The sequence below is a fragment of the Magallana gigas genome, chromosome 1 (assembly GCF_963853765.1).
Source record: "Magallana gigas chromosome 1, xbMagGiga1.1, whole genome shotgun sequence".
Taxonomy (NCBI): Eukaryota; Metazoa; Mollusca; class Bivalvia; order Ostreida; family Ostreidae; genus Magallana; species Magallana gigas.
This window is the reverse complement of record NC_088853.1, coordinates 61,966,366-62,038,454: the sequence shown is the minus strand read 5'-3', so window position 1 is coordinate 62,038,454 and position 72,089 is coordinate 61,966,366. Positions and strand designations below refer to the sequence as shown.

General features: G+C 34.2%; 4 protein-coding genes, 3 long non-coding RNA genes and 1 pseudogene across 7 annotated transcripts; 4 read left to right on the top strand and 4 right to left on the bottom strand.

The window, feature by feature from the left end:
- The window catches only part of LOC136274047 (beta-1,3-galactosyltransferase 5-like), a 1,139-nt pseudogene extending 86 nt beyond the window's left edge, over window positions 1–1,053 (bottom strand).
- Window positions 1,054–1,647: 594 nt separating this feature from the next.
- On the top strand, window positions 1,648–3,761 carry LOC117685994 (uncharacterized). The gene is made up of 4 exons (XR_010712317.1): window positions 1,648–2,212; window positions 2,308–2,353; window positions 2,531–3,340; window positions 3,488–3,761. It is a non-coding gene; the product is annotated as an uncharacterized lncRNA (long non-coding RNA).
- A 577-nt stretch (window positions 3,762–4,338) lies between these two features.
- On the bottom strand, window positions 4,339–5,002 carry LOC136274046 (uncharacterized). The gene is made up of 3 exons (XR_010712316.1): window positions 4,971–5,002; window positions 4,795–4,857; window positions 4,339–4,369 (listed from the first exon to the last, which is right to left on the bottom strand). It is a non-coding gene; the product is annotated as an uncharacterized lncRNA (long non-coding RNA).
- Window positions 5,003–13,966: 8,964 nt separating this feature from the next.
- Window positions 13,967–14,947, top strand: LOC105317620 (uncharacterized). The gene is made up of 3 exons (XR_010712314.1): window positions 13,967–14,379; window positions 14,598–14,747; window positions 14,863–14,947. It is a non-coding gene; the product is annotated as an uncharacterized lncRNA (long non-coding RNA).
- Window positions 14,948–37,571: 22,624 nt separating this feature from the next.
- Window positions 37,572–38,921, top strand: LOC109621151 (uncharacterized). The gene is made up of 3 exons (XM_066080088.1): window positions 37,572–38,004; window positions 38,343–38,601; window positions 38,715–38,921. Exons 1-3 carry the CDS (start codon window positions 37,588–37,590, stop codon window positions 38,786–38,788), a joined length of 750 nt encoding a protein of 249 aa, XP_065936160.1. The 5' UTR covers window positions 37,572–37,587; the 3' UTR covers window positions 38,789–38,921.
- Window positions 38,922–48,589: 9,668 nt separating this feature from the next.
- LOC136276139 (platelet glycoprotein Ib alpha chain-like) lies at window positions 48,590–50,244 on the bottom strand. The gene is made up of 2 exons (XM_066087228.1): window positions 49,983–50,244; window positions 48,590–49,152 (listed from the first exon to the last, which is right to left on the bottom strand). The coding sequence occupies exons 1-2, from the start codon at window positions 50,242–50,244 to the stop codon at window positions 48,590–48,592; spliced, it is 825 nt and encodes a 274-aa protein (XP_065943300.1).
- Window positions 50,245–58,538: 8,294 nt separating this feature from the next.
- On the bottom strand, window positions 58,539–62,964 carry LOC136276138 (integumentary mucin A.1-like). The gene is made up of 3 exons (XM_066087214.1): window positions 62,949–62,964; window positions 59,064–59,363; window positions 58,539–58,687 (listed from the first exon to the last, which is right to left on the bottom strand). Exons 1-3 carry the CDS (start codon window positions 62,962–62,964, stop codon window positions 58,539–58,541), a joined length of 465 nt encoding a protein of 154 aa, XP_065943286.1.
- A 3,622-nt stretch (window positions 62,965–66,586) lies between these two features.
- On the top strand, window positions 66,587–68,789 carry LOC136276137 (uncharacterized). The gene is made up of 3 exons (XM_066087211.1): window positions 66,587–66,667; window positions 68,157–68,310; window positions 68,462–68,789. The coding sequence occupies exons 1-3, from the start codon at window positions 66,587–66,589 to the stop codon at window positions 68,689–68,691; spliced, it is 465 nt and encodes a 154-aa protein (XP_065943283.1). The 3' UTR covers window positions 68,692–68,789.
- Window positions 68,790–72,089: the final 3,300 nt, after the last annotated feature.

Here is a 72,089-nt window from a genome sequence, read left to right as displayed (position 1 = left end):
TCGTTCCCTCATATAATAGTTTCCGTATATGCTTTGGTGTCTATCTGCAATCACCGCCTTCCACATAACGTCCAATTCTTTGTCTCTTGCAGGCATTACAAGATATATACACTTTCTTTTCAATTCCTTGTAACATTTCAAGCCTTCTGGGTGCATAAATGTTAAGTTTCCTCGAAAATTTTCGTGTATCACATTTTTTACTCGGCTTGGAAGCAATCCAAATAAATAGAAGTAATCGACCCAGAAGAATGGGGCAGTCAACACTGCCTGGTAAAGGGCTGGAATTAGGTCAGTAGATATAAACACTACAAACCCGCTACAGTATGTGTGGGGGTACGTGTCACGCCCTTTATAAAACCATTCACTTACAAACCACTTACTGGAAGGCTGCCTTATGATTGGCATTGAATTTGGATTTATTTTGTTACAAAACATAAATCGCTTCCGCTGTTTTAAGAATGAAAAATCTTCAAAAAACTTGGAAGAAATTAACAAATGCATCATCGTCAATTTTGATGACTATTTCTGCATTCATACAATTTTCTGTGATCCATCGATATCCCATCACTCCTCTATTTGTTAGATTTCTATAAGAGTCCACAAAATCACCTTGTATGATGTCGTGGTACTTTTTATTCTCACTCTTTAACAGTTTTGTCGCTGTTTTATTACTCGTCGTACCAACCAAGAATATCACCTGCAGGTTTTCGGGACTATAATGGGAACTATTAAGCCAGGTTCTCCTCATTTCCTTTCGTCTCCAGAAATTTCCAACAGAAGTGTGTACCATAACAAGAGCAGATATTTTTTCGTATTTCCTGCACATATTTCGGTTATTTATGAGAAAAGGTGCATGCATCCCGGCAGGGTATCTCGTTTTTGTTTTTACCACTCTGTCACTTGTACTGGTTTGAGAGTCTGGGTAAAATGTCCTTAATCTCTCCATTGGGGCATCTTCGACAACCATATCCTCAATAAACATGGAAATGTGATTCTTTTCATTTTGCATTGATAAAAACATCAATGTAAATATCACTAAACACGTAAGGCAAATAATTTTAGGTACGAACTTCTTCTATGCATTTTCGATGTGACGAAAATTTTCAGGGGGTATTGTAATGGTGTCCTCTTTTCTATGGACTGGTTTGTAAAAGATTTGATGTCGAATCATTCACAGAATATATCACAACATCTAGTTGAGTTTGAATCTGAAAATAAAAATACCAGAATCTAACGTAGCGTTGTTATAATATATCTAAACAATCAATATTACAAAAAGCGTCATAGAACATACTAACACAATTCTCAGATATAAACGTTGTTATTACAACCTGTCTGTAACGAATGTATGTTATAACTAGGTCTTCCGTTGTTGCTGCAAGTTGAAAATGTATGTGATATGGTGTCAATAATTTATAATGACTATACTTTCAGTTCTGCTTTTGTTATAAAAACGTGTTGTGATTGAAAGCCTGTATATAAAACGTGTTTTGAAAAAGAAAGAAAGAAAATGTTTTAGGAAAACTATCTGTCGAACACAGTTTATCTAATCGTTTCAAACATTCTTTAAAAAATGAGATGTTTAATGGCGAGTTAAATTTTCAGAAATTACCCGAGCGTAGTAAAAGAAAATTGATATGGAGTGAAAGGTGTCCTTTTAAATATACAGAGAGGAAACTATGAATGGAGATCGGCTAGATTTGAATATCGGTGTTGTTTGAGTAATGATACGGAGATTGGGTAGATTTAAATCGCGTTGTGGCTTGAGTAAAGATACCTGAACGTAAATGTCTGAGTAAAGATGCCTGAACGTGAATATTTTTCTATCTATCTTTTTCTTTCATTCTCTATCATGTTTTAACCTAAGGGACACGGTTGCGTGAGAAAATTCCACCTTCTGTCAGTTTGAAGCAATCTCGACCAATTGTAATATTGTAGAAATTGCTGCTAGCTACTAGGAATGTTTTTTCTGTCTATCTTTTGTCTATCTTTTCTTTCATTCTTTAACAGGTGGTTAATCCTGAGGAACTCTACTGCGTGAGAAAACACCGCCCCCTGTCAGTTTGAAGCAATCTCGACCAATCGCAATATCGTAAAATACTGCTGACTACAAGGAATGTAACTTCGACAATTTCATTTTCTGACCAGCTCGATCGGACCAACATGGACACGAACTGTCGGTTAATTAACGGCCGTGCTGTGTGCCCGCCAGGTACATGTAAATAGCGGTTGCATTACATGTGTTCGAAATGATAATACGGTCATATATTTTTTGATGAAATATTTATGATTCTGTTTTATTTTCAGTGCATTTTATCACTCCCAAGAATGCGGGACCAGGAGTCCGATGAATGTAAGTCATTGTTTGTTGAGTTGGTTTTGTATAAACATTGTTATTTATTCGTGTTCTTGTTATTTATTCGTTTTGTTTGTTTTCTTGTTTTTTTTCTTGTTACATTAAAAACGCCGAAGGATAGTACTTTGGTATTTTTGCTCATGTATATTGTTTCTAGTTGTTCGTTTACTTCAGATACAATCCCTCATCGTTCAACCTCGACGAGCATAACGATTGACAGTGAACGGACACGCGTGTTAATCCAACCCCTGGTTACTACCCTGTTATGCACTTGAGTATTTACCCCCTAGCATAACCACAAACATCAATCTATTCCCAGTCTCGTGAACATTGTTCCATTGTCCTTTCTACTTAGGTCAGCACACACACTACCCCCCCCCCCCCACTACTCAGGCTAGTACACATACTACCTTCGCCCCCACCTGTAGTACTACTTGTGTTAGACACCCCCCCCCCCCTTTCACTTCTTCGGTAAGGTACCTACTTCCTCTCACCACCCCCTCTCCCACTACTCAGACTAACAGCCAGACCTTCAGGAACACCAATCATTCAGTAATCAAAATAATTATGTTTATCTTTTTTAAAACTTATATTTATCTGATTAATAATTGGTTTTGCATGGTTTTATTCTTTCAATTTATTCCATCATGTTTTAATTATATATGTTCAAGAAATTTTCCTTTTTCACATGATGTATTAATACCTGACACTGAAAGTTTTGTGTATGTAAGAAATAAGTCAATTAATGATTAAAAAAAGTGTATTGATATTCTTATTATATTAAAATACATTACTGTATTGATTTCAACAAGAAAATAGATCAATTTTCATTGGTTTTTTTTTATTACAGCTCTAGACATCAGTATAACGTCATTGATTCTGGCCCTCCTCCTCTTGCTCGGGTGGGTAGCGAAGAGGCTTATGAGACACTACACCCGAGTGAGGAGGAGGAGTAGAGGATTGTAAACTATTCCAAAAGAACGTGTATGTACTTATTTGTTTTATATTAATATTTTTGAAAATCTTAAATCATTCATTCTGAGTCATATTAAATTCAGTTTGCATGTAAAGTTTCCCAGTAAAAATTTTTGTAGCATAGATACATACTTATGTCTTTTGTTTTATACATAGTTTGAAATGGAAACCCGTCAAGGGATCACCCACCGCCCCAAAGACAAACTGCACCACCCCCTGCCACCCCAAGCTAGGTCTCTACCAGAGCCACCCCCGCGGGCGCCTCCAGCCAGGTCTCTGACACAGCCAGCACCGCGGGCGCCTGCGGGGGGGGGGGGGGAGATATAATCTCCGCTCAGCAAAGAGGTAATTCAATGTTTAAAGTTCTCTCTTTAATTTTCATTTTTTTTTTCAATATCTTTTTTCTCTTTAATTTCAGACCTAGGACAGAGTAGATGGGGCCAATCGGCAAGGTCTTCCAAGAAGAAGAAGATTGTGTTTTTTTTTAAATAATTAAATTTGTTTTTACATGATTTCAGTATTTTCTTCTTTTTTAAAACGAACAGGAAGGAATGTCATGCGCGGATCCAAGAAAAAAAATCGAAAGGAGGTGGGGGGGGGGGGTGGGTGTCTGACAGGTATTTGAATTTACCAGGGGATTCGAGGTGTATTTTTTGAAATTTTATAATATGATTTAAAAAAATGGAATTTTGAAGGGTATCTCTGACTCGTCCCCTCCTCCTCCTTTTCTAGATCCGTGCATGAATGTTGCGTAGTGATCCGTCCGCAAGTCGTAAAATTATAGAGGTTTAACCCTCCTAGTGAAGTTTACCAATCTTCTCGTAATGGAATCATTGATATATGATAAAGGGAAAAACACATTTTTAAAAGATCACATTGACAAATTCTTTTCTTCGTCCACGCAGTCCTGCGATCTGAAATATAAATTGTTGTAAAAAGTCGTTACGAATACTACAAAACAATTATGAAATGAGAGACAATATATACAATTTAAGTGAATGAACTTACACAGGGATCTCGTCGGACTCTGAGAGGTCTCTATCGTTGCAATGAAATAAAAAAACAAAGGAAAAGTTTTATATTAGAAACAAGAGCGAGTATTAAAAATAATATGGATTTTTTATTTTTTTTTTTAGATAATTTAGGTAGTGTATAAAAAAAAATTACAAGGGAATTGCTAGAACTTCCGAACTGAGAAAAAAAAATAAAATCTTATTGAAAAACAACCCCAATTTTTTCCCTTAGTTGAATTCTTTTAGAATATGAAAATTGATAGTCAATACGAAACAAAAGAAGATTAAAACCTACGACGAATTGATGATGATGGTGGAGTCTGCACTGTAAAACAGTATATTAATATTTATAAGTTTTATGAAATAATTGGAATTAGTTTTTTGTTTTATTTAATATTTAAATTAAAAAGACTTGTGAGCGATAAAAAATTAATAAAAATAAAATCTAACCCAATGGGCGACAGTTCCCACTGAAGGGAACCGTCCTCTCCCCGGTTAAGTCTTCTTGGTTTACTGAGAAAAGAGAGATAACTTATAAATAGTGAAAATATTGGATATATTTACTATGAGATCAGATTACCCCTTTCCCCTTCTGAAATTATTATATTAATTAATATTACACTTACCAATTCCTTTTTGGGGCCCTAGGTGTGGTATTATATTATATTTTTCTGCATAATAATTCATAAAAATAATTAATATATATTCTGCATTAAATTTCCAAAAGTAGAACTCATACATTTGGTAAGGTGTATGAAAATCAAGGTGTGAATGTTTTATCGAAATTTGGCCCCCACGTGCACCATCTTGTTACCAAAAAATCGATGATGAAATTCGAATGGTAAATCGAGTTGAAAATATGCAGGTATTTTTATAACAAAACACAAGGTATTCTCTTCTTTATATGTTAACTTTCTTCTGTTTATTCCTTTTCCCCCCACTTTTTGATGCGATGCATCAACTAAAAAAATGTGACCTCGTGTTCCGTAAATTAAATCGCGGGGTATGACACTTTGACAGATAATCATCGTCTGCAATTCGATCTTTTAATGGGAAAATAAATGGATCGTGAGTTAAGTACATCTTACACCTTTCACAATCTAACAAGTATTTTCTTTCCATCAAGCCCCCCCCCCCCATACTAAAATATAAAAATTTTATAAGTGTCGGAATGACAATCCACATGTCATCTACCTACCATCTTCTTTCGAATGATGCGCACTCAATAAAGTTCAATAGTTGAAGAATGATGGCGTAACATCCGAACTTTTTCCGAAATAGTCTCCTCATCCCTGAATTATTTTTTTACTTATAAACTTGCATACTTATTTTAAGGATTTCTTTTATTTTAGATTTTTATTCGTTTCTTTAAACAGTTACAAATTCATAAAATTGACTTTACACTCACAATTTAAATAATAGTATGTGAACACGCCGAACGGAACTCGAACCCATGACCCTTATATTACATAGGCGACGCTTAACTAAATGCGTCATGGTGACTGCATATCTATCCTATTATCATGCAATGTTTGTTCATGGAGGAATTTGTTTGTAACTTAAAAATATGGTCATTGTGGTTTTAATTTTAATAAAATATAGTGGATATGTAAAATATTACAAAGCAATGTTAATATGTCAATGCTATATGTACATAAATATGTGTATTGCATTCTTAGATTTCTTAGAAATCAGTGGGAATAAACAGCCCGCTACAGCGGTCATTGATGTTGCCAATTCATTCATCGCGTTTACTCAAGCAAAGAAACAAGATGTTCAGGTCTACAAGTGTCTACTCAGCACTTTTCCACGTAAGCACGCGTAGCATGAATGTCATTCACAAAGATCCATTCGAACACAACTAATAGCGCGATTGGTAACTACCAATCAGAAACTACTGTTTCATCCAACTGGCCAATAAAAATAAAACCTTTTATATTTTAAGGTTAAGAATTGCCAAATCAGCACTTTTTACATGTATATATATTGCACGATAAACCTGTTAAATTCATTCCGGCTCCCTGAAAAAACGAAAGTATGGAGGATCAGGCGACAAAAAAAGTAAGAATTGTTGTTAATACGTGCTGGTATCTTTTTTGTATATAACTATTTAAACGGGTCAGTGTGCAAACAAATGCGTTATTTATATAAGTTTGTATCTTTAATTCATTTAGAATTGACGCTTGTTTCTTTTAGTCTGGTATATGTTTGATCAGTGATTTACAACTTTGTGTTTTCCTCGTGTTATTGTTGCGTTGTCTTTTCGTGACTTTTTTGCCGGAGAAAACATAATTTACATTCAAACTGTATCAATAAATGAATATTTTTTTTCTATTTATTCATAGCATTTATTTTTATAAATTTCAGAATCTCAGAGTGTATATTCTTCATGAACATACCATAAGGACAATTAAAAGCCGTTACGAAAAGTTTTGAAGGAGTTTAAAATACTACGCTCCGGCTACTGTCCAGGGGGAGACAACAACCAAAACATTTTTACGTTTAAGAAAACGCTTATCGAGTCCCTGAAGCCGGGGAGGCATTATAGGCTCGTAAATACCACGTGACACCCTTAAGGCGGACTCAATCGTAAGTTGCCTTTTTTTGGTTTTGTTTTTAATTTACGTCCTTATAGTTTAAATTAAAAACATATCAAAAGAAACACAAATACACACACCCACTATGTATATCTATATGAATTATAGGAATATTGTGTAGTTTTTTTGAATATTGTTTTGTAGATCATGGACACCCTGTTTGACTTGACAGAAGATGAGAAGAAAATGAGGACAAATTTCTTCTCTCCTCCTACATTCACTATGGCTGATGCATCCTCGTTGGCTAACTGCACGAGACTCTGCCTTGGCCCGGTCCAAGTAAAAAGTGTAAGTGTATAAATAATGTACATCGATGTCTTTTTGAGTATGTAACAAGCGTACATAATATATTCATATTTGATTTCAAATTCAGATTGGTGAGACCGGTGTAGTTTCTACCGGGTCAAGGCGGAGAGAGGTGCAGTTGGCAATGGAGGGCAGATCTGCTCTCCTTACCCTCTGGGGTAAGGACACAGATCTTGAAGTCGTTACTGGGGACCTGTACATCGTACAGAATATAGTCCCCAGTAACGACTTTAACAAACAGCGTTGTTAATCTTCTACACCCCTAACAAAGTTTGAGGTAAAATGGATATACACTATATCATTGCAATATCTTATCAATTTGTTTGGTAAAATCAATGCATTTAGACAAACATTACTTGAAAATCAAATAAATTCTATATTTCTAAAAGCATGAAATTGAAATATTGTAAAAAAAAAAACATATCTTCATAAGACAAATGTTATTTGAATTTTGAGCACACTGTTATATCTATTGATATTGGTCTATAATTTCAGACTTACGAAAGCGCAGATTTGATGGAACATTTTGAAGGGGTGGTGCAATCGGTATCGTTTACCAGGTATTACTTACAGTTTTTTCTTTCGTTTTATTTTTTTTAAATTGCATTTCCCGTTCTTATAGACTATAAGAATACTGCTGGTGTTAAGTGCATTAATTAGTTTTATTCTTTTGCTTATATTATAACTATTATCATCAATATTATCATTTTTATTATTGTCTGATTTTTAAGGTTACATATATTGACGTAATTTTTTATAGTTCAAACTTTTACTGACAACATTGACGTTTAAAATTACCAAATTATTGTAGCAATCTCATCGAAATCCAGGATCACATGTTAACAATATCCAAGAACAACCTGGCGAAGATTTTCCCTGAGGGAAAATTCAAGTGCGTAGAGGTGGTGGGGATGAAAAACAGCAGTGAAATCGATTGCTTTGAGTACATACCAACATTGGAAGTATTAAACAATTCAAAATCAGCAACTATTAGTTACAATGCTTCTTTGCAATAAAATATTACACACATATTCTAACACATTTTTTGTTGTATACACCTTTGAAATGCATAGTAAATATGTCGTGAATGTCGTTATGCGCTATGACCAGATTTTTTACTTTCCAAATCTGGTCATGACCAGATTTTTACATGTTGAAGGTTGGCAAGTATGCTGGCATAAAAAATTCAAGTGACCTCGAATCTTTACAAAAGTGGGAAAATCAGGCAGTTTACACGTTGTTTTTTTATCTCATAGAAAACTACAGTTCCTGTCGCTGGCGGAAAACCCCTAAAAAGGAAGGGAAATTCGGGAATTATTTTGCCTCAGCCATGTTTTGACGTGAACCTTCGGAAAATTAGTGTTGTGAGACCATAAATGTATGTTGCTTAGGGCTAAGGATGTTAAAAATGTGTGAATTACCTTTACTTTTTCAGGATAGAAATGTTTCTATGGGGGAAGATAAGAGGGGTGCCCATTCAAATGAGATGGCCTGTAAAAGCTCTATCTGAGGATAATGAGGATGATGTTAGAATTCAAGTGTATTGCTTGTCCGATGATGCTATGTGAGTATTCATAATTAATAGTTCTAGTAGAATCTATTCTAAGTAATTAACAATGATTATTGATTTAATAATGGTAAATGGATATTTTAGTTTGTAATAAATCCATTTCTATATTGCATTAACATACATATAGCTCTATTCTCTAATATGATTCTGTGTGTCTTCATTTGTGAAATATGCAATATATTACATGTATTTTGACTTCATTTGGGCAAAACCAGCAGGCATTTCATGTTTGCTTTATTTACAATGATGTCCACCTCTCTGAATATTTTTATATTCCGGTTTCTTAAGAGGAGGTTCTCCTATATAATGATATATAAAAAAATATTTTTTTTTTATTTTGGCTAAATTAAGGTGATTATTGCAATTCATATGACTTGTCACTGTAGATTTTCTCTCAAGAGAGGTGATGTAGAACCATTTGAAAATATCCCGAAATGAGAAGAAAAGGCAAAAAGTAAATACTATATACAATTCAAGGGTTGAATATTTATTATCATTTAAAGAGGAAGGAAAGTCAAACATATACTTTATTTATATTAATAAAGTAGTTTAAATTATCACATGTAGTAAAGCTGTTTTGAAAATAAACTAAATAGTTAAGCTTTAATGCATGTTTGAAGTTAGAGAAATCGTAATTAATGGAAGCTGACATGATGCTCTTCTGGTGAAACTCACTTGCCCAGAAGTTAAAATTCCCAATTTCAGTATAGCGAATTCACAGGCGGCAACCCAAAAAAAAAGAACTCTTTTTCATTAAAGATAGATATGCATTTTATATAATCAAATCCAGATAGTATTTTTTACATAACGTATGAAGAAGTGAAAAGGTTAAACGATTTCTGACACTTTCAGATTTACAACTGATTTCCTATAAATAGTTTCCAAATAATTCGGCAGGTTGTGTATAAAGAGTTCCGTACAAATTTGTTCAGTTAAAGTTTTCAGGTCATCCACAGGATGAATGACCATCTTTACGTTCTCCTTAAAGGTGGCTTAAATATGCTTAAAGGTAACTTAAAGACGGTCTTTCAGCCATCTGTAAGATAACTTTAAGTTTCAATGTGGTTTAAAGTTGGCTGTTATGTCCTTAAAGGCGGCTTAAAGTTTTCGTTTCTAAAAAATATTTGTGCTCAGTTAAATGTTTCTAACATCATTTTAGGTTACAACTGTTACATTGAAATGACGTTTGGGGGAAGGTTAAAGTTCTTAAAGAAGGTTAAAGAAGGTTAAGGTTAAAGAAGGTTAAAGGTGCTTAAAGTTAGCTTAAAGACGACCTTTAAGTTATATGTGTTGCTTAAAGGTGGCTTTATCTAAGCGTATAGATGGCTTAAAGGCAGCTTAAAGACTATCTTTAAGCCACCTTTAAGGGCAACTTATAGGTCCTCAATGTTCAAACTTCTTTAAGCCACCTTAAAGATACCTTTAAGCCACCTTTAAGCCATTAAAGTTCTTTTATTTTATAAAAAAATTAATAATTAATAGATTAAAAATCTTTTATTTCAATATTGTGCTTTATTTACCAACAAAATGTATTAACTTTATGATAGAAAAGGTATTAAAAACGGTTTTTGTTCTAGAAAATAAAATGAAAAAAAAATTAAAAAGCCCAAAACGAGGATTGAACCCGGGATAATATAAAAAAAGCTGTATATCGTTGTGAAATGATAATGAGAATAATAATCTAAATATGAATCTAAATTCAAACTTTTTTAAAAACTAAAAACTATTAAAGGATAACACTTTGTACTAATACATCATTGCAGTTTATTTTTAATTGTTTTTACATTAAAGTTTTAAAGGGAAAATAGTTTGTCGCATATACTATATCAACACTAAACATCATCATTTACATGTAAGTCTTGGTTTTATAATAATAATGTGTCTTTAAATATCCGATACCTAAATATGGGTTACCGATCTAACCAAAAGAGATGACACGATCAAAAGTCCGTCAAAAGTCCGTCTTTTGATGCAGATCACATGATCAAAAGTCGCGCCATCCCTCCTAGTCTGAAAAATGGAGATCGGAAGGATAGCATCGGTTATCCTGCTGTTAACAATTTTAAATTGTTATGGTACCCAATGTGCGAAATGTCCCCCTTGCCCCTTTCGTCATTGGATCTATAAGTGTACCAAACCGAGATTTGCATCTTGCGCAACATTGAGAGGACAACCCGTCTTGCGGGAAGTGTCCTTATTCGACTGCAGCGTTAAACTGATTAAGTTTGACTGGAAAAACAACAATGGACTAATTATGCGTAACCGATTTCAAAAGATTTGTACTGGTAAGTGTACTTTATAAATATGCATTTATGTATATGCATTGTGTTATTTTATAAAATCTATAAAATGTTAGAAATTTTAATAGAAAAGATCAACCGTGTTATCAAATATAAAATATAAGTAAGAGATAATATTACTTAGATTAATAATCATTTCATTAATCACATATAAAATTAAAACCATCCATTTCTAATTTTGTGATTGCTATATAAAATTCCTGTGACCTCTTATGAAAAGGGGGCATGGTTTAACGTCAGAGACAAAAGGAAAAATTTAATATAAATCATCGATCAATTGGAAATAAACAATACTTTACAGGAAATACAATTTGATCTTAAAATTAGGCGGAGTTTAAAAAATATACTGGAGTAAAATGTAGGCGGGAAACAGCCGTTAGCGTTCGCAGGATTGGCCAATCGAGTCAATAGAATTTATCATGGGATGTTTAGTAAAGTAGGGCGATCTAGTCAATGAAAGTTTTATTCACTGTGGGAAAATCTTAATGCCATTAAGTCACGTGTCTTTTAACGTCAAAATGATTGGCTTATTGAGTCAGTAAAATTTACTTTGGAATGTGTAGTAAAATAAAACACGGTAAGAAATTTTAATAAAGAAGATCAACCGTGTTATCAAAAAGGTCCGTTAGAAAAAAAGAAATAATTACCATCGGGACTTTATATATTTATTTATTATTTGCTTCAAAAATAAGTGAATATTCCCAAATATAACAGGGTTTAGGTGATTATATTTTGGAGATAAGCTAATCCTATAAATAGTTGCTTTGCTGTAAGACTGTTCCAGTAATATATTCATACCTGAAAAAATTAAAACTTTGACTAATGCGAATGTAACAATTATTCAATTTTTGTTTAAATCATAAACTTTTTCAGATGGAGACAATAACATTACCCATGGACGATGGAATTCAGAAATATAAATCTGCCCTCAAGGAAAAGGAGAAAAAGCTTCATGATGTAAAGAAAAAACTTGAAGAAACGGAAAGAGAGTTGGAAACGTTTAACTTCATATACCTGTGCACCAAGCCAACTGGTAAGGGGTGTTTTAAATAATTATAAATCATATCTTTAGCAATGACTTATTATTTATCTTTGATTCCTGTCTAAATCTTCACAATTTATATAACACGAAATTTTAAAATATTGTGAACAGTTTGTTTTATTTACAATCAACAATCTAAAAAATGTTTTACAATTAATTATGCTTTTTATTAAACTTAGAACATATCATTGATTTCAAAACACCAGTAGAAGACATTGATATGTTACAAAGCATTTGTCAATGAAGATTTCTGAGTTCCCATAATATTGTATATTTGGGTTTTTTTTTTAAAGAAGAATGGAAAACGCAAAAGGATGGCCTTACCAGAGCTGGGATCATTCCAAAAGATTTGGCTGAAAAGTGTTTTGTTGGTTAATTTCACATTCTTGCTCTACTCATTTTCAATTAAAAAAAAATTAATGCTGAATTGAAAAATGGTGATAAATTCATTATCATAACCATGGCACCCACAATTCTATATATTCATTTATATCTTAAATTGTTTAACAACATCCTTTTTACAGCATTTGCTGTCATCAAAGGAAAAGAAACAGAAAGTGAAAACAAAGATCAGTGCTCTTTTTTCCCTTGAGATCAACGTGGACAATTTGATGAGAAAGTATTTAACATGATTTTTTTCCGCGCTTGTGCCGAGACCTTCCAAATTGCTAGCTAGAGGACATTTAGTGTATTTTATGTTTTTGTTTAATTTTTCTCTCATCAGATTTAGAAGTGTTTCTGCTATTGTTGATTATGAACAATATATTTATTAATGTGTTACTGTATTGGATGTAAAGTAAAAAGAAACATCAGTAAAATGTTATTCAATTAAAAAAATAGTACAATGGTGTATATTTGTTGACACCTCATTTAATTTACTTTTTTGCAATAAATTATAGGTTTAATGAAAATAACAGATAATGCAGATATTATGGTGATTATGTAATGTGATATGTATGTGTATATTTGCATACTCAATAGTAGCTTATGAAATCGAAATTAAGGATATTGGCTCAAATCAATCTCGATGTGTAGTTACTCTTTAATATCGTTTGCTATAAATTATAATTATAAAATGTATGCTTGTTCATTATATTTTGATATTGATTTAGATTAGTTGACTGAAAGTTATTACGACTGAATGTGGTATTTTACATTTACTCACACTCGTACTTTGGTTGCCCATTAAAAATTGCCTCACTGAAACATTGTAAACATTAAAATCGGAAAAATAATCTTTGACCAAAATCGTTACCATGTCACTTTAAAATAATTTTATTAAATCACCAGACAAATTGTTTGTATATTTTGTCTTTACTCTATCTAACAAATTTATTATTTTTGTTTACGTAGATGAATCATCCAAAAAGTGGGCACTTATACTCTTTGATTGGGATGGATGTATTGCCATTATTGAATCAAAAAGACTGGTTGGAAAAGATGACCAAAAAATTGGAAGAGATTCTTGGCCGAATATAAATTGCACTGTTATATGTTACAGTTGAAAATTTCCAAAAAGTGTACATTCACGTGTATTTTAATAGAATTGCTCGTGTGTACATGTAGTACTCGAACCAGAAAAAAACCTCTTTAAAACTTTTCGCTTATCATATTCCAATGAAATGGTTGTTTTTAAAACCATTTGTTTTCGGAGTGAAATTGACAATTCCTTTACAGATTAAAAGCTATTAAAGGGATAACTGTCCTTCTTGTACACCTCATTTTTAAAAGTTTTAACACTAATTAAATGCAATGCCACACAGATTTATTTATTTGTTGTTAAGTGAACCATATTTTGTTCCCTTTCAGTTTTTGAAAAAAAATGTTGAAACCAATCGATTAGATAATTTGTCAAAATGTTGTGTACATATCTAAAACAACATATGAAAACAAGGTTGTCATAGAATGAAGCGTAATAGTTGGGAAAAGACGCTTTTTCGTGCAGCCACGGAAGTTCCAAGAACGATAACCCCATCCTTGTAGTTGTATGACAACTTGTAGTTAACGCTGATAACAACAAAATATGTGCCAATCAATGACTACAAACAATTAAGAAGTCTTATAGAAGTGGAAACTTCAATAATTCAAGGCAACTAAGCAATTATACTATATTTATACATGGATTTATCACAATTGAAGTCAATTTCGAATTATTTTCTATTAGTGGACGAATATTCCCAACTGCTGTTTACAGATATAAAGAGTGAGACTGACTCACAGGTAGCTTAATAAAATGAAATATTTGTTCTATATTATAGATATCTTTGTAGTTAAATATTCAGTATATACTCCAGTATAATAATTCTGATTTTACAAGTACTACACATATTAGCATGTAGAAAATGGTTCATGATTTATTGTCATCAATAAAAAATATACCTGTGTAATTATTCCATGTGTTGCATGCATGTTTTAAGCAATTTGTTGGCTTTCTGCAGGGGTCACTTGATTTGGATGCCACTCAGGGTCCATCGAAATCCACACAAGATTTCACTTATAGTCAAGACACAAGCTTCCCTGAAAGTTCAATAACTGTGGAAAGCCCAAAGAAGCCAAGTGACCCTGCAGCAAAACCAAGGAAGAGACAAGTAAGATATGTTGAAACAATTTTATCGTAAAAACATAAAAAATGACAATTATGTTCGTTAAATGTAAGGTGAATTTCCTTGAAATACTTATGTCTTGCAAATATTTTTTTTGCAGATAAATCACTTCTTGGCTGTTCGAAATCCAACAAACCCCGACTCAGACATAGAACAATCCCAAAGCCTGTTGAAAAGGAGTAAGTAAATCTACAAAAAAAAGGCAACTCAAACAGTTTTTACAGGCTCCTTTGATACATATACAAGTTGCATTATTTTTTATGAAGACGCTTTAGTGGAAATTGTGAATGTAATGACAAAAAAACACAAACACATGTATTTGGAACTATTTTGGGTCTGCATTTCACTTCAATCACGAAAACCATGTAGTGCGCAAACAGCGCGCTAGCTGTAGGTTCTGTCTGTCATTGAAAGCATGAGTTTTGCCTGCCTAGATAGCTTAGGTGTTCTCACATATACATTTATTAAAAACAAGGTGTTGTCAGAAAATTCCTCCTCCTCCTCCTCCTCCTTCTCTTCACCTTTTTTACTCTTTGATTCACTTTACGAGTCTACTTTTTCTGCAATACAAATACAGTTTTTCTTTATTTTGACAAAATTCAATCTGTGCATAATTTAAAGCTGACAAAGGAAAACCTACGAAAAGGGAAGAATCTGAAAAATCTAAATACGTTGGTCAGGAAAATCAATCGCATCGAAGTCCATTCCTCGGTACTTTCTATGGTACCATTGTTTATACTGTGGAAAAGGTAAGAAACTTTCAGAACACTTTCAGGAAGTCTACAAACCTCTCTGCAAACTTAACTGTTTTGGCCCTGAAAAGTTGCCAAAATGTCTTATGATGTTTTACTCAGGTTTGAAGCCTGCGCTAAAGTAGCTAACTGCTTCCTTACCGTTTTTGAGTTGACAGAATTAGGATTTTTTCAAACCTGCTTCTATAGAATATCTCCGTACAGCAGCAGTACCTTTAAGAGCCTTTGTATGAGGTCTTGGCCTTGAAAAGAGATAAGGTTGTGTGACATCAGCCTTTTTCCTCATACTGATGAGAATATTAATTGATTCTTTCATAGTTTCTGTGAACAAAACAGCAATCCCCCCCTCTCTTCCCCTTTATTTCCACTCTGAGGTGTAAACGGCATAGGGTGTACTTAAAACATCATCTGGATCTCCACTGTCAATTTTCCTAGCTTCTGAAAATGCTGACAATGTCATATTCTTTGCTTCCCCACTTCTTCTGTTAAATAGTATTACTTGAGCAAGGGCTAACTCTGCATAGAGATCGTGATTGTCTTTAACTTCCAAGCACACCGTTTTTGCCTCCGTGTCCAAAAAGCTGTTCAGTTTTTTGACATCCTCGACAAGTAGTATGAGCATTATCTTGTTAAGGTCTTCCGTTTTCGTTCGGTTTCTTTTTAGGGAAGACTCTCTTGTTATTCTTCGGTTTCTTTTTATTAAGGTCTTCCGTTTCCAACGGAAGACCTTATTGTTATTGCTTTGTTTCTTCTTCCCTATTATTATTATTTTTTTTCTTACAAATTTTGTGCACGCCATTTCTCAGCAACGGCTCATTTAATTTTTATGAAACTTTCAGATCTGATAGGTATTGATCTGAACCTTGTTGCAAATTTTTTTCATTGATGACGTCACTTCCGTTTTTGAGATATCGTTGATTTTATGATTTTTATAGGGGTATTTTGTCGGCGGAACTCCTCTTTAACTATTGCAGATATAAAGTTGAAATTTTCAGGGTTGTTAGACAAAAGACTGAAGTTGTGCATGAAGGTCTTAAATCATTTTTATCTTGAAAAGCGCCGACGCTCGCCTGGACCCGAAAATTGAGATTAAAAAAACGTCGTGAATTTTCGTGCTTTTCTTTCTTTATCTCTTTTCTGGAAAATATTCTATTAAAACATGTAATGTAAAAAAGGTTTATATTTACAAGACCTTTCATTTGATACCAAGAAAAAGGGGCTGGTCCCTTATATTAGGGACCTAGAGAGCTCTAAAATCTTTCATCTATAGCACTTTACTGAGGTATATTTTGTAATGAATTATAGAAGCAAATATGTTTATCTTACAGTTATGAAGCCCAAGAGCATAACGATTTTTTCATGTGTTACGTAATTAGGGGTTTTAAGGGGTTAAAAGTCCAAAACTTTGATCACCTATATCTCAAAAAGTAAAAATATTTTGAAATGCAGTATAGAATAAAAGATGCTCAAAATGATGAAACTAACAACATGCAACCTTCAAAAGTTGGTTCAGCGGCCCCAATAAGGAGATAAGGGACCGGCCCCTAAAACGTTTTTCTCAGATATCTCAAAAACGGTAACGAATTTCTTAACAACTGTTGAGCAAAATGTCTTTAAAATTAAATGACCTTTCATTTGATACCAAGAAAAAGGGGCTGGCCCCTAATATTAGGGACCTAAAAGGGCTCTTAAGTCTTTTTCTATAACTCTTTACCGAGCTATATTTTGTAATGTATTATAGAAGCAAATATATTTATCTTACAACCTTTATCTTGCAACCTTCAAACTTTGGTACAGTGGCCCAAATAAGGAAAAATGGACCCGCCCCTAAAACGTTTTTTCTCAGATATATCAAGAATGGTGACGAATTTCTAAACACTCTAAACAGACGGAAGACCTCCTCGTTGCTCGCAACGAGATCGTGTCTAGTTATTATACTTTTTCTTTTTTTTCTGACTCCTTTTTGGCTTCATAACTCAAACAGTTTTTAACCGATTTTTATGAAACTTTCAGAGATAATGTGTAGTTATAATGCCTCGAGGATGTAAAAGTTTCTATAGCAATGTCACTTCCGTTTTTACGTTACGATCATTCGAAGGGACAATAAGGAGAAACAACAGATGGTGTTTAATGTTCCAAACAATAAATTATAGCTTTCCATGAAAAATAATATCGATAACTAGACACGATCTTGTTGCGAGCAACGAGGAGGTCTTCCGTTCGATTTTTAGAAGGTGAAATGACGTCATCGACTTTAATTTTCGACAACAAAACATGATATGGAAATAGGAGTGAAGTACTAATTAATGCTTTCCTGTAATGCTTTTTTATAAGTTCTCTTACGTTGCCTTTTTAAATACTTCCATTTCTTCCAATTGAAATAAAAAAGATTAAACTTTTTTACCTCTGGTCCCTAATATCCCTAGTTAGGTATTGCATGAGAAAATCATTATATTGTAAGGATATATAAACGTATTATACCTAAAGCTTGTCCCAAGATATTTTTGCCACACACTTTCTTAAATTATTCGATATTTGTAAATATCTCTTGATTCAGACGATGTTCATTCGATAGTATGAAAAAATCAAAAGATTTCCTTTTTTTTTGCAACGCCCCCTCTAGCTTGTCAGGTTTCAATACACGGCTAAAAAAATGTCTACGGGGATTTTGCATCAGCCATTATAATGCCCGGATGATAACGTTGAAAAATTGTGCTAGATATTTGGAGAGACTTCCGAATTGAGAAAAGATGTAAACATTCCACATTATAAATCTCTGTAGTAAATCTGTTTTCGATCCTATGAATGTTTACGAAGGAAAAATGGTAATTTGTGAATTAAGTTTGACCCCTAAAAACGTTATTACCTAATTACGTAACACATGATAAAATCAATAGATTTCTTGGATACATAACAGTTGAGATCTACACAAAATTTAAAATTTTGTTTAATTCATGTGATTTTGAATGACAACAGTTGTGAATGGAATTGGAGATCACTGTGGAGAATAAGCAGGTATTGAAAATAATTAATGCACATGATCATGCACATGACAAATAAAGTGTCTTACATGTAAATCTTAATGTTAAAGCTGCTTGGTCCGATTTTCAATAAAATAATTGTACGCTTTTAAACGATGGTTATGCTAAGTATGTGTGCAATAATATACGTTGCAGTAGTTTTCCCGGTCAGTTAAGCCATATTTCAATGAAAAAATTATGTACATGTTGAAACTCGTTGAATCCGGATGTTGTGTATTACGGCATGCTGCCCAATCCTACGACATTATTCAGCCCATTGACATTTTCCCATCATTTTTGTTTTAAATTTGTGCAAACCGGATCCTGTCTAGTGCAATGAAAAAGCCTACTGCTTATAATTAGTGAGAGTTATCTCCCGTAGTCCGTCCACTTATCGATCGATCGGCCTTCTGCGAGATATTAATGCTCTATTATCCACAAATTTTTCTGTCGTTGCTATTAATTTAAAAAACTGTAAATATAGATCCAAAGTAGCAACTTATTTCAGTTAATACCGTAAAGTTTTGTTATGAATTGCAAAAATTTGATAATTAGATCACCCAATTTTTTTCAGGCCGTGATTCAGGATACTGTGAGAGTAAGGCTGCCGATATCGTTTGTTTTCCCTGTTGTATGGCTACACGTACAGAGTTGCATATTATTCTGTCAAAATGCTCAATTTTTTTTTTAAAATAAAATTCTCATTTATATTAATATTTATCCATTGTTTCCCTGCATCAAAACAGTTCTCGCCATCAGGTATTTCAGCCACCTGTTGACTGTTTAATGTTTTGTTTAACAATTTACGGTTTAGCATGCACTTTTCAGGTAAATCGGAAGTTTGAAAAATAATCAATAACGATGTTTTGATTCAATAAGTATTTCCATCGTATGTATTACGTTATGGATTTATTGTTTCAAAAAAAAAATAAAATGAAAATTGGTACCGTAAATACTATCGATGAAATCTAAAATATTTCAGAACAATGGAAAATTTTGCAAGAATACACGATCAGGACCTCCTGCATTAAATACTAAAATTAATTTGCAACAATGTCCTCTAAACTGGATGTTGCCTAATCCGGCCATTTTTTTTCAGAACCCCCCTCCGCCGGATTAGACAAGTTGTATATTCACAAAATAATCGACATAAAAGAGTTTGGCGTTATTAAACTGGCCCCTTACGTCGAAGCTAGTATGATTATATAACGACTTTGACATCTGTCTTTTTTATATAATCTATTATAACACATAAAATATACGGCATGACTTTTCAAACAAAATTAAAGCAGTGTACATTTGTTCATTATAGTTTTGATGTCTACGTTGTTAATAATCATAACAAAACATGCAAAATGAATAAACCCAATCATTCGGAGGATAAAACCCAACGGTTTCCTTTTTTAAACATTCCATCATTGGAATAATTTTTTTTTTGGGGGGGGGGGGGTTGTATGCCCAAAATTAATTTTTATTTACTTTGAATATTTCTAACGTTGAAAGGAGAGCAATTCCGTGTAAATACGTCTATAACTTTGTAAGATCATTCATTTGGTTTGCAGGGAAAATTATTTGATACTGTAATGGCCGACAAATCGGAACATGCAGCTTAAAGAAATTTCTCAACTTATTATACTTCGAAACGTTATTTCAAATCAGGCACCAAACAATGAAGGGAAATGGAAATATTCGGCGGATCCAAATGTTAAAATATTCTTATGATAAAAATTTGTATTTATGGCAAATATAGATTAATCATTTTTTATCTCCTACAAGATATAATCGCACCTGTTTTTTGTGTCCATCTCTTTTAAACTTTGTCCAAATTCGTGGTCGTTTCACCCTGTAAACCCCGCTGAAAGTTCACAATCGATGCGCTGTTGAACGACAGACTCGACTTGAAAAACTTGCTGCATGGGCCGTCTAACATTATTTATTTTAATGATGAATTTAGGAACTATTAGATTTCAAAAGGTGTCATTTTTTGTTAAGTTACAGGAACATTGTTATTCATGTACATAAAATTTGTACAAAATAAGTTATATGTTATCTAACCAGTGTTTGAAATTTGAGACCGTTATTGAAATATTTGGGAAAGGAATTTTAGGGGTCATCCTTTCATCTTCTTATCGGGTCCGTGTAACAAAATTTGAACCATTTCCGAATAAATGTGTGCACAAAAATTGTTAATAAAAGAATGCAGGTAAAGGAAGCTTTTAACAGGGGAGCTGGGAATGCTTTAAAATTCATATTTACATGTATTAATTTACCTTGTAAAATTATCAGTCATAGGCATTAGATAACTGCTATTGCCTGATTGGTGAATTCGATTTGCCTATTGACTCCATGACATCTACAATTTTGCTTAGTTAAACGTACACATTTTTAAAAAAAATGTATATAAGCATGTACTCCAATCAGGTGTTGTACTTTACAGAACGTTTTTTACGCGATCGCAGAGCGCTTCTTTTTGGGGAAGAACAGTCCTAATCAGACAGCAAATACATAATACAGCATACAGACGTTTTTATTTATATAATTATATATAATTTATGTATGAACTATTTAAGTGTGCTTGAATATGCAAATTTTAAAGACAATTCGATTTGTATTAGAGAATTAATCTACTAAGTACATGTAGTATTTTTAACCATGTGTTCGCTACTCGATCTTCACAGCTGTCCGAATACAATCAAAACTTTTACAATGAATGTACATGTACATAAAATTTTTAAAACTCACATATTCTTTCAGAATCAAAAAAAAAATTAATTTGTAAATGAATGAATTCAGCAATGAGTATGCTTTTTAATGAATCTGACTACCATTTAGAAGAGGTCATACCAATATTGTGACCCTTATTATTTTACGGCCTGAATGTAAATAAAACTTCAACTTGTTTAAAAATGGTGAGTTTTATTGTACCCGTACCTACCGCAAGCATGTAACATTGTACTTCTTAAGCTTTGTTTTAAGTTAAGTTGTTGAAATTGGTAGTGTAATGCATTTAATTCTCAGCAGCAAAATGTCACAAACGGACACAAGTGAATTTATTTACATTTCAAGTCGTACGACTGTAAAACGTATTATATTCATTGGTGGCAGCTTTTTCCTTTATTATACGAACTATGATTTAAATCAATGGTTTGATGCATCGTTAACCAATATAATTGGAAATGAAAATAACAACGAATCAATGAGCATTGGAATGTGTGATAACGTATAAACACGAGAAGCATGTGTCCTACAGCGAATCGGCTGTCCACTAGCGCGGCATCTCCTCGGCCCGTGTTATGAAATTGTACACTCTATGTGGTGGGTTTGAAATTTTTGCAGTTTGATAACTGAATTTTATTTTCCAACAAAAAAACTATTTCATGACATAGACAAGATCACAAAAAAATGCCCTTTTTTCAATGACAGTCATACTATCTATTTTTTTTCTTTTTGAATTACGAGAGCAAAACAGCAATACTTCGTAGGTAATGGTATAATCCTTTTTCATTTTCTCTTTTATATCGTTAAAATATGATGTCTTTGTGTTTGCAGCTACATAAATAAACCCATGTATGCATTACAGCAAGGCGCATATCTTGTGTATTGGATAACGATAGACCGCTCGCTAGTCCAGCCGCGACCCATTTCCTCGGCCGCTGGCAAGGACCGGATACGTATAATTGTTTACATACATGAAGCTCGGAATACAACTAGCTATATTTTAAATGCGACTCAAATCAATTGCATAGAAACAATTCTTTTACCCATAATGTGTTTCCCTAGAAAAGAATTAAACTGTTTAAACACTTTCCGAACGCAAGCTAGTACACTTGTCTATGGTAGTAGGTAAAGGTATAATCTTTTTTATTTACTATTAAAATCATTAAAATCGGAATTTTTGAGTTTGCAGCTACATAAATAAAAACCCACGTGTGCATTACAGACAGACGCAAATCTTGTGTATTAGATAACAGCAGACCGCTCGCTAGTCCAGCCGTGACCTATTTCCTCGGCCGCGGGCAAGGGATCGGATACGTAATTGTTCACATACACAGCTCGGTATTCAGCTAGATTTTAAATACGACTCAAATGCATTGCATAGAAGCAGTTCTTTTATCTATAATGTGTTTCACTATAGAATAACTAAAATGTTTATACACTTTCCGTATGTAAACTGGTATCCTTTATGCCAGTTATACGCACAAATACCCCGTTTATTTGCCAAATAAAACACAAATACATGGTAACAAGTTTAGCGTTTTGCACTCACATTACGCAATACACGAACAAAATATTATTGTTACGACATTAATAAGATCATAATGAACATATTTTGCAGCGACAGCCATGTTGAAATCTTAACCGCTTTTGAGTTATAGAGCTAATACTTTCAAGAACTCTAGGTCCCTAAGTGGAGGGACCAGCCCCTTTTTCTTGATGTCAAATGAAAGATCTTTTAAACATAAATCTTTTTTGTTCTACATGTCTTAACAAAATATTTTCGGACAAAAAGATAAATTAAGAAAACCATGCAAAATCACAACGCTTTTTTATCTCATTTTTGGAGCCCCACCGGGCTTCGGCGCTTTTTGCGCCGAAAAATTATAAATGCGCTATTGCAATTCTACATTCTTTGGACTATCATTCCTGAAAGTTTGAACTCAATATCTTTTTTAGTTTATGAGAACCTTCGTGGACAAGCCGACCCTATAAAAATTGTTGAATTGTTAATATCTCAAAAACGGAAGTGACGTTACCATAAAAAAAATTTCCAGTAAGGTTCAGAGTAATATCTATCAGATCTGAAAGTTTCATGTTAATCGACCAGGTAGTTTCTGAGAAATCACCTGCACAAAATATGTAAGAAAAAAAAAGAATAGGGAAAAAGAAACCGAACGAAAACAATAAGGTCTTCCGTTGGAAAACGGAAGACCTTAATAACTGCAATTTCTCAAAAGTACATTTTTTTTATATAAACAGTCACAGTCTTTTGGTTATTGCTTTCTTAATGACATTTGCATTGATTCCTGGTGTTTTTATTTCACTTGTTACTTTATCCTCTAAATAAATGGTTAAGGTGTTAAGAATAACACATAGTCACAGATATAGAGCACATACTTTGCACAAATATATAAGGATGTGAATTATTCCCCTTCCTGTTAAAAACCATGCCTCGATCATTCGATTTTTCTTTTTATTGTTTTGTTATCTTTATGTATTAAAGTACAATTTAGCTCTTCTAAATATTTTTATGTCTGGCAAGAAGAGCATAGCTTATTTTTATATCATTATTAGCTTATTATTATACAGTCAAGTTTATCAACCGAGTAAAGTAGATTTCTGATATATAATCCGTTTATTTATTCACTACCTGTCGTCATTTTTTCCCCAATTGTGCATGTGCAGTACAGTCGGTAGCACGATGGTGCGATGAAATGATGAAGGATACCATCGCCAACGCACTGTCGCTCTAATACTTCATCCTCATAGCACTATCGACCCAAACACCGATGGTGTAATGATGTGCTGGTAAACTTCACAGCTTTATTCGGATTCTATACATAACCTGTTATTCATGTTCTTGATGTACTCCCAAAACTAGATTTATACATATAGCATATTCATGAAAAAGTAATGTCGAATAGTTTTTAAGATATTCCTTTTTATAACTTTCATAAATAGATTACACATGTGTTTTTAATTATAATTCCTATATATACATTGACAGTATTCAGTTGAGTTCTCCGTTTGTTTGTTTTTAAATATAATCTACATATAATTCCTAGAAATCATATGCCTTTCTACAACAAAACGTGGTATACGTGACAATTCTTTATGACGGAGAATAAATAAAATGACATACATTGGCACGAAGGGGCATTAAGGAGAAACAACAGATGGTGTTTAATGTTCCAAACATTAAATTATAGCTTTTTATGAAAAGTAATATCGATAATAATTATAATTTCTCAAAAATCGTTTTTTTATATATATAAACAGTCACAGTCTTTTGGTTATTGCTTTCTTAATGACATTTGCATTGAATCCTGGTGTGTTTATTTCACTTGTTACGTCCCTCTCTCTCTCTCTCTCTCTTTCTCTGTCTCTCTGACGATATTTTCTCTAGATATACTCTAGTGGATGCTAGCGTTCCCAGGGTTGCAAGCAATGTGAGCACTGCTCGGGTGACACCAAGTAGCTTGCAACCCTGGGAACGCTAGCATCCACTAGAGGATGCCCAGTGTCTACGTCCCCTTGACCCCCAGATTGCGAGCTCACTCCTGCCTCGGCCGGCAGGTTATCATTTGCATTATCTCTAGGGCTAGCCCCCTAAGGACCCTGACATCCCCCACCAACAGTTGTGTAATCTGGGCTAGCTGAGACTCTATAGTTTCCACCCGTGCTGCAACTCCAACAAACCTTGGTCCCCCCCCCCCCCCCCCCAGGATGATTGACCATCTTTAAGTTCTCCTTAAAGATAGCTTAAAGGTAACTTTAAGACGATCTTTAAGCCACCTTTAAGCTATATGTGTTGTTTAAAGGTGACTTAAAGAAAGCGTAAAGATGGCTTAAAGGCAGCTTAAAGACTATCTTTAAGCCACCTTTAAAGACAACTTATAGGTCTTTAATGTCCAAACTTATTAAGCCACCTTTAAATCACCTTTAGGCCATTAAAATGTCTTAATTCAATATGTTAATTAACTCAATATGTGCTTAATTTACCAACAAACGATTAATTTTATGACATAAAAGGTATTAAAAACGGTTTTTGTCCTAGAAAATAAAATGAACAAAAAATTTAAAACGCCCAATACGAGGATTGAACCCGGGGTCCTTCGGTTACTGCCATAACCTCACTCCCTCCACGCTACGACGACTTATATCTTTGAGACAGTTTTTATGTCATTATAATAATAAATTAGTGGCTATTAAATCAATGCAGTGAGTGTGTATTTTTTACTTGAACATATTTTTACTTCCATTCAGTTTGTAACAATCAATCATATCTAATTTATGAATTACATGCATGCAGGTATTTAGAATGAAAAAACCCAGCAGGCATACAACGTTGTACCAACGTTAAAAATATGTTGATTATGGTTGACGACGTTGAACAACAGTTTTCAACGTCAGTATGACGTCTTGTAATCTGATATATATCGATTAAAACATTACATAAAAATATTATCTGATTGTATTGTTTTTGTAATAAATATAAGCAGTTTCCTTGTGCACGCGATCATCGACCTTTGTACTTCCAAGTCTGTAAAACAATGCCATTTTTAATAACATACATTAACATATATAAACCAATAGACCTAAGTTTAATTTAAAATATATAAAACGCATACGTAACTTGTAAATTGTCAGTGAGGGTGTGTTAGCCATAAGTGTAACACCTCGCCCCTATCTGCACTGCTTGAAACGAGCTGACCAATTAGTATCAAATTACTGGAGCAAACTCAAACAAAGAAATAGAGTCCAGCTGTGGAGAGGGAGAACACATTTTGAATTTGAATGTGTGAAGCAACACATCGACCACTGAGGCAAAATGATTTGGATTTTATCATCGCAACAGTGAAGTAAGTTGTCATTTCTTCAAAGGACTATATATGATAAGGACCTAAAATGGCCCCCTAAAATGAACATCATCAGTTTACTATCATTCTTTGTTTTCTTAGTACAGATATGTATGTGATGTGCTTACATAATATTCATTTTGGTTCAAGTGCCCACAATTTAGAAGTATAAAATTGTAAAGACAACCTTTTCCCGCCATTTTTGCATTTTTAGCGTAAAACAGCTTGTTTTCAAGCAGTTTTTCCTTCCGAAAACATAGAGCGCATTCTTGAACAAATCAAATATTTTAATCAGAGATGTATCTAGCCAAGACTAATAAGTGACAAACAAATTTTCCTTGTTCAAGCATGCGCTCTATTTTTCCCATTCGTAAATAGATAAGTAAAATGTCAATTTTTGGCTGATTTTGATTGAATTATAGAAATGGCGTCACTTCTGACGTCATATACTGCCAGTGAGTGCAAATAAATCAAATGAATAGATGAAAAATATATTTTATATCAACTCTTCTAAAAAAATTAGTTAACATTTTATTGTAGCGAAACACTTTAAAAAATGGCGAATTATGGGGGCCAAATTTAACTCTTATCATATATAGTTCTTTTTAATAAAATTGATTCATGGAAAAAAATGTGAAGGAAACTCGTGCATTATTGCATTGATCACACAATGCATGTACTTGTGTTCCTTGAATATTTGCTTGGTTGTAATACAATGTTGGGGTTTTAAAATAAAACACACGACATTTAAACTGATCAAAGGAGTTTACATTAACTGATATAGTGCACACATTTTGCATTCTTTTTTGGAAGATGTTGTTCGACATCGTGTACGTGTATTGAAGCAAAATTTGAGTCCAATGATTATATCTCAGGAAACTCAACTGAAGAGAGTGAAGGAAGACCGATGAATTATTGTTTAGCAGAAATGATGACTGTGATTCGAACAAACTTTTGATATGTATATCTGTTTTATGGTGAACTTGGTGCTTCTTATTGACTAATTAGAAACTATTGTGAGGAAATCCAATCTCCAAATAAATAAATAGAGTATTATCTAAAGTTTGGTGACTTGTTGTGTATGAAACAATTTGATATGTTGTATAATCATTTAAACTTCTTGGGTTATATATTTCAGAAGCCATCTCTATACGAAGAGTTAAATGACGAAATTTCAACCATATTTCAACCAAACAACCAAATTTAGACATTGAATAAAAGGCAGAAGACATTGAATCAACGTTGAAACAACGTCAGATTTTTTTTTTTTTGGATAATTTTTTTTTCTATCATTAAATACAACATATAAACTACATTTTATTAATCAAAATATAAGAGAGGCGATAATAATGAAAGTATTAGCATTGACAAAAGTAATTTTAAAACATGTACTGGTAACAATATAAAATACTTAACTTAGGTCGTATGCATAAATCTTTATAAAATGATAAACATTTTTTTTAAAAGTTACATTATAAGGTACATGTATAGTGCTTTGAAAAAGGATAGTAGTAATAGTAGTAGTAATAACTATATTTTTAATAATATTTTACTCTACTTTGAATTTTTGTTTTTGCATTTTGTCTATTTTACTGATATATGAACTTACATATTACTATTTCAATGACCCAGATTGATACATAGTAGGCAATTAAAAAAGGAAAGGGCACCGCTAAGCAGAGCATCCCCTCGCGACATGAAACATTTTGGTGTAAGTGTTTTCTTTTTAACTTGCCCATAAGCTAAAGGAGACGCACACACATACACACAGCAGCAATACGATGTCCCCTTGTAACAAGTTGCATGAGGGGATAAAAAAATCTAACATCCAAATTGGTATGTATTGTTATGTATTGTAAAAATCATACGAGAAAAAAGATTGTGATATCCCAAACATCACAACATGTGACGAGTCTGAGGAGTCTTCAGGTGATGAGGTTCCACTGGGGAAGAGGATTCCCAAAAAGAAATCTTTTGGAACAGAGTTTGCCACAGGTATAACAAAAAAAAAAAAAAAAATATTTTCATTTAGGTAAAAGCTTACATCTTCTAGCATTTTTTAAGTTTTTTAATGCTTCAAAAATGTTCCAGGAACAATTAAAATACTTTTTTAATAACAATTGCTTTTGATAAATTAATGTGTTATTAATTATCCTACAGGAAGAACTCTAAAAACAGATAGTTCCAAAACCAGCTGTGAGTTCTAAAACACAGAAATCAAATGGTACATTGCATTGATCATTCTTGATCATTACTTCCTCATCATGATTTGTTTTCCAATTTTTTTTAAAAATATTATTTGCAAGCCATTGGTAAAAGATTACTTGCAAGTTATATTATTATTTATTTTATGCTAGTCTGTAAATCTTGACTATTCCATTTTAGACATGACTTCTGATTTAGAATATTTTACTGATCTATCACAAAAGAACAATTTATAAATAAAAAAAATTCAAGTTTGAATCCTTTTTATAATCTATTTCAATGACATGGTAGGGGTAGCTTATCAAAGAAAGGCACCTCAAAGGATTTCTTCTTCAAAGAGTCCCTCACCAGCCAGATCCTTAAGATCCAGGGAAAACAGTCGTCGTCAAACATTCTCACAGTTGGGCAGATCTAGATCCAGAGGAAACAGCCGTCGTCAGCCATTCTCACAGTTGGGCAGATCTAGATCCAGAGGAAACAGCCGTCGTCAGCCATTCTCACAGATGAGCAAATCCAGATTTAGATTTGAAAAATTTTAAACAGGTCAGTGGCATATATAGAGGTCAGTGGCATATATAGAGGTTGTAGGAAGAGCGGTGCTAACAGAGAAATATGGCGGACATTGCTTTTTACGAGCGGTGTTCAGCTTCAATAGAAGCCTAACATCGTTAGCCTGCTACTTAGTGTTTTACTCTCAGTAATTGGTGAACAATACAATAATTCAAAAGGTTTGTTCTTCTTTGATCTATAAAGATCGCAAATCCGACGCACGTGTTGTGGATAGCACACGACCTTAGTATTTTGGTTAAAGTAAAATTAGACATAATCGTAAACACCATAACCCCTCCCCTCCAAAGTCGCGTTACACATATTTAAGTGAGTTAAAGCATCGTGTCATCTTCGCTAGCCAAGGGTTTTCGGTCCACTTTGGTCCCCATAAACTCTTTGTGGATTTCATTAAGAAAACTTTTTCCGTTTTCTGATTAGCTGCAGCTGCGAGTAGCTGATCCAATCGCAGTGCTGGTGAATATAAACTTTAACAGAAAACACAAGAGTGATCTTTGGTAAAACATTCGGTGCTTTTAACAAGTTGAGACACAAGTTCCGATTATCGTGCCTCCCCACCAAATCTTATCAGATCGTTTTAAAAACCTATATAATTTACTGGGATTGAACATAGTTCTTCAAACTTGTCAAGGCTCGTGTGATAGCATGGGAAGTAAACATGGCGAATGTAGAAGTTGCCTATCCCGATAGTATATACGTTCCTGATAATTATTACTTTTAAGGGTTTAATGAGCTGTGTTTTATTCAATTTCTTTGGTCTACAATGTTCACAACAACGATACTTGGTTTTATGGCATAAAAGTTTTCATATACATGTAAATCGGTGCCTTTTTCACTCCCGGTACAGGTCCTTTCAAAACAATATGAGCTTTTTCTAAGTTATAACCTGATTCGCATTTAATAACATCGTTATTTATGTTCCGATATTCGGTAGTCAACATGTTTTCAAGTATCAGGTAGTCGGCCAAAACTGTCAATAAATTCCGCTGTTCGGAAGCCGTCTATCCAGATGACTATCCAGTGGGACCCAGGTGAATGAGAGGGATCTCTATAAACGTAGGCCGAGGGGTAAACTTGGACTATCTCTGGTAATGTATTCGGTTAAAATACGCCTTTGAAAAATTTGCTAAGCGACTCGTGTCCCTTGGTAATGCACATGATGTTGTCATGCTTTAGTGTATTTGATGTCCCGTGATTGGTCCACTTCCAAAAGGGCCAGGAACTCTGCGTAAGCCAGACAGTTCAATGTTTCCGTTGTATCGGCAGCAAATTTAACTTCGAATCGAACGTTTCCTTGTCTCACCTGGTTTAAATACTCTTCACCCAGGTCACTAGGTGCCAAATTAAAGGCATACATGGCATATCCTTTGCCAAACTGGCTTCTTGTGACTTCCAAACCCGCATCTTTGTTCCATTTTCCCAGAACTTGATCTACCGCTTCCGTCCGGGATAAATGCGGGTTGACTGGAATCATAAGCGGTTTCTTGAAAAACATACCCCCTATTCCGCCACCTGTCTGCCGACCTCTGTATTTACTAGGCTTAAACCCTCCTTCGAACATATTTTGATAAAATGTTTTCCACACCCTAGGGTCTGACACGTACGTGGAACCCATTACTGTATTTCAAATAAACGCTTTTTCAGCAGCAGTGTAATAGTGGTCGTACCTTTCAAATATGAAGCGGGTTGATTTTTCGAGTCTCTTATATACACCCTCACGTCTTTAAATTCGCCCAATCGCAAAGGTATTTCGGAAGGAAAATTATAAATGATATTTTCCGCTTTTTTTTTAAATTACCAGTCGCAAGAGAGGTAATTCTCGCTCCCCCACTACAGTATCTTGGCACAAATTGCTACAGACGTACAATTCTGGTTGAATGGATGCCGTAGATAAATTAAACTCCAACAGAGAAACATTCCAATATCCCTGTCGTAAGACGTATTACCGCTATAAATCTGTTGACTATCAGTAGATCTTAGAACCAGTCTGATGCTCATGTTTGAAAATAATGAATGTCATAAAAGTAATCCTTTCTATTTATACGTTTTGCATGTCGGATTTTATCCAAGAGTTAAATTTAGCAGGCTATTTGTGCCAGGACACTAGGATCTCTACCGTTTGTTTTTCTTTTTCGTTCTTTAAGAATTTTATCGATCTTCCAGATAGAATTGTCACTTGTGCTTACTTTCTGAAGTTCCTGTGAATATAAAGTTCCAGTTATAGGTTCCACAGCAAAGTCTTTTAATTTGTAGACAGGCAAACCCTGACTACGGTATCTCCGACTAACTTTTAAAATTTCTCTCCCATTATTCTCTCTGAAATGTCCGTCTCAAATGAGATATTCTAACTTTATCACCGACTTTGAATTTGTAAGACTTCTTTTTTTCTGCTAATTTAGATTTTTTTTTTGACACAACACCGGGTCTTTTGTCCTTTGTAAATAAGCTCTATAACGAATCTCCTCTTCGTTTTGTTTAGTCACAGATGCAGGAGTTATTCCCCCTAAAGGACGGAAAGGGGTGTTATTGATGTTATCAGTAACTGCTTGTAGCTTACTCAAAAGTTCGTAAGATTGATTTTGAGTAAACATGCGCTGCGATCTGTTTTCCAAATTTTGAATGCTCCTTTCTGCAAAATTACTTGTTTCATTTTCCGTAAAAGTTTGGTGTACACCTTCTTTTTTTTAAAAAACGAAGACACCCACCGATTTTTAAATTCACTTCCTTTATCGGTTTTAAATACTTTGGGTTTTCTTCCATTAGCAAAAACCCTTTTAAAGCTTCTATTACATACGACGCCGTTTTTTGTTTCAAAGGAGCTGTAAATACATATCTGGAAATTATGTCTTGTAAAACCATAATATACTGTATGCCTTCATTTTCCTTGGATACGTTTCGCACGTCTTGTAAATCACCATCCCATATGGTATCTATAGAATTGGTGAAAATGTGACGCCTTGGAAACTTTCTCTGAACTCTCTTTTGAAGCGAATACGGTTCTAAATCTGGCAAAAAGTCTCTTATACCATTTAAACCAATTTTTTGTTTCCATTCTTTTTTCATAATTTGATACAATTTGTAAGGACCTGCAAAGGAGGCAGCATGTTTCACGTCAGTCCATATGTTTTCCAAGTACCGTCGTTGTTCCTCAGTCAACACCATTTTGATTTATGAACCAAACACTGTTTAACGTCTCTTTTTGAATTTAGACAATATTTTAAACAAATTATAAAAATAATGCATAGTGAAACATTTTTTTTATTATAGTACAACATACATAATTAAAATAGCAATACCATCTTGATGATACAAAAAAGTTTTGTACATTATCTAAGAAAAATATTTCTTTCTTTATCTTTACATGTATTTAAAAAAAACTTTAAGCATATTACATACATAAGTAACAAATATAATTACATAAATATTTCATTAAACACGAATGGTACTTTGAACACAATGAAATGTTTTTTTACACAATCTAATAGTTATTACAGTCATTTGGATTGCAACTTGGACATTGCAAAAAGCCCATCTGATTCTGGTGACTTTCGGAATTCTCGCAAAACTCGATCTCCTTTAACTGGTCACCAATCTTCTTTTCGACTTCAGACATCAGTTCCTTAAGGGTTTCCCACTGATCAAATGTGATGGCAGCTCCATTCTTCGTCGGAACTATTTCACCATTCCCAGGCGGCATCCACCACTTCCTGATATTTACTACAGGGTAGTCATTGTCGACCGTCATGTAGTAATTCTCCTCCAAGTGTTGCTTATAGGCTACCTGCATCTCAGCATCTTACTGATCAATAACGCTGTCTACATCATCCTTTAAATAGGTAATCTTTTTCCATTTTTCTAAATTGAGTGCAACCCTTTTCCTAGTTGGGTAGTCGGATCCGTCTTCTTTTTCTTCATACACTCTTAAGTGTACTTTAGTGTCACCGTAAAACTTTGACACCACGAGGAACATATTTCGCCCTATGCTCTCCTTCAGAATCGAGGTCGCTGTCTGTTCTTTGACCATCTTGGGACGCTTAGCAATAGGACCCAGTTCGGTCTAAGTTGATAAACAGTCTTTTCCTTATTCGGTTCGGCTCCACAGGAGCCTCCACGTCTTGGCATTTCCAGTAGGTTGTCGGTTTAGTAGCCATCTCTTCCAAATTGTGTCTGCTACAGGGAAATGTATATGCAATAGTAATGTAGCTCTAAATTCATCCTCAGTATTTATACTATTTACCTTACATCATCACCTATGTTTACCTTATTATATAACGTAAACCATTTCACAACACACTGTAATATAACATTTTTTCTTTTGTTAAAAATTATCTCATATACTAAATTTAGCCTCTTACATATTTTTTTGGCAAAATCATTTTTTTTATACTTTATTTCACCATCGTTGTGCAATATCTACTTTCACCATGTTAAACAATATTTTGTTTTCAACATGTGCAATATAAACACTTTAAACTTCTTACTTAAAAAACCTCTACCTGTCCTTTGCAATTTTTTACACCTGGGTTATGCTTGGTTACACTTCAATAACTTATTTTTTTTATAAAATATAGGCAAGAAAATCATCTCTGTCTGTTGAATTCTTCTCCTAAAATGGGCTCTATCAATGGCATAATTCATCCATTCACCTTTTCTTTGTTCGTATGGAACTAACAGAGTGCGAACGTTATCGTTAAACTGAACTTTTTTCATTGATAATTTTGTCTGTCTTGCATTCATCGTGTTTCATATCAGGCGCTCACTGGGGCATAACTCTACGTTTTAATAAAATTTCTTTAGTTCCCCAGCTGTCAGCAAAATCGCAACCGTTTCGCGTCACTTCTTTGAAATCTTTTATACAAACTTTATTATTGTCAAACCAACGACTCTCTTCAATGTCCACGTTTTGGGATTTTTCTCATCTTTTTTTCAATGCACTCCAGGCTATAATTTTCTATTTGCACAGTACTCCTTGACAATCCATAATGAAATGATTGTTTTTACAAAAATGAATAAACTAAAAATCTTTTTTTTTGCGCATGCTCATTATCTGGTATAGTAATCAACTGTATACTGAGTATGTTCCTATGCAAACTCTATACTGTTCTGAAAAGCCTCCTGTATATGGCCTCATGGAAAGTCCCCTCTATAAGGCCTCAATAGTAACTACGTCATTACCTCTATATGCAATCCTCCAATGAGAACACGACCTCTATAAATTTACTTTTCGAAAAATACCCTCTAGGAGACCCTAATAGTTACGTCATCGCCTAAACCTCCACCTCTATAAGGGCCTATATGCAGTAAGGGAAAAGAAAACAAGCTGACCCTAATACTTCCGGAAGATGAAGCAGTTCTTTGAGAAAAGAAATATTTGGGATTAACATCGCAGAAACTCTTCCAAACACCGTGTTTTTTTTACTGTTGCAAGTTGTTTGGGTTGAGGGGGGCATGACGAACATCATTCTTTGGAATGTAATCAGTTTCTTCTTGGTGAGGATAACCGAGATAAATTCATTGAATTTACGGGCAGGTCAGGAAAGACATTCAAGGGAGGACTAGCTCACAAGGAACTACATAACAAACAGATACGACACTACTGTCAACCTGGTAAGTCACCCCCAGCTGATGGTAGCAGTACTTCCTCATATAACATCTGCACGTTTATTTCATATCAGTGGATGAACTTGTTGACGTTGCAATTGTCAGTTTATGAGAAATGTTATGTTTAATTTTAAGTCACAAACGATTGTCTTTATTAAGAAAATGATTGTGCAAGTTAGAAATTAAAGGTTGAAATTACCTTGGTGTTCAATAACTTATTTACACACTCAGATTTTGTTGGCTCCGCCCATCGGTGTATCTCCAGTTATTGTACACTTTATTTACAAAGGCAAAACGCCACAGCCATGATACAAAATCAGACACTTCTTTCCGTTTGAATCTCGTGTCCACGTATTGTAAGGTTTAAAGTACTCTCTAGATATTACTACTATACTCGTGGAAATGTAAAATTTGTAATGTTTTCTCTTTTGTCTGAAACTAGTTTAAAACATTGAAAAGGAACAAAACAATATTAAGATGATAATAGCAGCGTACTGTTGTAAAGTATACAAACGGTGGCTGGAACAGAGGGTGCTCAGGTCTAGGGACGATACCTCCTGTGATTAGTCAAATGTACGTATATTCTAGGAATTTGAGACACTCAATATTCATTTGAAGATGAAGAGGATGTGAAAAAAACATTCAATCATATGGAGAGTAATTTATTTTAGCAATCTTAATTTAAAAAAAAGATTGTCAGGTTAGTTTCCAAACTGGCCTACTTTTTATTTCTCTTGCTGATGATATTTTTCCAAGGAAAACCAATGAAACAAATAAGCAAATCAATGTAACAATGATATATGTACAAAAAAAAAAATAAAAAAAAAAAAACCAAAACAAACAACAAAAATTATCAATGCTCCCTCGTTGCATCATTTTATATTAAACGTTTCGATGTTTTGTTTTATAGAACTTGATTGGTTTTCTACAGAATCACCACTTAGGGAGGGGAACAAAATGCTGACCCTCATAAAGGCCGACAAATTCCTCAACCCTGATGACAGAAAACAATCCCTGTTATCAGGGAACAGCAACATCATTGAAATCGCTGTGGAGGAACTGGAAATAGGGTAATTATTTAATAAAATATAATAAGACGGTCAAAAACACGTCAGAGTCACAAGGGATATTGTTTAGAGGCAATTCGAACGACAACAATGACGAACTGACAATAGATGGAGAAACTGAATCCAAAAAATCAGATGAGAATGCAGATCAATTGGTTAAAATGGCCTTTGGAAATTTGTAAGTCTCTCTCTCGCTCAACTTATAGACATCTTGTTTGCGAATTACTACTTGTAATAAAATGTTAGTATACCCCCCGCAAACAATTTTTTTTTGGGGGGGGGGGGGGTATATAGGAATCACCTTGTCCGTCTGTCTGTGCAATCGTGTCCGGTTCAAATCTTTCTTATGGGGAAACATTGGAGGTTCATACTTCACACAATGATTGCTTATGACCATACGGTGTGTCATGACTTTGACCCAAGGTCATTTGGGCAAGGTAAAGGTTGCTGGCAGAAAAAATACAAAATTCGTGTCCGGTCCATATCTTTCTTATGGAGAAATATAGGAAGTTCTTACTTCACACAAAGATTGCTTATGACCTAAGGGTGTGTCATGACATTGACCCAAGGTCATTCGGGCAAGGTCAAGGGCAGAAAAAATACAAAATTTGTGTCCGGTCCACATCTTATTTCTGGAATTATTGGAAGTTCTTACTCCACACAAAGATTGGTTATGACCTAAGGGTGTGTCATGATCTTGACCCAATGTCATTTGGGCAAGGTCAAGGTCACTGGCAGAAAAAGTGCAAAATTTGTGTCTCGTCCATATCTTTCTTATGGAGAAACAGTAGAAGTTCTTAATTCACACAAAGATTGCTTATGACCTAAGGATGTGTCATGACCTTGATCCAAGTTCATTTGGGCAGGGTCAAGGTCACTGGCAGAAAAGTGCAAAATTCGTGTCCGGTCATTATCTTTATTATGGAGAAGCATTGAATGTTCTTTCTTCACACAGATATTGCTCATGACCAACAGTTTAAAAAAAAGAGCAGTTGTTATATATAGAAAATGGACGGTGAAATAATTCATCCAATATTTTCTATAATTGGAAAAATACACGCATTATGATTTTAATCTTAGCGGGGGTATCAGTTGTGAGCTTGTTTACAGTACCTTAGCTGCTTAGTCCGATTTTATACCAAATTTTATGCACGCTTTTAAACGATGGTTATGCTAAGGATATGTATAATAATAGACATTGCAGTATTTTCCCCAGTCAATTAAGCCACATTTAAATGAAGAAAAATACGTACAAAATTTGCTAACAAAACAAACGACATTAAAGGGTACCGCGTTATTTCGCCTCATGTTAAATTCCACCCCTGACGATGATAAGGATGTGGTTGTATTACGACTTTGTCATCGCTTTGATTAAAGGTCAAAATGATCAGACAATTTACAAATAAACATGTGTACGTTTTGTTCGCTATTATTTCTGAAGTTTGCTTTCTTTACAATCGATGCACAGCATGCGGGTTGAATGACCCCAATCATTCGGGGGACGAAACCAAACGGTTTCTTTTTCTTAACATTCCCATTATGCATTTTTGTTTGTATTTTCGTTTGCCGAGAAAGAAATTATTATACCCCCGCTTTAAAAGAGAGGGGGTATACTATTTTACCCTTGTGTGTCTGTCTGTCTGTCCGTAACAAATATTTCTGTCGCATTTATCTCAGCAACTATTTATCGCAGATGCTTGAAATTTTTACACAGTGTTTCTTAAATCATGCCATATTGTGGGATATATTTTTGTACCAATCGGACGTCAAATTCCTGTTCAATCACGACTTTACTAATTTTTTAACCAAATTGTACCAATCGGACGTCAAATTCCTGTTAAATGACGACTTTACTTATTTTTTTTACCAAATAACCAAATTTTCAAACAAATTTTTGTCAAAGAATTTTCAGCAACTGTTTATCACAGATGCTTTAAATTTTTACACAGTCCTTAAATGTTAGGGGGAAAAAACTCAAATTTATGATTTAATACTATAAATTTCATATGCAGGAAAAAAGTCTCAAAGATTTGATTATGGAAAATAAAGGGAAAGAAGCAGCAGCATATCCCATGGGAAAATTGATTGTGGTTGTTGCCAAAGTTGGACACACTGCAAACTTCACTGGCAGCAGTGGAACGAAGGGAAGCATGTTGAACTTCAGCATAGCCGATAAAACAGATTGTATGCTGGCCACATTGAGTGACGAAAACCAGATGATGAAGATCAGAGAAGGCAAAACCATGCAGTTAAGAAATTTCCTTGTGAAAGGAAATAAGGTTGTCTTATTTACCCATTCAAAGATCATGTGTGCGCCTCATCTTAATCTGACGAAAGAGCAGACAGATAAAGCTGTGCTGCTCATAACACCAACTTCACCTTCCAAAACAATTAGAGAGGCTCTGGATATGCCCATAACGGGTATTATATCAGTACAGGGACAGGTTATTTGGGTAAGTACAACGTAATTTAGCTTATATTTTGGATATCTTCGGTCCTTTAACACATCAGGCCATGCAGGCAAATTGCACGTTAAGAGTGATATGATATTTTGACTTTAATGCTATTATTTATGTTAGAGTTGATGTTTATTTGTTTGTAATATTTGTGTATCCTCGCTTTAAAGCCTTACACACCATCTTTGTTGTTTTGCGTGTTATAGACATGATAGGAAAATGATCATCACAGATTTCCAATGGCAATGCAAACATAACGGGAAAAAGAAACTAATTATATATATTTGTTAATGGATTGTAATTTTCTTTGTTAGAATTTTATACTTTTCTTTCAGGATGAGGCAGTAAAACTTGTTCAAGTAGGCCACCAAGAAACCAAATTAAGAACTGTTAGCTTAAAAGAGCAGGGACACTCCATGGAGGTGACTCTGTGGAGAAACCTAGCAGAAACCGACTTAAAAGTTGGAGATTTCGTAGAAGTTACTCATTGCCTAGTGTCTGCACCCTCTGCGAGTTTACGCCGAACCAATTCACCTTCTGCTAGATTTAGCGATGGCAGTAAGAAATCAACAGTTTTTCCACTTACAGAAGAAAGTGAGTTACTTATAGAATACACTGTTTGTTAACAATAATGTTAAAAAAGGATTATTGATATATTAATTGCAGAATATTTATATATATTAAATGAATAATTATTTTTCTCCTAGAGTTCCAACGAAGGACAATTTTTTGGTTAACAGAAATCAGAGACCTGCTACAGTTGATACAACAGATGACTTAAATTTACTTGAGAACAACCTGGAAGACAAGGGCTTTAAAATGAGAATGGTATGTTTTATTTATATAAATATAAGAAAAATACTCAATCTTATTGTATTCTGTGTTATTAAAGAAGTGTTATTTTTTGCATTGTAGAAAAATCTTTTGATGTAAGTTGGGGGTTATGATGAAGCTGACTCTGTAAAGAAGTGTATGCAGAGGTTAAAAAAAATCATTTTTATTTTTCTCTTGGGGGAAGGGGAGGACTGGAATTCAATGCCATCTCAATTTTCATATATGATGTTTTCCTACTACATATGTCTATCAAATGCATTGATGGCTAAAATTAATGTTCGAGGAAAAAATGTTTTTGAATTAATGTGTGTGATGGTTCGCTCTATGAGGATACAGCGCCAGCGAATTCTCTCCAACACTCCATTCACTATGAACCGATAAGCGATGATGAGGATTGGTTGTCAATTAACTCAGAAATGTAAAGAAAACTTTTGGCTTCAACAAACAGGGAAAAGATGGACGCTATGGTGGACAAGATACTGGAGTGTGCGAGCCCAGAGTCCATGATTCCATTGAAGAATGACCACAATGTTAACGTCGCTGAAGATGACGACTCTGAGTGCTCCGTTGATCCGGATCCAGCGATAATTCCGCCGACATCGAGGACTGTTACGGAAACAGTTACATAAAGATGACCAACAGTTATTTTAAAGATGACGAAAAGGGCCGTAACATATAATGACAGCATAACAGAAGTTGTGCGAGAGACTAAACTTTCTCATTCAGACACTATTCCCGCAGAAGATCTTGATGTTTTCAAATTCACCACCGACGTCCTAAGCGAAATTCCAGAACATTTTCAAAATTGAACAATTGAAACAGATGCTACATATATTGTACATGCAAATTGTAAATACTTTGAATTAAAGAATGTATAGCCATGAATAATGTTTAAATAAAATGTTTTTTTTATGTTGAGTTTTTATTGAACTGGTAAAATCTAAATTTTATTCATTGTTTTGTTTTATACATAGCCTACCAGTTTCAATAGTTTAATTTTGTTTGATTGTTTATTATTGCCATTATTACATGTGTCTGTTATTACTGAATAATGTAACATGACTACTTGTTGTTTGCACACGACTATGCCTTGTAATGCTTTTTAATCTTTAATTATGTACAGTAAAAATATTGTTTATCTTATGTCTAGTCATGTGACGTGTGGGTTATATTATATTTCATTTAGTTTAAATATACATATATTTTTTTTTGATCGGAGTCAAAACTTAAGTGGGGGAGAGTTGTAGGAAATTAATTCTTAGTACTGATTAATATTCAAATTGTAAAGTGTTTTCTAATATCAATTTCTCATTTATCGTAAGCCTTATCATCATGCCAGAACCCTAATTAGCTTTTCATTATATCGATAAAAAATTAAATACCTGAACCGTTATAATTATATAATATTATGTATTGAATCCCCGCACTGAGGAGGTAGATTATTCACTCCCCCCACTATGGGGGCACTGTTTACTATAAAAGTAGGTAAATTAGCAATAGCAGTGGTCAGTGTAGTAGAAGTAGTAGAGCAGTGTAATACTTGTCACACACTGGTTTTCACCGTCGTGACTAATTGTTTGAGGAAATTAGCTCAAGGATTAACCTGTGTCTAATTGCAATGACCTTGCTTCCACAGCACCTGATTGCATCAAAATAAAATCCGTAAATTTAAGTAAAAACTGTCTTTATTGAATTGCCGCAAGATGGAAAGTGTTATAAAGAAAATGAATGAAATACACAAATAATAAAAGCATATTATAAAATCAAAGAGATAACAAAAGTTCCGAAACACAATTAAAACTGATAAACAATAGCCATCAAAAGAAATCAAAACAAGATCAAGCACACGGCTGACCTATACAATGTTTCCTTTGTAATAACATGATAGATCGAAAATAAGTTATCGAAAGAATAAAATAATTACTAAGATTTTAACATGTTTTAGAATTTAGCGGATAAAATTTCTATTTTCGTTTTGTATACGTTAACTTGTTTATCTCCTCGCACAGAAGAGTTCTATCTAGCAAGGCGCGGTAAAGTTTAAATGGCCGGAAAGTTAAATATTTTAAAGTAGAAATTAATACGCAATAAGTATAATTAAAAGTGTAGAATAAAAAGATTAGAAAGTTATTTTATTAAGGCGGGCAATTTTTAGCGAATAACAATTTAACATTGAAGTCATGAAAGAAATCAAAAAACTATTTAATTACTTGGATTAAGGTATTAAAAACTATTTCAAAAATATCCTTAATTTAAAATTAAGTAATAAAAACCTTAAATGAAATTCAGCTTAAATAATAAAAAGAATAAAATAGTAATTTCAAGCTTACCTGAATGAATCAAAATAAAATCCGTAAATAAGTATAATCTAAAGTGTAGAATAAAAAGATTAGAAAGTTATTTTAATAAGGCGGGCAATTTTTAGCGAATAACAATTTAACATTGAAGTCATGAAAGAAATCAAAAAACTATTTAATTAATTGGATTAAGATATTAAAAACTATTTCAAAAATATCCTTAATTTAAAATTAAGTAATAAAAACCTTAAATGAAATTCAGCTTAAATAATTAAAAGAATAAAATAGTAATTTCAAGCTTACCTGAATGAATCAAAATAAAATCCGTCTTTATTGAATTGCCGCAAGATGGAAAGTGACTTTGTTAAAGTCACTTACCATTGCGGTCAATCTACGGACTTCAATTTTGACCAATCAGGTAACTTGTTTTAAAAACGTTTACGCCCAATTTCGGCAAAATTTCTTTGATGATTGAGACTATTAGCTGAGCCAAAGAAGGTGTTATAACAAGTACTCGTATTTCCGCTGAGAAGGCCTGTAACAAAGACAGGATTAACTCGAAGTCTAAACAAAGTAAATAAGTTTTTATATGAGGCCGAAATGAAATAAATAATTTTAATTATGTGGAATTTCTAAGTGTCAAGCCAAAAGCGCAAAGGGATTTACCTCCAAAGGAACCGAAATCAGAATGTTTTTTTAGTATCTAACAGCTGGGAATGTCATCCTAAGTTTACAAAAGATGTGCGAATGAAATTAGCTAACAATATGTACCTGTAGCAGTAGATAACGAATAGATTTGGATTTATACATATATGATGTTCTTACGTGGATTTTTTCTTGTGTGAATTGTGTGGATTGTTTTTATGTGATGTAAAGTAAGTAGTTGAGAAGTAAAAAAATTAGTAAACTCTTTCAATTACTTTTCCATACAAGGACTTCATACATTCATTCGGACCAAAGTTAAATGAGTTGTAACTCGGCAATGTTCAGTCCGCACGCTCGGCGGAGAACTGCTCTACATCTTGTATTCTTTCTTGATGTATATGTAACGTACTCAGTTTTGTGGTATTTATATAGTGCTATGAAGAAATTTTAACTTTCATCCTTTTTTAAATACTTTGTCGTAAATTCTTATGACGAATAACTTGAGGTCGAGCTATCAAATCATACTTGAATCAGTAGAAGGTATGTCATTCTTGAAGTAATTCGCACATAAGAGGAAATTAATTTGTCACTCTATTTACCTATTTAATTACATTATGTTTCATTAGCAGATGCTCTGGAAAATATATGTTCACAATTCTTGTAATACATATATGCAAGTTAAACTTATATGTACAATATATATTTAAAATGATATCAGATCCATTCCCCCTTGGTGCCCCGAAAAAAAAGCAGCATAAATACGCTTTCTCCAGATGACTTAATACTACACAGATGTAGTAGGTTATTTCGAAGTCATCGTCTGTTTTCCTCAAATTATGTTATACAAGGGAAATATAAATGAATGTAAATTTATTTCAACAAAAAAATGATCACTTTGTGTTTCACCTTCCATTTCATTGAAATCTGTATCGAAAACTACAAAAGGAATAGACATGTTTTTACTCATTAATAGTTTTCTGCCTCAAACCGAGAGTTTTCTCTTGATAAACCATAATTTTTGGCACATATATAAGGCAAGATTGTGTTGTCTTGTTTTGGATTACCAATCAGTTATTGTAACAAATTGTTGTCAAAAAACATGTCATTAACTTCCTTCTTTTGTAAAATATGCAGTAAAACGCCTCATAATAAGGGAGGTAAATCAGGTAAACTATCCGTATGATAAACATTACTTGTTTATGATACTTGCCTTAATATTGTGAGAACTGGCTAATCTTTGTCATTTCAAATTAATGAACAACTGGGAAACGCACCCATTGAAAGGCCAAGTTAGATGGGATGGGAATTTTCATGCTTTTAATTTTGCAAATCTTCACTGATTGATTGAACTTACACCAGTTACAGGTCTATTTGTTCATTTCTGCCAGCTTCCATTCGTTTTTTAAGGCGTCGAGCTAATGCTCGAGAGCCTTCTAGCGATCGTCTGGATTGGCAATCGTCCAAATTCATGCACTGCACCGCCTTTTAAATGCGCATAAGAAATAAGTACCTTAAAGTATTAAACGTATTTGATTTATGAAACTATAAATTGTGTACAAAAAAACAACTTTGTCCACCTGGTTATTGACAATTCATTGCATAAGTATAAATTTGCTTAATCAAGAAATGGCGGATGAATACAATCAGGTGTAAAAATTCACTAAATATTATATTAGTTTATCGCTTACATTTTAATTGGAGAGCGTGCCCGATAGAAATAAAATTTGCGATGTAAATTTATTTGTTATCGGGCACGGTCTCCAAAATAAATGTAAGCGATTAACGTATCTAGTGATTTTGTTGATAAAAATAAACACGATAATGTAGTTGGTCTGGTCGAGCATTTTAGATAGCACGTGTTGTGGATTTGTTTGTAAACAACCGTACCATAGGGAATCTTGTTTCAAACGGGAATTGAAATAAATAAAAGTATGTTTTGTTATTATAATAGGAATATACTGTTAATGTATTCAAATCATGAACTTGTGAAAATTGTTTAAAAAAAAAAAATTATTTTTGAACTTTGAAATTTCTTCGAATTTTGTAACCATAATGAGTTATTGAATTGTAAAAGCACCAATACCTATTTTATAAGAAAATAAACTTATTTTTGTTTTTAAAGCAGCACAAAACATAATTCATATACTTCTCTATTCTATGTCAAAAATTTTTTGAAATACGAAGTCACTATTAAATTAACAGAAATTCAAGTTATTGATATCATTCAAAATAAAATAAAATGTCTGTTCGACGCCTTTGTGGCCGTTCCGGCCTTTGATTTATAGTTCTTTAAACCCACAGGATTCTCAAAAAGAGGAAAGTGCTGCTGAACCCTCGATATCAATATCCCCATGCGAATTTCTTGCATGTGGGTCAAAAATGGAATATTTTTCGTAGTTTCGACAAAAAATAGCGATATATGAGTCCTATATCCGAAGCACAAAAGTCTGGTTTTGTTTCTCATCAGCGCAGATGTGACAAATTTATCGATGAATGAGGAAAATGCAAATCTCATTCAGATCCCAACACTAGCCAATACATTGCTAGGACCATTTTTTTTTGGCAATTCGTCGATGTCTATTTTGATTTAGCTCTTCGGAATGGCCAACCTATTTTTCGGAGAGCATTCAAACCAAGACAGAGGCAGAATGGCAGCAGCTAAATCGGAATCCCAGTCATTTACCGATTTAAGGATAATATTATTAGTATAAAAACCTAACCTTAAAATAGTGTACAGTGTAAAATATGTATACACAAAGCACTATTAATATGACTAGAACAAGGTAATGAATTTTGTATGCTTAAGTGTTCTATTTATTACATGTAAACACTAAAAATAAGACTAGATTTAAAAAATGGCACATATTGTAGTAAGATATCATATTTTTAAAATAATAATTAAAAACAATTTTGCATATCAATGTGCAAATGTTAAATTGGTAATCAAGATTAAAAACAAGAGGCCCATGGGCCACATCGCTCACCTGAGGAACAATAGGTATGATAAAATCAGCTTAATGGAGTCATAATACAAACTATCTGGACAATGTACAATAATACATGTAGATCCTGTATAAATAAAATCCATTTTCCCCTGGATATTCTTATGTTTATAATCATTAGTCCCCTTTCTGACAGGATGATTTTATAGTCATGTCATATGTTGAGTATTGCAGTTCTCAAAAAGATCCTTAACAATAGTTTATACATCGGATATAAACGTACATCAAACTCTGAACCTTCTCGTGAGGCCAAAGAATTGTCCTGGGGCCAAAGTCTTAATAATTATAAAGAATCATCTGGCTGATTAGTTTCTGAGAAGATTTTTAAAGATTTACCCTATATATTCCTTTGTTAAACTTTGACCCCCCATTGTGGCCCCACCCTACCCCTGAGGATCATGATTTTCACAACCTTGAATCTACACAACCTGAGGATGCTTTCACACAAGTTTCAGCTTTCCTGGCTGATTAGTTTTTGAGAAGAAGATTTTTAAATATTTACTCTGTTTATTCCTATGTAAAATATCGACCTCCCATTGTGGCCCAAACCTATCCCCAGGGGTCATGATTTTCACAAATTTGAATCTACACTTCTTGAGGATGCTTCCACACAAGTGCCAGCTTTCCTGGCTAATTAGTTTCTGAGAAGAAGATTTTTAAAGATTTACTCTATATAATCATATGTTAAACTTCGATCCCCCATTGTGGCCCCAACCTACCCCCAGGGGTTATTATTTTCACAACTTTGAATCTACACTACCTGAGGATGCTTCCACACAAGTGTCAGCTTTGTCGGCTGATTAGTTTCTGAGAAGAAGATTTTTAAAGATTTACTGTATATATTCATATGTTAAACTTCGATCCCCCATTGTGGCCCCACCCTACCCCCGGGGGTAATGATTTTCACAACTTTGAATTTACACTACCTGAGGATGCATCCACACAAGTGTCAGATTTTCTGGCTGATTTGTTTCTGAGAAGCAGATTTTTAAAGATATACTGTATATATTCCTATGTAAAACTTCGATCCCCCATTGTGGCCCCACCCTACCCCAGGGGGTCATGATTTTCATAACTATGAATCTACACTACCTGAGGATGCATCCACACAAGTGTCAGCTTTCCTGGCTGATTAGTTTCTGAGAAGAAGATTTTTAAAGATATACTGTATATATTCCTATGTAAAACTTCCAACCCCCCCAACCCCCATTGTGGCCCCACCCTCAGGTGAGCTAAAAAGATTAAGTTTACAATACAATAAGTTGTTAAAGTTGGTTTCTGGAAGAACAGACTTTGAACATTTTCTTAATAAATATTGACAATTTTTTTACTTTTTTAATCTTTAGTTTTTAAGATCTGTGTACAAACATAGAATTGTGAGCAAATCTTTGTATCTTGCTTATAATTCGAAGCTTAACACTCAAATATGGTTAGTAAATAGAAATTGTAAACAATTAAACACAAGAAACATGCACTATAACAAATAAAGAACACAATTTATTTTTTCGAAATGAATCATATATATATACATGTATATACCTACATATTTCCGTCAGCGATATCAAAAGAAAATGCCGAATTACCGATAGAAGGAATTGTATTTCAGTACCCCTACATCAGATTTTGCTTAATTTGCGCAGGTAAACAGTTAACTGTTTGATTTACCGAAGTATCTGTTTGAATTGATACGTAAAAATCACGAAATACCTGTAGACGATAGTTTCCAGGTTTAAAAGCGTAAATAATGAAAACGAAACGAAAATCCGAACAAGCTAACACCAACACACTTGTTTGATCCTTGTTGGAACAATTAGAAAATTAATCAATAAACAATAAAAACAGAGGGAAATGCACTTTAGTACGTTGTTAATGCATCAGATTTAATCATTTTCGCAGGTAAACATTTACCGAAGTCTATGTTCCAAATACAAGGCGATTGTTTCCCAAGTTAAAAAGCAAAATGAAACGAAAAAATGAAAACAAACTAAAACCAACATCACAAGTGAAAATGACAACGCCTTGAAATATTTAACCTCAATTTACTTCACAATAATCGGCACCAAGGTTATTTCCATGTTTCATAGATTATATTCGCATGTGAACTGTTGCACAACAAACTGCCAGCTTCAAACAAAGAACCTCGTTTTCGAGATGCGGTAGACTGGCGATGCCTGTCATAAGACCAGTCTATCGCAATGAATTGCCAGTCTACGATATATGGAATAACGAGCCATTCTTTATAAGTATTTTCGCAATTATCTCAAATTTGGAACAGAAATCGCCTATAATTTTTGCAATTTATATTTTCCTTTCCCTAAGGATGATTTATGCTAAATTACGTTAAGATTAACTCGGTAGTTCTTGAGAAGAAGATTTTTAAAAATGCACCCCCCTTTTTCTACAGTTTCAAGGTTTTCTCCGCTTTGAATACAGATCGGACTTTTATTTCTGCAATTTATATTCGCCCTCCCATAAGGATGCTTTGTGCCAAATTTGGTTGAAATTGGATAAGCGGTTTTAGAGAAGAAGTTCAAAATGTAAAAAGTTTACAGACGGACAGACGGACAGACGGACAGACGGACAGACAGACGGACGGACAGACGGACGACGGACAAAATGTGATCAGAATAGCTCACTTGAGCTTTCAGCTCAGGTGAGCTAAAAACATAATAAAAGTCAATTTAACATAATGACACCTGATGTTTCGCCTAGTTTTTACAAATTAGTCACGTCCTTCGTCTTATTTAAAAAAACACATCACCATGTATAATTATATACATTTTTTAAACTTAAGTAAAACAAAAATAAAAAAAATTGAGTCTGTAAAAAATGCTCCTGTAAAATGCCCCCACCACCCCCTTCCCAAAAAAACTTAGTTATGAAAATTATTTAATCTTTTTTCTTTTGTGTCATTGCTCTCGTTACCCTTCTATTTTCATTTCCAAAGGTTGACATTTCGCAATGTTCTGCATAATATGGCTTAAAAGAAGCTGCTGCAGTAACCGTTGAAACATCAAACAGAGATATCTCTGAGCTTGTACTGGTTGAAAACAATGAGGGTGTATACAAAAGTGATGACATGTCAATACTTAAAGGTGGCGAAGGTGTGTGTAAATAGGGGAAATTGGAAGTGGTGATGGAGAAGGTAGTGGTGATGACAGTCTTTTTAGTGTTGTGGGCTTTTTTCTTCTTATGATGATGATGTAGATGCTAATGATGATAAGAAAACAAATTAAAGTTTCGTTATCATAGTCTTGGTAATTGGTTCCAAATATAATTCATTTTCTGATAATGATGCAATAGATGCATAATCATTACTTAAAGATGAATCAGAAAAACTTTCATCTATGTCAATATTGTTTGATTCATAAGACTTCAAAATAAATGTTTCTTTATAAACACCAGCCATATTTATGGTTCTTTGTCTAGTTTCAAACTGATTTTTTTTGGAATAAATAATGAATTTATATATGACTATTGGAAGAATCAAAACAAGTAAAAATAGAAAGTAAAGGTAATTTAAATTCATATGATAAATATTTGATTGCAAATTACCTAATATGAGTGTGGTAGAACTAGGGGAAACATCAGGTTGTGTTAAACCAGTAGAGGAGAGGTGGGTAGAATTACTTTGTCTACCTGTAGACCTCATCCCCTCCTCTACTGGTGCTGTCTGGACAGCGACGGACTCTGGTTGAGGGGTACCCTCTACTGGTGCAGTCTGGACGGCGACAGACTCTGGTTGGGGGGTACCCTCTCCTGGTGCTGTCTGGACGGTGATGGACTCTGGTTGGGGGGTATCCTCTACTGGTGCTGTCTGGACGGTGATGGACTCTGGTTGGGGGTACCCTCTACTGGTGCTGTCTGGACGGCGACGGACTCTGGTTGGGGGGTACCCTCTACTGGTGCTGTCTGGACGGCGACGGACTCTGGTTGGGGGGTACCCTCTACTGGTGCTGTCTGGATGGTGACGGACTCTGGTTGGGGGGTACCCTCTACTGGTGCTGTCTGGACGGTGATGAACTCTGGTTTGGGGGTATCCTCTAACGTTGCTGTCTGGACGGTGAGGGACTCTGGTTGGGGGGTATCCTCTACTGGTGCTGTCTGGATCGTGACGGACTCTGGTTGGAGGGTACCCTCTACTGGTGCTGTCTGGACGGTTACAGACTCTGGTTGGAGGGTACCCTCACCGGCGACAACCTGCGTCGTGATGGGCTCTGGCTGGAGGGTACCCTCCCTGGTGACAACCTGCGTCGTAAGGGACTCTGGTTGGAGGGTACCCTCCCCGGTGACAGTCTGCGTCATGTTGGACTCTAGCTTGGGGGTACCATCCCCGGAGGTGGCCTTTGTTCTGGTTGTTGTTGATCCTAGAAAAAAGACAATGTTTTAATATTTTTCTGCATAATAATAATAATTAATAAAAATAATTAATATATTCTGCAGTAAATTTCAAAAAGTAAAGCTCATATATTTGGTTAGGTGTATGAAAATCATGGTGAGAGTGTTTTTTAGAAATTTGGCCCCCGCTTGTGCACCGTATTGTTACCAAAAAATCGATGAAATTCGAATGGTATTTCTGTTTGAAAAATATGTAGGTATTTTTATGACAAAACACACAAAGGTATTCTCTTCTTTATATATCAACTTTCTTATGTTTATTCCTTTTCCCCCTTTTTTATGCAATGCGTCAACTAAAAAAATGTGACCTCGTGCTCCGTAAATTAAATCGCTGGGTATGACACTTTGACAGGTAGCCGTCGTCTGCAATCCGATCTCTTAGTGGGAAAATCAGTGGATCGTGAGCTAAGTACATCTAACACCTTCCACAATCTAACTAGTATTTTTTTTTCCATCAAAGCCATCATACTAAATATACAAAATTTTAAGTGTCGGAATGACAATCCACATTTCATCCACCTACCATCTTCTTCGGAAGATGCGCACTCAATAAAGTTCAATAGGTGAAAAATGATGACGTAGCATGCGAAATTATTCCGAAATGGCCATCCACCCTTCTCAATTATATATTTTTTCTTATAAACTAGCATATGTTTTTTTATTTATAATAATTTCTGTTATTTTAGATTTTTATTCGTTTCTTTTTTAAGCAATTACAAACTCGTAACTCCATCCCCCTTTCATACTTTCTTTTTACATAAAAAAACATAACTTTGAATAAATATTGTTAAAAATATACCTGGACATGGCATCCTTGTATAGACTGTGGAGCTCTGCTGGTGGACAATTAGTTTCTCTGAAGCAAATATTCTGTGGGTAGCGCGACCGCTGTCCACAATCGTGTTGTCCGCCACCCCGCATAGAGAAATACAGGAACATGGATCCCTCTTTAAGGCGCAATCAAACCCACGAGCGGTTTCCCGACAACAACGGTTCACATTATTACACTGTTGGGCCGACAGTCCAACAATTCCGAACAGGAGAAAAACAGCAAATGACATTTTTACTATTCAACACGTATTAAAAGATACTCGGTGTGAAATGAAGACAAAGTGCGGTACTGATAAAAGTTTTACCTTTACTTATATAAGGTAAAAATGTTATCAGTACCGCACTTTGTCTCATAACATTAGAGGGTCAAAAAAGGTAATAGAAAATCGGGTGTAGCAATTAGTTCTATAATTGAAGTACTCCCAAAGTTTCAAAACTTGAAAAGAGCTGACCTATACATGATGACACAAAATGTGCCTTTGAGTTCATTGCATTAAGGGAAGTGTAGTAAATCCGTGTTAAAATGAATTGAATCAGCACAGTTATTTGTCAACAGAAATCACTAATAAAAAAAATTGAAATTAATTTGACCTATAAGGTCCGAAAGGTTTCTAATCGGGTTGATTTTATTGTAAATGCAATTACTTTTATTAGGTCAAACCTTTCAAAAAGAAGTGAAAAATACAGCAGCTTTGTACCCTTTTACCAGTCAAAACATCTCACATCCATGGGGTGATTCATTCTTACAAATACTTGCAAAAAAGGGAGGGTGAGGGTAATTTGCACTTCTCATTCAATAAGGTCATCCTATTTGAAAAGTATTTCACTTATTCAGCACTTTCTTAAATATACGCAAACATTTTTTTTTTAAAAACCCATTACCAGTGTATCAAGTTATACATTCAATATACGAAAACTATGCGCTTCTCTTTAATTTTTAAAATCGATGTCATCTAAACATAAAAAAATCTTTCTCGTCACTTTACACAGCATTATAAGTACAATCTTATCAAACTTTGCATGGGTTACCGTATCAATTTTATCTACACCCGTAGGATAATATACATATCATTAACCTGTTTTAACACACTGTACCAGCTGCAAAGAACTCGTTCTCTGCATCCAATCAGTAAGAGGAAAATAGTTTTTGGAGGGAAGTTTAACATTTACAATGTATAACAAGACAACGCTAATATCCAATCAGAAAATCTTACGCTGTACCAACTGCTAAGAATTTGTTTTCTGCATCCAATGAGTAGGAGTAAAATAGTTTTTGGAGGGAAGTTCAACATTCACAATATATAACAAAACAACACTAATATCCAATCAGAATAAACTTAAAAAGTGCAAAAAATTGGAGGGAAAAATGCATCTCTTTTTCATAAAAATCAAATTGAAAATCACTTTACAATCTCAAATCCGATAGGACAAGAGAGGTTAGGCTACGAAGGGGCAAGGACTGGGTTGAAAGTAGATGCAGTGCCAGGCGTTCCCCCTCCCCATTCACGCCAAAGAGAATGGCGCTGTGCAATTGGTTCTGTCTGCCAAACCTAGAGGGGCCTACGCAAAACGCCAGAAAGCCGAGGTATGTAATCCTTTTTAGCTCACCTGAGCTGAAAGCTCAAGTGAGCTATTCTGATCACTTTTTGTCCGTCGTCCGTCCGTCCGTCCGTCTGTCCGTCCGTCCGTCTGTCCGTCTGTCTGTCCGTCTGTAAACTTTTTACATTTTGAACTTCTTCTCTAAAACCGCTTATCCAATTTCAACCAAATTTGGCACAAAGCATCCTTATGGGAGGGCGAATATAAATTGCAGAAATAAAAGTCAGATCTGTATTCAAAGCGGAGAAAACCTTGAAACTGTAAAAAAAGGGGGGTGCATTTTAAAAAATCTTCTTCTCAAGAACTACTGATTCCAATTCAACGTTGTTTAGCATAAATTATCCTTATGGGAAGGAAAATATAAATTGCAAAAATTAAGGTCTAATTATGTTTCAAATCTGAGTTATTACAAAAATAATAATAAAGGAAAGGCGTGTTTCAATCAGTTTAATAGCTTCGGATTCGGCATTCGGTAAAATGGGTAGACAAGACTTGGCCTGGGCAAAACAAAAGATTGGCAGTTATTAATCTGCCAATCTCATTAAAATTTCAGGATATTTGATGGACCAGTATATTTGTATTTGCTGTAAATATTGCTGCAAAATAATGCGTATTTGGAATTGACGATTGCCGATCTGCCCCGGCTTTTATTTTGCCACGGCCCAGGTTTGCGTACCCATTTTACCAAGACTCGTATTCCATACATCTAAAACGAGGTTCTTTGTTTAAAGCAGCCATGACATTATACGAAAAAGGGTCGATCTGACTATGATGAATTTGCTTGTTGTGCAACAGTTCGCGAACGAAGGGAGAGTTTTGAAACATGCAAAATGTATTTGTGCCGATTTTGTGAAGTAAATTGAGGCTAAATATTTCAATGCGTTGACAGTTTTCACACATGACGTTGGTGTTAGCTTGTTCTGATTTTCGTTTCGTTTTCATTATTTATGCTTTGTAACCTGGGAACTATCGTCTGTATTTCGTGATTTTTACGTATCAAATCAAACAGAGACTTCGGTAAATCAAACAGTTAACTGTTTACCTGCGCAAATTAAGCAAAATCTGATGTATCAAAAAAGTACTGAAATACAATTCATTCTATCGGTAATTCGGCATTATATTTTGCGTAATGGTATATTAATGCAATAGGTTTTGTTGAGATGCTCGGCATTTTCTCGAGTTTATTCAGTTTAAATAGAGTTTGATATCGCTGTCGGAAATATGTAGGTATATACATGTACATGTATATATATGATTCATTTCGAAAAAATAAATTGTGTTCTTTATTTGTTATAGTGCATGTTTCTTGTGTTTTAAATAATTGTTTACAATTTCTATTTACTAACCATATTTGAGTGTTAAGCTTCGAATTATAAGCAAGATACAGAGATTTGCTCACAATTCTATGTTTGTACACAGATCTTAAAAACTAAAGATTAAAAAACTAAAAAAAATTTCAATATTTATTAAAAAAATTTTCAAAGTCTCTTCTTCCAGAAACCAACTTTAACAACTTATTGCATTGTAAACTTAACCTTTTTTAGCTCACCTGAGCCAAAGTCTTCTCAAAAACTATTAGGCCAGGAAAGCTCAAATTTGAGTGGAAGCATCCTCAGATAGTGTAGATTCAAGTTTGTTCAAATCATGGTTCCCGGGGGTAGGGTGGGGCCACAATAGGGGGATCATGTTTTACATAAGAATATATAGAGAAAATCTTTAAAAATCTTCTCAAAAACTATTAGGCCAGAAAAGTTCAAATTGAAATGAAAGCATCCTCAGGTAGTGTAGATTCAAGTTTGTTCAAATCATGATCCCCGGGGGTAGGGTGGGGCCACAATTGGGAGATCAAGTTTTACATAGGAATATATTGAGAAAATCTTTTAAAAATCTTCTTCTCAAAAATATTTGGCCAAGAAATCTCAAATTGGCATGTAACCATCCTTAGGAAGTGTAGATTCAAGTTTGTTCAAATCATGGTCCCTGGGGGTAGGGCGGGGTCACAATGGGGGATGAATTTTTATAGATAGAGAAAATCTTTAAAAGTCTTCTTCTCAAAATTATTAGGCCAGGAAAGCCCAAATTTGAGTGGAAGCATCCCCAGATCGTATAGATTCAAGTTTGTTTAAATAATAGTCCAGGGGTAGGGTGAGGCCACAATGGGGGATGAATTTTTACTTAGGAATATATAGAGAAAATCTTTAAAAATCTTCTTTTTAAAGAATTTTTGGCCAGAAAGGGTTTAAACTTGTGTAGAGGCATCCTCGGGTAGTGTAAATTCAAGTTTGCAAAATCACAGTCCCTAGTGGTAGGGCGGGACCGTGATGGCGGTTTGAATTTTTACATAGGAATATGAAGAGAAAATCTTTAAAACTATTCTGGAAAAGTGTTCGGTTCAAAACTCAGTACTTAGTGTGAAAGCAAAGGTTATGCAGATTTAAGTCTGATGAAACCATGATTCCCTAGAAAAAAATGGGGCCATGAAATGGGGGGAGGGGGGGGGGGGTATATAGGAATAGAGACAAATCTTCTTACAGGTACAACAACAAAAGGGGCTTGGTATTTACCAAAAAATAAGAGGTTGATAAAAATTGGCAGATTTTCAATTTTTTTTAGCAAGATCTACTGTACTCAGTTGTCAAGATATTTTGATACTGTAATGCTAATTTGATCAGAATTAAGGCAATTTTTGCTCAGGTGAGCAATGTGGCCCCTGGGCCTCTTGTTACTATTATTATTAATATTATATATACGAAAAATATTATGTTTATTCTCATTTCAACTCAAAATAACCAGACCACTTTATAAATAAAGATACCCACTTTTTGTTCACAAAATAATGTACAATATTTCACACTCAAAGTCCGTATATCTATAAATTACATAGTATATCTAATTACACAAGCGCCTGATGTTATAATAATTTTTTTTACTATAGGCTACCATAATGTTTAAGTACATAATTTATTTTATTATAAAAAATAAAAAAAAGTTTAACGTCAAGTGGCTCATCGTCTCAAGCCACGGGTTTTGTGTCCATTCTATATCCCTGTGGAAATAGAATGGACACAAAACCCGTGGCTTGAGACGACCATTTTGACGTCTTCGAAAAAGACTGATTCTGATTGGACCATCAGGAATATTAACCAATGAAATTGAGTTAAACATTAGCTATCAGAATGGCCGGTCTGGTCAGAAGTTGATGTGGCTGCAGAATAAAAGTTCATTATGGAGAGTATTTAAGGAATTTTATCGGAGTTTTTGTATGTAAGTAGCGTCCATTTGATGTAAGATTTTCAAAGATTAGTGAGAATGTTTCTCGACTTGTTGCAATACTGCTGTTGTCAGAGACAAAATCCCATCGTGAGCCCTGGACCGGTAAATGTCCGAGTAAAAATACATATTGAGCATATCGACTTTTTTACACAGCTATTCATTTTTAATATATAAACCTATAAATCAAACTTTGAAACCCTTGTAAATTAAAAATATTGTCAAAGGGGCCAAAGTCTAAACAATTTTAAACAATTTGTCAAAATGCTAACATATAAATAAAACAATACAATAGACATTTGAGGTTTTTTTTAATACTTTAAAAGTTTTACTTTTGTAAAATTGGATCTTTCAAAAGCCCGAGGCATCATGGTTTAAACAAAACTAAAGTTACTCTACCTAGGATTCTTCCACACAAATTACAGCTTTTTTTGGTCAAAGGGTTTTAGAAAAGAAGATTTTGAAAGATTTTCTTAATACCTTCCAAAGTAACTCTACCCTCGGGGATCACGATTTGAACAAACTTGAACCTACACTACTTGGGGGTGCCTCTACACAATTTACATGGGTTTTTTTTCTAGTCAAATAGTTTTTCAGAAGAAGATTTTGAAAGATTTTCTCTGTATATTCCCACGCAAAAGTTAGACCCCCATCTACTGTGACTCCCACCCTACCCCCGTTGATTAGGATTTTCACAACTTCACATCCACATTATCTAAGGATGCTTTCATCCACCATTTGGCTTTACTTGTGAAAGAATATTTATTAAAATCTAACCCATTTCTAATCAACTGTGACCCCCACCCTATCCCTGTTAATTTTGATTTTCACAAATTTACATCCATACTATCTGAGGATACTTTAACCCAAGTTTTAGGATTCGGTTTTCCTGGTGTAAGACACTATCTTAGGATACTTCAACTCAAGCTTTAGGATTCGGTTTTCCTGGTGTAAGAAGATTAAGTAAACAAAACAAATTAATATTATGTTTTAAAAAATCAGCGATTCTTAGTAATCTCAATTGTGAATCCCTTTGACTTTTGATGCTTTGTGCCACGTTTGGTTGTAATTGGCCATAAGTTTTAAAGGAGAAACGTTGACGGACAACAGACAAAAATTAATCAGAAAAGCTCATTTGAGCTTTCAGCTCAGGTAGCTTAAAAGCAAGTTTCAACTTTTGAGACAAATGGGACGGTTAATATGTTGACCATCCAATACATTTATAACTTAAAATTAGGATTTAATAGTAAAACAAGGTTAAATACTGGTTAAGCATTTGAACTTTGGACTTTTTTTTGTTGTGATATCCTTTTGTTTCCCAAGAGCCCTGTGACATGTATCTTGTCTTAAATAACAATCCTTTTAGGGATTTATTCTTAATGATTAATTATTAAAACTTATTTTGTCACGTCTTGAAATTTATAACAAATAAGAAATTTTTAACTGTTTCTTTAAATTTAGTAATATATTCCTGCATTCATGATGCGACTCTTATTTTCTTGAATGATGCATGCATAAGGTTCCGTCTTACTCATTTTACATGTTTTGTAAGTCAAAAGTAAGTAAAAAGAAATCTTTTATATACATAGAATTACAATAACGCAAATATTTTAAAACATAATAATTATGCTATTGCGAACCACGATAACATTTTTCTATGTATTTGGTCTCGTAATATTGTTGAAATCTTACCTTCGATGTCTTTATTATTATCTGTATTTTCGAGAACTCTGACTCATTTATGATGTTCTTTACTGCTGGAGGGCACTGATAGATGTGTTCATTCATGGACTCGGAGTGACCTATATGTTTATAAAACAGTTCTCGATCTAATTGTGAGACATCAAGCAAGGCGTACTCCGTGGCAATATAATGTCGCATTCCGGTGGCATTAATGCTCTTGTCAAGTTTTGCCTCGCGACATAATCTGTCGACGCAGTCCCATCCTGTTACATGACTTAAGGAAAGTTTTGTATTTGGAAAAGCAAAATCATTACTTGGATGTACACCTGCACTTTTCCTGACATCTGAATCGGAAATAATTTTCAGTGCTTTAAAGCAGTCCTGAGGTAGTAAAACAGGCACTAATTTTGCCACTTTAGAGGCGCGAATATATGCAACCTTAGTTTCACAAAGAAGTCTCTTTCCAATTTCATCTGTGATTCCTTCAGCTTTGCTTTTGTCTATCCATTTATCATTCAGAGCGTCTTGCAGTTCTTCCAGCGTCATTCTGCTGGCCTCTCCACCTCTGCGCGCGTTGAAGAGAGTTAATCTGCATACAAGCGCATCTCTTAATCTACAAAATTCTTTTGTGTCGAAAATTGTGTACGGTCCCTGCTTTGTTAAAGATTCGATTGTCTCCGTTGTTTGATTTCTTAGCTTTTGCATGCTTGTTTTATCTGGGAGTTTAATTGGGGCTCGGAGTTCGGACTGTCTTTTTCATATAATTGATTCCTCGGCGTTTTTAAAGAAAGAGGGCCATAAAAGATGCAATACTGATAAGAACTTATCCATTTCCTCTGCCTGATCATCTTGATGATTCAATAAATAACTGGCTTTCATTACCTCACATACATTTTAATTAAATAGCGCAGTGTTAATTGCAGACCATTTTAAACCTTTTTTGTAATTTTATCAACTGTTAAATTGATAATTGCCTCTTGAAGATGGCTAACGTTTCTTCGTTGAAACATTTCACTACAGCTTTGTGGATCTCTATTCTGTTTTTCCAGTATTACTTTTTTGAATTCTATAAATAGTCTAGCTATTTCTCTTAGTTTAGCATTTAGAGACAATCTTTTTTCCTCTCTTTTGCGACTGCTTGCAACGTGTTGGTATACATGGTAACCGTATACTTTTAGCCATCTATCATTAAGTATTATTTCTTTTTGCTCAGCTTTTGTAAAACTACCTAAAATTTTTCCCCGGTACTCAAATGAAAATGACTTATCATCTACCAAGTTCTGAACTGGTATTGATGTTGGTGTCAATGTTCCTTCTGCTGCAGGACATACTTTTTTATGTTTGTATATAAGATGGGCGCTGAAAAATCCTTTGCATAAGGAACACATCTTGATGTTTTTTCCTTCCCCTTGATTCCGTTCTTTTATAAGTTTTGAGATGTCTACTTTTTCTTTACTTAACATTTCAGCATTTGCTTTGAAAATGCCCTCTTTTCTTAGCTTGGCAAATGCCCTGTCTCTCAGTTCCTTTGGAAATGAAACTGCATGCCGAACTTCTTCTTCATTCTTGTGCTTTGATGTCAGGTGATTTTTGATCCTGCCTTTGAATTCCCCACAAAAGGGACAGGGTCTTCTTGGTTTTTTTTTATAGTTTTTGTCCTTTTCTTCTGCAAAATGCATTGTACAATTATAGATTACAGCAATTCAAAATTTAATAATAATTATAATTATAATAATAATAATTAAATCTAAATATTCTGATACGGTGTGTGAAAATCATGGTGCCAGTGTTTTATATACATTTGGCCCCCACGTGCACTATCTTGTTACCAAAAAATCAATGATGAAATTCGAATGGTAAATCGAAAAATATGTAGGTATTTTTATGACAAAACACAAGGTATTCTCTTCTTTATATGTTAACTTTCTTCTGTTTATTCCCCCCCCCCTCTTTTTTTGATGCAATGCATCAACTAAAAAAATGTCCTCGCCTCCTCCTGGGGGCTGGACCTCCCTGAGATGGTGATGGTGGGGACACTCTCCGAACCCTCTGGGGTGGTGGTGGTGGTGGATGTGCTCCCCGAACCCTCTGGGGTCGTAGTCTTAATCGTTGTTGCTGTTCCTGTAAAAAAAGACAATAATTTAATACTTATAATATTTTGAAGTAAATTTTGCATTAATTTCAAAACGTAGAACTCGTATATTTGGTAAGGTGTATGAAAATCAAGGTGTGAATGTTTTATTGAAATTTGGTCCCCCACGTGCACCATCATGTTACCAAAAAATCGATGATGAAATTCGAATGATAAATCGAGTTGAAAAACATTTAGGTATTTTTGGAAGAAACAACACAAGTAAAAATAAAAAGTAAAGGTAATTTAAATTCATATGATAAGTATTTGATTGCAAATTACCTTATATGAGAGTGGTAGAAGTATGCGAAACATCAGGTGTCGTAGAACCGGTGGAGGAGGGGTAGGTGGAATTGCCTATTCTACCTGTAGACCTTATCCCCTCTTCTTCTGGTGTCGTACCCTTCTGGCGGCCGGTGTGGAGGTGATGGCCCCCGGTGGTCGCCACACTGGTCTCCTGGGTGGTGATGGTAGTAATGCTGTTATCCGAACCCTCTGGGGTGGTGGTGCTACCCGAACCCTCTTGGGTGGTGGTGGTAGTAGTGGTGTTGTCATACGAATCCTCTGGGGTGGTGGTGGTGCTGTCATCCGAACCCTCTGGGGTGATGGTGGTGGTGGTGCTGTCTTCCGAACCCTCTGGGGTGGTAGTATCGGTTGTTGCTGTTCCTTCAATAAAAAAGACAATCATTTAATACTTATAATATTTTTAGTAAATTCTGCATTATATTTTAAAAAAGTAAAGCTCATATATGTTGTAAGGTGTTTGAAAATAAAAATATATTGCAAATGTTTAATATAAATTGACCCCCACGTGTGTTATCATGTTACAAAAAAATCGATTACGAAATTCGAATGGTAAATTCGGGTTGAAAAATATATAGGACATTTTTTGACAAACACACAAAAGTATTCTCTCCCTTATATGTCAACTTCTTCTGTTTATTCTTCTCCCTCTTTTATTTGATGCGATGCATCAGCTTCAAAATGTGACCTCGTCTTTTGTAAATTAATTCGCGGGGTATGACAGTTTGACAGGTAACCGTCGTCTGCAATCCGATCTCTTAATGGGAAAATAAATGGATCGTGAGCTTAGTACACCTAACACCTTTCACAATCTGACAAGTATTTTCTTTCCATCAAGCCCCCCATACTAAAATATGAAATGTTTAAGTGTCAGAAAGACAATCCACATTTCATCTACCTACCATCTTCTTTGAAAGATGCGCACTCAATAAAGTTCAATATTTAAAGAATGATGGCGTAACAATGAAAAATAAACTGTGCTCTTTCTTTGTTTTAGGGTATGTTTCTTCTGTTTTAATTGTTCACAATTTTCTCTTTATAAACCATATTCAGCTGTGTCAAGTTACGAATTATAAGCAAGATACAGAGCTTTGCTCACAGAACTGAGGCCATGCTTTTGTTCATTCTGAATAGGAAATGCCAGGTTTAAGTTGAATGTAATTAACTCTTATGAACAGAAAACTGACTCAAATCAAGCAGAATTGCGAGTTCTGTATCTTGCTTATAATTTTGCGATTGACGCGGAAATTTCGATTTACATGTATCACTAGAAATGTCATACTAAACGTTAAATACTTGTACAGAAAAATTAAAAGGATGATATGCTGTAACAACATTTTGGGGCCCCTTCCTTATACGATGAGTATACACCACTTTTGTTGGTTTTTCAGACACAATTAAATAAAAACGACCTCTTTAAAACAGTTTAAAACATTACTGTTACGGGGATAAATGTATTATCGCTATTCTAAAGAAAAATCAAAGTACTGAAGTACTGAAAGCCGGGCTCTTTTGGTGTGTCTTTATGCATATTGTGTAGTAAAGACTGAAAATCCTTCTCTCTCTCTTTCTCATGCTTTTAATGTCGGCAAAGCATCAGAGAGCGACCAAATTTTATAAGCGGCTATAAACAAAAAATATGTCTGTCTAGTAGAGGTTAAAAAGTTTAACAGTTACTGCCTTGAATTTTGCAACAAGCATTATATATTCAATCCCCGTTTCTTCATGGCGCAGCAAAGTAGTTCATGGAAATTCATGCGCATTGTATGTGTCCAAAATGCATAGTAATGTTTTAAAAGCACGTTATTAATAAGAAAAATAAAAAAGATAGACAATTCATTCGAAATTCAAAAAAAAAAGAAACGAAATGCCAACACTTTTGACAAAACGTGGCTCTTTGTGTAACTATTTGGTATAGCGGAAGCTTTACCTTGCCGCTGTTTGGTTTTTTGTTTATTTGTACTATTTATAGTAACATTGGCGATTTTCAGCAGAGCCCGGCTAAAAAATACAGCGGAAAATTATCTTCATTTGTAGCCTTTTGTTAATGTTGATTTTGAATAAAGATGAAAATAAAGGATGGGCCTCAGTAAACTAGAGCGATATGCCTGTCAATACATTGCAGTCTGAGGCTCACTGAGAGGGGTGGGGGCTAGACCTTATCCGAAATCCTGAAAAGCAAAAAAGAAAAAGATTTTGAATACGGCTATGTCTGACTAATCGAAAAGTGTGTTTGTGTGTGTGTGTGTGTGTGTGGGGGGGGGGGGGGGGGGTTGGTCCAGTTCAGACGCCTATGCATTGATTATATATGTAATAGCTCTTTAACATATCACATGATCACATTTTTCATTTGTTATAATGCGAAAGACCAATCACATTTTTCAATGTCCTTATTTGAGAGCTTTGAGGTACAATTTTTTTCTTTCACATGTAGGAATTTTTAAAATAAAATACAATAACTAGCTAGTACAATGTAGTTGAAGATGAATATGTACCTATACATATGCATATTCTCATATATAATTTGATCGTTTTATAAAGTGAAGGGGCAGAACTAAAATAAAGGGAATTGGAGTTAACATTGTACCCCAACCAAAAATTTAGTTTTATATCTTGCGTAGGATCTTATTTTTGGTAAAAATGGTATTTCATATGGGTACAATGTCAAAGATTAAGTGTAGGAAAATAAGTGTCAAATATAGATACAGTTTATTTTATGGTATTCTTTTTTTGTTTTTCTACCGAGAGGGCATATGGCACAGTAACCTTTGTACACCCATATAAAGCCATTGTTGCTCAGGTGAGCGATGTCGCCCCATGGGCCTCTTGTTAAACCTTAATAACTTTTTTTGTTTTTCATCCGATATTCAAATTTTCAGGGTGTATTGTAAATTATATTTACTTTTTAAGAAACAAAAAGATGAAAAATCGTAACTTCCGAGTTCGAGTTATTTCCCTTTTTAAATTTTTTAGGTGCATTCGTTTCCAAACAAACGCTCTGAAATGGTCCGTAGCAAATAATCCAAAGTTAGAAACCTTTAAAATTGACACTTCGAATGCTGTCCTCTGATTTTTGTATTTTAGATTTTTCCTATTGTACCGCTTGAATTATATAATTGAAATCTATGTTTTTGCTTTTATTTTTTTAGTTTGAAATAATTTCTAAACGCATATAGAACAAAAGTGTTTAAATTAAAGGACTTTCATTTGAGACCAGAAAAAGGGTCTGGCCCCTTAAATAAGGGACCTGGGTGCCCGGAAAGTCTTAGCTGTATAACTAATAAACGATACATGCTACGCTATTGATGTCGCTGGAAAAGTTGTTTTTCATTATTTTATCAATCTAATTGTAATATAGTATTGTTTTGTATTGCGTAATATGAGATTCAAAAGCTCACATGAATACATGCATACCCGCTTTCATTTTGCTTATAGGGAATAGCTCCCTGTGCGTAATAGTGTTTTATAGTCGCAGTCATCACTTTTTTTACATGTATCTAGATATCTCCAACTTATCACAGACATGCCTTTATTTTTTTTACTGTAAGATTAACTCAAATACTATGTAGTCTGGGGGTTACTTTTATTTATAACTTATTTTCAAAAGTTCAAATTTATTTTCTAAAGCCCTGATTGGTCAGAAGTTAAGGAAGTGTAAAAGTGACCTCCTATCAATGTATGTCAGACCCTGAAAAGTGTAAGGAGAAGGGCGTGGTTTTATTAGGACTGATTAAATTTCCTTTCTTGACTTGAATCTGTAACGGAAGACCTCCTCGTTGCTTGCAACGAGCTCGGCTCTAGTTATACATCTAATATTCATTAAAGCTGAACACCGCTCGTAAATAGGCACTGTCCGCCATATTTCTCTTTCAGCACCGCTCTTCCTACACCCCTATATAAGCCATAGACCTCTTAAAAGTTCAAAGTATATCGCTGTAGAGGTCTCACCTGTGTGGACGTACATCTTGCCTCGCCATGTTACTCGGTCGCGATGAAATTGTCAAGTTTTACGCACTTTTTTCAAACCAGGAGAGTACTAACATCAAATGAACTGGTCATTGCATTATTTACAGACATAATATGCACATAAATAACAATTAAATGCATAAAAATCCAAAGACAACGAAAGGAACACTACACGTCGGCCACGAGTTTCAGATGTGCAATCGGGTGTAACGAAATCGAAGGGTTTATATACCAGGTACCTGTGTGACGGTGCCTATATACGAGCGGTGTTCAGCTTTAATATACACTGGCAAATACTAGATTGTAGTTTAGATTCATTCAAAAAATCTAACAGTTGGTCTTTAATTCTTGGAATTTGCAAGCTGCTAACATTTGCCCCTCCGTATGATTGGGGTTCCACACTTTAAAGCTGACATGAATTCATAAAAAAAAACATTTGGTCGCCATATTAGTTTCGATCGCTCCTCTACTGCCACTGGGGTACCGGTTGAGAAAGTTACAATCGGCTGCTCTCCGATCGAGGCATTCGGACTCGATGCTCGGACTTCTAAATGCATAAACTACACATTGTTGTAAACCGTTTGTAAAATATAATAAAGGAAACTACAATCATTAAAACACAAAATACATTTATTCTTTAAAAGAACTTCCAAGGTACATGTATCCCTATACCACAGATGTGCTATCCTTATATTTTAAACAGATAGTGCTGCCTTATTAATAAACATGGCGTTGTTTCTGCAATTACTCTAAAACAAACTAAACGATTCACAATTTTTTTTACGTCGGTTTTAATTGCATCATTTTATTTCATTTGGAATGTATGATATATATATTGATATGGATCATTTGACTGAATATAATGAAAAATGATTCTTGTTATGGGAATGACATTCATCAGTGAATAACACGTTTTAAGTGCTAATTAATTGAGTTTTATCACCAAGAACTTTACTGCTGATAATAATAACTTGTCGCACTATTTTTAAAAACATTAGAAACATAGAAATTATCCACATTTACACATTTATTAAAATCCAGAATTCAGGTATTTGTTTGGGCATCTCTGTATAGAATGACCCAATTATTATACAAATAATAGTGGTAGCAGAAATTTTTGACAAAATAAAGAACTGGTCTGGACAAATATGGAGACAGATAGACAAGGTGATTCTTAAACATCCCAAATTTCATTTCTGGTTGGTATAATAAATAAGGTTTTGTATCATCAGACTTTTTACATGCAAAACATTCTTTTACCTGTCCAAAATCTTTTGATACAAGGGACCAAGTTTAAGGATAGGATCATAGCCCTCTTTTCCACGTGGCACACATTCTGAATTGTCATTTATATGCAAGAAAGTCATCAATGACACAAACCTGTCCCTTGGCATGACGCTTGGAAAATATGATGTTGTAGTCAGCGGATCGGTTGTCCAGTACTTCCTGATGTCTAGCTGATGGACAAGTCCCATCAGCATGAGGAGTGACATAAATTGCTTCATTTCTGAGGGATTTGTTTCATGCATTTCATGAAACAAAATGCATGGTTACAATTGAGCAGATTTCAAGAACTGTTGTGCATACAGATTTGTCTGTTGCGTAAGAAATTCAAAATCATCGTCATTAAAAATAGCTCATCATATTGTTGAGATGATCCTGTGTTGTGAATTGTTTGTTTCAATCCAGGAGTTTCTGTATAGTCAAGGGATGGGGGCTCCCTGTCTCCTGCTACCCAATTGTCTGCATCTATAAAGTTTTCTGTTGGCCTACTCACTGTAATGTCATCTACATCAAAACCCTCAAATTCAAAATCACTGTCCTCATCTGCTGCAAACTCATTCAAAAAGTCTTCAAAATCGAAATTCCTTGTTATTTAAGTTAATTAAATGATCTTCTGCTCAGCACGTTCAGAAGATAAGTATTTACGTATGCATAGCAACATTAGATTAGCAACACTTTCAACATTTTTGCTGTATTCATACTAAATTTAACAAATATTGTCATAAATAACAGCTTTTCAATTAAAATAGTACAACAAATAATGAAAGAGATCAGGGAGTTCTAATTAAACCTTTATTTTAAAATATTGGTAACATGTAAATAAATTGAGTTTTCTCCCTGATGTCTCGCGCGATAATGTTTATGATTATCCTGAAGGCACATGTCATACTTACAGTAAAATGAAACAATCACATGTACACACAGTATTCCAAAACAATAATCCACTTGGAAATTATCTTTTTAGCGAGGATATTGGGAATGAACACTGATAAACGATAGAAAAACCAGCAGCTTTCGTTTTCACCGGAAGAAATACGCAAGGTTAAGTTCAATGTTAGGAAGGTCCATGTTTTTGCTTTTCTTCTTTTTATACCCCCCCCCCCCCAAAAAAAAAAACACGAAGTTTTTTGGGGGGGGGGGGGGTATATAGGAATCACCTTGTCCGTCTGTCCGTCCGTCTGTCTGTGCAATCGTGTCCGGTCCATATCTTTCTTATGGAGAAACATTGGAAGTTTTTACTTCACACAAAGAAAGCTTTTGACCTAAGGGTGTGTCATGACCTTGACCCAAGGTCATTGAAGCAAGGTGAAGGTCACTGGCAGAAAAAATACGAAAGCTCGTGTCCATTCCATATCTTTCTTACGGATTGTTATTGGAAGTTCTTACTTCACACAAAGATTGCTTATGATCTATGGGTGGGTCATGACCTTGACCCAAGGTCATTCGGGCAAGGTCAAGGGCAGAAAAAGTGCAAAAATGTGTGTCCGGTCCATATCTTTATTATGGAGAAACATTGGAAGTTCTTAATTTACACAAAAATTGCTTATGACCTAAGGGTGTGTCATGACCAAGGTCAAAGGTCATTTGGGCAAGGTCAAGGTTGTTGGAAAAAATAGTGCAAAATTTGAGTCCGATCTTTTCTTTCTTATGGAGAAGCATTAAATATTCTCACTTCACACCAATATTTCTTTTGACGAAAGGGTGTGTCATGACCTTGACCAAAAGTCATTTGGAGAAAGGTCAAAGTCACTGGCAGAAATAGTGCAAAATTTGTGTCCGGTCATTATCTTTCTTATGGAGAAGCATTTAATGTTCTTACTTCTTACAAATATTGCTCACATTGTATGACCAACAAACAGTTTTAAAAATAATAGAGCAGTTGTTATTTATAGAAAATGGACGGTGAAATAGATTCATCCAATATTTTCTATATGTGGAAAAATACACGCATTATGATTTTTATCTTAGCGGGGGATATCTCACAGTACCTCTAGTTTTTATTGTACATTAACTAAATTAATCTTTTACATTTTTATCAAAATAATATCTTCTCTTAATTATATATGTTATTGAATTTGTTTTCTCCGATACAAGTTAAGATTGACCGATTGTTTTCAAGATTAACAATGGCGCGGAATTTTCCTAATCCCAACTTTTAACGTATATCCTTTAAAAAATTAGGCTTATATCTTCATATTTAAACAAAAATCATTTATTATCTCTAATTTTATTCATTCACAAGCAAAACACTCGATCGTTTTTATTTTATTTGAGGTTACAGAGACGAAGTTCCGATTTTTTTTTTATCAAACTCAACACAAAGGGTTAAAGACTAAATGCCTGGTTATGATGTCCATAAGGCACTCTACCAAAATTGTGAAATTCATGACCTCTGGGTCAGGAGTTCAGGATTTAGGGTTGGGCCAATATGGCCATATTGTAAAAATGTTTTAAATCTTAAAAAAATATTCGTCTCTACTCCAACACATGTGGGCAAAAAACAAACTGAACACATGGTTATGATGTCAACTCACTCCTCTAACTAAATTGTGAAATTCATGGCCCCTAGGTCAGGGGTTCAGGACATGAAGTGGGAGGGGGGGGGGGGGGGGCAACATGGCAATATAGTGTTAATGCATATTATGTTTAAAAATTTTCTTCTCTATTCTCCCACATCTCTATGAAAAACTGACTTATAATTATGTTTACCAGGAAGTCCTCTACTGAAATTGTAATTATTCATGTCCCCTGGAATATAGGTTTTGACTCTAGGGCAGGGCTAAAATAGATGTATAGGTGTTAATGCATATAATGTTAAAAATTATCTTCTTTACTCCCACACACCTGAAAGGAAAACTGAATTCATGATTTTGTAGACCAGATCATTAAGTTTTTCGCCAAAATGATAGGTTTCATAGTTCTTTTTGAAAGATTTCAGGCAAGGAGGTGGTCGTCATTACCAAGTTATAATTCTTCTACTCCAGAATGAAACCTTATTAATTAAATGCATATATGAGACTCCTCGACAAGTTTGTACATGGGTTATATGCTACTCAGGTGAGCGTTAAGGCTAACTGGCCTCTTGTTTGTCTATGCAACGCAACTTTGTTCAGAGATAGCCTGTGGTTGCACAAAATCATTTATGAAAATGTTGGTTTAATACTGTAAACGTATTACATTTGACTGTGTATTCTATTCTAGCTTTTTTGGGCGAAAAACGGCGTCCACTAAATCAAATACATCGCCAGATATAAAATATATAAGTAGATAAACAGGTACATTCAGACTGTGCTAAATCAAATCCACGCTAACTTGTTGAAAAATCATATTCCTCCGAATATCGTACACGCTAAATATAATACATTTAAAGTATAAAAAAAATTAAATGTTTAAGTGAGATAAATATAATTTTGTTTCTTTGTATTGTAATCATTTTTAACAAACAAAAAGTATTTGAAATCATCTTCCTATAAGAACAAAGTTTGTCATTAATTACTAAAGTGTTACACAATTGTTGTTTTTTAAAATTTGATTTACTCTAATTTTCAATAAATTAATTTTTTTGTTTTCTGTCCCAAAATTTGGCTTTAGGATCCAGTTATAATGAGATGCACATTGTACTGTATTGTACACATTTTCGTCCATATATTTCGGAAGATTTATGATGTAATGCAAACACTTTAGATCTTTTCATTTTAAATATTAACATGGGAAAGCACAAAACAAATGATTCGCAACTGTTCTTTTGACGCACCATTTTTTGGTAGGTTATTGGTTTGAAAGAAGCATCGGCTGAAATGGTTGTGTAATCATTTAGGACACACAAGCATAGTGCACGAGACTCATTATAGAGCCACTTCTGGTCTCATTGAAAGGGTAGAAATAGCAAAACTTCTACTTTTACAGGAGAATAATGTCAGGGGCACAGCGACATGTACAGAGTGCATGAAATCCAGATGCATCTATGCCAAATCAAAGTTAACTACAAGAGAGGAGAGGTCTCTGAAACACACTTTGGAAAATATTGATTATACTTGTGGATCATTGATAACACCTAATGGTATGATTGAAATATGATGTGATTACTATGAATGCAAAGGATTTAATAAAACCTTGTCTAAAAGTTGCAAGTGCTTTTAATAGTTTGTAAAGCAGTATTTTATTGTCAAAATATGTTATATGTCGGGCTGTTGACTTTTTCTTTGTTCTAGGTGACATTCTCCAAGGAAAAGTCTTTGTAAGGCTCCAGATGTCCTGCCAGTCTCCAATTGAATTTCCTTACTATTCTTCCACAGTTGGACGTGTTGATGTATGCGCTCATTGCACATTACCTTCAGAAAAATCTCAAGAGATGTTGAAGAAGTACAAGGTTGTCCTTCCAGTTTGTGCACAGTGTCTCATATCAGGCAAGGAAATTCCAAAACGAAATCCAGTGAAATAATGTTAACATGTATTATGTATCTGTTATTGGCTTTGATGTTTAATACATTAATCATTTTATATCCAGTCAACGAACTGACTTCAGTTATGTTTTATTTTTTTCTTAACCTAACCCTAACCCTCAACTATGGGTAAAATTACCAAAGTTTGAGACTGTTTGCAGGAATAGAAAAGTTCTCTGAAAGTTTAGAAATATGAATATTACTAGATGTGAATTTGTGCATGTTTATTAAGATGAGTGTCTTTAATTTTTCAAAATCTCAGTAGAAATGGCCTTTTGACATTCTTTGTCTTACATCATTATATATAGTACTAGGATATTCTTATTATTAAGATGACTTTACTTACAAAGTGAAATTAGGTAAACTTACAAAAATCTTTATTTTCTAATATTTTCTTCACTTGCATTTTGTTTATAATATTTTTTTCAATGTGTGGAAATATATATCCTTGTCAAAGTAAACTATATGTATGAAGATTGATGAAGTGATTTTGTGTATTAACTTGACTCTGTAGAATCATTAAATATGATTTTATAATTACATAACCTTTATCAAATATTATTGTTTTAATATATTTTCACACATTTTGTAAATCAAAGTTTTAGAGAAATTAATTAATACTTTAATAGTAGTCATATACAAGTATATCATGATATTTGAATCTAGGTTGTCACTGAAACAATATAAATGATCCAGTCATGCATATTTAGTTATTGAAACAAACATGTACATCTTGTTAATTCATATCCTGATATTTGAAATCTAGGTTGACATGTTAATATGAACAGTTTTAGGGTGGTTCAGAGGTGTCTTTAGTGTGTGCCGCTTAATGTTTAATGGGACTTTACCGTTGTTACAATGTCACAGAATATCAAGAATAAATATAGTTTTCTGTAAAATGTAAATGTATTTTTCTTTTATCCTTTGTTTAAAAAAAGACTATTCTGTACAGCTGTTGTGGTCAATGAATAAAGATTTTTACATTCCTGTTGTCAAAGTATGCGGCAAATTAGAAATGGATGAAGACATTCGTTCTTTGAGAGATAATGAATGCCTTACAGACAGGGTAAGAATAGCCCAGATATGGACACTGAGGAAACAATTAATTTAAAGCAAAAATAGAATAATTGTTTGTTTGGAATTGCCTTCAATCTCATTGAAATACGCCTCACGGATAAAATATTATATATGCACAATTTGTTTACCTTATTCTAGTAATAGTTAAACTTCAAATTTTGAAAAACAACAACAACCTGCCTTGCTCCTTGGTCTAGAAACCTTCAAAAAACCTTCTAAAGAAATATTTTTATAATGATTGCCTGATCTTAAATATAAATATATTTTCTTTTTTAATTAAGATTTTTGACAAATTGACAACCTTTTAAAAATATTCTTATCCTACGTTTGCAGGTTCAAGACTGTTACTTGTCTCAGCTAGTTTATTGCCATAATGGTTTGGGGAGAAAAGTCATTTACTTTAATCAAACGAAGATGACAGATATAATCAACGGTACCTATTTTTTCTTTTATGACAGGATGTAGATTTGGAAGCTGATGGTCATTCGGCAAACCTCGGCCGATTCCGTAACCTACAGCAAACCTCGGCTGTATGATAGAACTTGATATCCCACTACGCCGGGCATTTGCGATGCGGTCGCCTATTTACTCAATCGGTAAATCTGACGCTATAGAAATTAGTTTTCAAAATGGCGTCTTTTGATGAGTGTTTAGATTATGCAGTTCAGAATTGTCCCATTTTAGTGGACAAATCTTTGAAACTGAAAGATAAACAGTTAGATACTTTAAAAGCATTATACGAAGGAAATGACTGTATATCGGTTTTGCCGACAGGTTACGGAAAGAGTATTATTTTCCACATGTAACCGTGGTTTGCACAGCGCCTGTATCAGAGAGACAAACCGATGATTGTGTTAGTTGTTTGTCCGCTGAATTCTATAATGCAAGATCAAGTGCTTTCTCTTCGAAAGGCAGGGATAAATGCATGCACAAATAGCATCACCGGTATGTTTTGTAAATTTTGGCCTTTTAATTTCATATGCATGTACCAAACCAGTAAAAGCCTTTATAAAGGTTATTGTGTTCAATAACAATTTCTTTACTTTAAGTGATTTTTTAAATAACTATAATAAAGCAATATCATGCAGGTACACATGGGATTGCTTTTGATGAGAAAGATGCAGGTGATGAAGATTTTGAAGATCACACCATTGAACATTGTACCATTGAAACTGATGTACCATTTGAACATTAATGAGAGGAGAGCTTAACCTGATATACTCCTATCCAGAGGCATTATTTAAAACTAGATTTGCCAAACTGCTGAGATCAAAACTGTATCAGGATACTGTGTGTGCAGTAGTAATTGACGAAGTGTACATGATTTCAGAATGGTAAATTTATTGAAATGAAAACTTTTTGTTTTACCATGTTGATAACTATTTGATAGGTATATACTACTCAGAGCTACTTGAATATCACAGGTGCGCACTTAGTTAAACCTTAATCATCATTGATACTGTGTTTTGTTTAATTGCAATTCAACTTTGTACGAGGGTTCGATTCCCTCCCTAGGCATTTTAATGAAAGCTGGTGCAAAGTGGGCTGATCGCCTAGTGGCCCCGCAAAGTTGAATTGTTTGTCACTAAAACAATGAGCAAAGTAAGGTATCAGAATTTTTATTAGCCTGTCAGCAACAGTGCTCTCCATTTGCATATTTACTGTGTAAATGCAGTATAGTACACTCTTCCTGTCTCTGTAACAGTCGGCAGTTTTATTAGATCTGCAGGCTGAATGCAGGCTTTTAATTCATAAAGAAATAAGCATAAATTATTGAAATTTTATACATATTTAATTTACTGTAATATTTGTATTTAAAATTACATGTCCTGGTAATTTAAAGGACATCATTTTTGTAAATTATACTCATCTTTGTAGGGGAGAAGAATTTCGTCCTGCTTTTAAGAAGCTTGGGGATCTAGTTTTACTAATGTTTTACTAAAAAAATATAGTGTTAGGTAAAATCAGATGTCGTGTCTTAAAAATCATCATCATCCCATTAATGTTACTATTACAAATGTTTAACTCCAAAGAATGAAGAGTGGTGTTCAATCTGTGCATGGTTTAAAGTGTGTGTAAGTTTAAAATGGTGGGAATCTAAACCGGGCGTATAAGTCTGAGGTGTGTACAGTATGCCCATTGTTTCCTCGGACGCATTTAATACCCATACTTGGTCAAGAAGAGTCAGTCCTCAACACACCACCAGTGAGGAAGGTTCTCATGTGCAAAGACCCCCGGCTTACCCCGCAATTGGACAGTGACTTTAATTCTCTTACCATTTTCTTTGATTCAAAGGACAATTGATTAATAATGAACCATC

What these genes read in the sequence shown, in the direction of transcription:
- LOC136276139 (XM_066087228.1), bottom strand. Translation starts at nt 50,244, where the DNA reads ATGTCATTTGCTGTTTTTCTCCTGTTCGGAATTGTTGGACTGTCGGCC. An exon ending in TACAAGGATGCCATGTCCAG is followed by an intron (nt 49,153 to 49,982) that starts GTATATTTTTAA and finishes TCTTTTTTCTAG; the next exon opens with GATCAACAACAACCAGAACA.
- LOC109621151 (XM_066080088.1), top strand. Translation starts at nt 37,588, where the DNA reads ATGGAAAATAAAGGGAAAGAAGCAGCAGCATATCCCATGGGAAAATTG. An exon ending in TACAGGGACAGGTTATTTGG is followed by an intron (nt 38,005 to 38,342) that starts GTAAGTACAACG and finishes CTTTTCTTTCAG; the next exon opens with GATGAGGCAGTAAAACTTGT. An exon ending in TTTTCCACTTACAGAAGAAA is followed by an intron (nt 38,602 to 38,714) that starts GTGAGTTACTTA and finishes TTTTTCTCCTAG; the next exon opens with AGTTCCAACGAAGGACAATT.
- LOC136276137 (XM_066087211.1), top strand. Translation starts at nt 66,587, where the DNA reads ATGCCTGGTTATGATGTCCATAAGGCACTCTACCAAAATTGTGAAATT. An exon ending in TCAGGAGTTCAGGATTTAGG is followed by an intron (nt 66,668 to 68,156) that starts GTTGGGCCAATA and finishes CTACTTTTACAG; the next exon opens with GAGAATAATGTCAGGGGCAC. An exon ending in ATCATTGATAACACCTAATG is followed by an intron (nt 68,311 to 68,461) that starts GTATGATTGAAA and finishes TCTTTGTTCTAG; the next exon opens with GTGACATTCTCCAAGGAAAA.
- LOC136276138 (XM_066087214.1), bottom strand. An exon ending in AGAGGGGATAAGGTCTACAG is followed by an intron (nt 58,688 to 59,063) that starts GTAGAATAGGCA and finishes CTTTTTTTACAG; the next exon opens with GAACAGCAACAACGATTAAG.